This window comes from Poeciliopsis prolifica, unplaced genomic scaffold (assembly GCF_027474105.1).
Source record: "Poeciliopsis prolifica strain line A6 unplaced genomic scaffold, Auburn_PproV2 SCAFFOLD008, whole genome shotgun sequence".
NCBI classification, from domain to species: Eukaryota; Metazoa; Chordata; class Actinopteri; order Cyprinodontiformes; family Poeciliidae; genus Poeciliopsis; species Poeciliopsis prolifica.
Genome location: NW_026562383.1, coordinates 12,989,540 through 13,061,628, shown reverse-complemented (window position 1 = coordinate 13,061,628; position 72,089 = coordinate 12,989,540). Strand labels below are relative to the sequence as shown.

Sequence of the window (72,089 nt, the reverse complement as noted above, 5' to 3'; positions counted from 1 at the left end):
TCTTTACAGGGGACATTGCAGTGATGCAGAGTCTTTACCAAGTTTTCCAGGGATTTAGGATTATATACAGCTCTATATTTTTGGTGAAGTGATATTTAATTTGAAACTATAAGAGGCTTTTGGACACAAACAGTGGATTAGTTTTTACAAGTGTGATTTTAAGGGCATTTAAGTTGGGCACGCAGCATTTGGTGTGGCTGAGGTGCTACAGAACGTTTTGGTAAACTAAGCAATATGAAGTACTGAAATGCAGAATTCCAATGAACTGATAAGTTATTTAGTTTTTACATAGTGGGCTGTTCTAAAAGAAACTAAGCCTTGAGGTTATTTTGCTATTGTATACAAGACTGTTACTGATTTTTCAAGTATCTACTGTAAATACTACTGTTGTGTCTGATAGATTTACTTACATTTCTTTTTATTTATATATATATTTTTAACAGGAGTAATAGATTTATAACTCACATACTAAATTGAATTGGACAATGCATAAAGTCTATGTTAAACTAAGACAAAGCAGTATGATGTAAGCATACCAATTTTATATGTATTTTGAAAAATATCACTATGATGTCATCAAGAAAACTTCTGACCTGAGCACTCATGGATGCAGTCGGAGTCCAAAGGAGGCTGAGCATGCAGGTTGGAAGACAGCCAGTCTCCGGCTGTCTTTTCAACTTCAAAACTGTCCATTGTGCAGAATGTCAGCGCTGTAGAGAGGGAGCCTCTCAGGAGAGCTTTGGATGGGATAAGAGGAAACGACTACACTGCTGCTGTCTGAGTGATAAGTTTTGAAGAAACATTTCAAGAGTGGTTGAGCTGCAGCAGGTCAGTCGACCCATGTGGGATGCAACATCTTACTTTCCCAATATGTTCTGGGACAATCTGTCAAACTTGAACAGACTTTTCTATTTTGTTGTCTTAAGACTACTTCACTGGTGCAATCTCTGGTCAACATGTACTAAGAACGTTCAGAAAATATGCCATAAAAACTTTAAAATATGCCTCCATCCCGCTATGTGTCAACGGTTTAGACAGCTGGTGGTGATATAAATGTGTGGGAAATAGGCTCTGGGCACTATTTGGGCCTTTTTTGCACCAATTGAGGATAATTACTTCTGCAAGATAATGGAAAATTATCACAAAGCTCAAATCATCACAAGCTAGTTTCTGGAGGATGGTGGTGATGTATTGTACCCCATTGGCCTCCACAGGCAGCAGCTAGTTGGCCATATAAATATTCTTGTGTGATCACATGGAAGTTCAATTAAGGACAAAGCATAAATATTAATTTGAAAAGCTTATAGTACAGCACATCAGTTGCACTCTATGTATCGGAACTATGTTGTTTTTATTCTACTGCTAAGTTTAAGTTATTAAACTGTAGTCTAACATTTACCCAACAGAGCATCTTTGGGATATACAGTTGAAAAACTGGCTGCAATTGTGTGATGATATCATGTCAATCTGGATCAGCATATTCATCTCTGAGGAATGTTTTTAGTACTTTGCTGAACTGGAAAGAAGAACAAAGAACTAAAGTAGGTCTGAAGGAAAAGACGGGTCCAACCCAGAACGAGAAAGATGTATGTAAGATGACAGTAACTATGTGGTATATTGAATATATTTCATAGAATACTAAGATTTCTCACCAAATGTGGTTTTCACACGCTTTCTCTGCTCTGCACTAATTGTTCTCTAGTAATCCCTGCTCATTGTCTCAGTCCATTCTGGATCAAATAAAGTTGTTTTCTGTTTCATTAAAGAAAGAAGGTGTAAATGTATGTATTGGACAGAATATTTTAAAAAATGGTGATTCCAAATACATTCACATAATGTTTGGGGTTTCTGGCAATGGGTGTTTGTAAACGTCATCAGTCTGAACTGCAAAGCTATGTGGAAAACTGCAGAGTCTGGGCTAACTGAATGCATCCGTTTCAATGCAAGTTTTAATCTATTTAACTTTTCCTACTTGGCAAGTTTTGTACTTCAGAAAGGTGGTGCTGCAAGCCATTTTTAAGATACGAGCTTAATGTTTTTTTTTTTTTTAGACCTAAAAAAAATAAGAGCTCAAATAGGTAATACAAATTTAGTAGCTCCACTGTCATAAATTCACAATTAATTTGCTGTTCAGGGCAGCTCCTTCCCACCTGTTTTTATTAGTTACAATTAGTAGAGACTAACACCACCTGCAATTATTTTTGCTCTGAGCACAGTTAGCAATAGCATAATCCAGACTGATTTAATCAGTTATTGTGTTGTTGCTGAACATTTACACGCTTTATTGACTGACTAGCCAGCCTGGGGAAAGCTTGTGCCTGTGTGATTAAAATGCCACATAATAGTATAATTCCACCTTGTCATTGCAGGTGTAAATAGATTACTGAATTATAGGCCATAGAGTGCTAAGCACAATTTGTTGCCAATGGCATTTTGTTGTGAATGAGAAAACAAAGAGTACCATCATGCAATTATTGATTTTGCTTTGAAGTGCACACTCTGAGGGAGCATTCAAACAAAAGGTCAAGAGAAATTAGATGGGACTTTCTCATTATAATACTGACGTCCCCCATTGTGTCGGGTCACCGAGTGAATCCTCCATGTGTAGTCTCAACAGAATAATATCAGGCTTACAATTCCCAAATGTTTGTGGCCAAAGTAGATTATATTCTAGTTACTGCTGAGGTGAGGTAGGTATTCCTGCAGTTACAGTACACAGAAACATTTTGGTTGGTTAATGTTCTGATGTTTAACAAGGCACTGTAAATAAATAAAATAAAATAAATAAATAAATAAATAAAAAAAACAAGGCTTTCGGGCTCCAGCTTAGGCAGGCTGCTTGTTGGAATATAAATACAGAAAAACTCTCCCCTTGATGGGGATAATTGCACTGCTTCTTCTTCAATCAGCTTTCCAGCTCTGCATGAAACCCAGGATTCTGACTTGGATATATTTTCATAGCCTTTCAACAGCTTTCAGTTTCAGTCAGTGTGAAACTGGCACTAGAGGAAAAGAACAGTTGCAAACCATAAATTAAGGCTACCGCTGTGTGCAGCTCAACAAGAGGACGCGATGCTGAATGTGTAGTACCTATCTGATAATGCTTTCCTGAAGAGACAGGCTCCTCTAACCACTACTTGCCATGGCAACGCATCTGTTTGTTTCATTTGTGATCTTTTTGTCTCCTCTTATTCTGCAATCTCTCGACAAGTTGCCAAATTACATCAGGAATAAGTATACATATAGGGGATGTTGCTGTGAATACAACCAACAAAAAAATGTTCACTCTCTCAGTGGGGCTTAAAAATGCATCCTTTATAAAAGCTGTTCATAAGCTGCAGCTTGAGTAATGATTTTCTGCCTGCAGCATGAGGAAATATTGCATCAGTGAAAGTCAGGAACTTAAACCGCTCCTTCAGAGAAGCAAGTTTGTTTTCTGCTCAAATTCTGTTTACATGCTCATAGGACTGCATAATAATCAAGGCAAATCTGTAAAGGTTTTAGAACATTGCACACAAGAGAAACAGTTTCTCAGCCCGTTGTCCTTCACTGGCAGGCAGTTGAGATTTTTCCCCTTCACAAACAGAGGAGAGTTTTGCAAGGAATGCCATTCATGGAGTAGAAACACTGGCTTTACAAGCCTCTGCTCCGTCCGCACTCTTCCGCTGGTAGGCAAAAAAAAAATCCTACTTCTTTGTTGAAGTAGAAGATGAAAATTGGAGAAATGTATGCAGTGTTCAAATGCAGGTAAATTGTTGGGCACCTTCTCAGGCGCTTTTTCTCTCTCTCTCTTATTGAACAAAAGATGCAACAACTAAGTTAGTAAAGAAGGAGTAGGCAAAGAGATATTGCTTACAAGCTGCCTTTTTTTTACCTGAAATATTTTCATTTGCTTATTTTAGTTAACATAACATAATTAACATAACTTGATGAGTAAACACCACAATTCACAGCAGCACCAACTACATGATATTATCCAGCCATTGTCTATGCCTGCTTATCCTTCCAGGCTGGCAGGGGGCTAGTACCTATCTTTGGTGGTCATTGTGCAAGAAACGGGATGCACCCTGGGCAGTTTGCCAGTCCATCACAACACAGAGACAGACAGGACAAACAATCATGCACACATACACTCACACCTACGGAGAATTTAAGGAGACCGATTTATCAGTCATCTTAGTGGTCTGTGGAAGGAAGCTTGAACACCCAGGTAGAACCAATTCATGCATTGGGAGAATATTTAAACTACATGCAGAACAACCCTGACGTGGGTTCAAACCCAAAACCTTCAAGTTGCAAGGCAGTAACTTGAAGGTTCTTGACTCTCTCTCTCTCTCTCTCTCTCTCTCTCTCTCTCTCTCTCTCTCTCTCTCTCTATATATATATAATATATATATAATATATATATATATATATATATATATAGATATATATATATTAGATATATATATCTAATATATTAGATATATATATATATATATATTATATATATATTATAGATATATATAATTGTTGTATGGTGTGAACAATTTCATAATTTAATAAATCAAATCAAAAGTAAATCATAAAGTAATGCTCTCTATATGTTTAAACTTGCATCCCGGCTTTAATAGCACAATTGTTTTTGTTTAGTTTCTGCTGACCAGTGCAGTGCAGATGCACAAATATTCACAATTATTAATATGAATATTGTCAACAGGGTTTTAAATGCATTGAAATGTTATCTGCCATTTCACCAAAATGCAGTCAGAAACACTTTAAAAGGTTGGAGAGGTTGCTGGGAAGAATCAGAACTCTAATCCTAACCCTTCAGAAATGGTGCTTCTGATCAAATCTTCACCAGACAAAGTCCCATTGAGATCACAACTGAATAGCTGCAGCACAGACTGCAATTTGATGAGGAATATTGTGGAGTTTTAATATCTCATAATGTAGTTACATCTGAAGCTAATGCTATTAGATACTAAAGCAGACATGTCTGAGGACAACCCTGCTGGAATTTACCTAATCTGATCAAACTGTTTGTGAAAGCTTTATATTAGTTATTATAAGGTGACTCCAAAATACTGAAGCAAGTTTGTCCTCCACTGGCTTTGTTTTGTCATCACAGCTTGTGGGCAATTTTCTAAGTGACAGGAATGTTGATAAGCACACACTACTTAGTGGCTATGGATTGAATTAACTAAGAAAAAATGTGCCACATTATCAAATGCACTTAATTACTAATGCACACTAAGTGGTGTGCATTAAAGGTTTCATTTCAGCTGTTTGTTTCTTTAGTCCGATCTCCTGTCTTTTAGTGTCCACATTTAAGCATTTATTCAAATGTCAATGTAAAGGCCTTTAAATATTTTTTTTTTTCTGATATTTGTCAGTGTGTAAAATGTGGCCCATTTTATTCTTAAACTGTTTGATCAGATCACTATGCACAGTGACTCTCATTTGCTCTGACATTTTCCCTTGTGCTATGCGGAAAGCGTTGCCATAATGTGTTGCCATGTGGGAAGAGTCATGAAGCCAGAGGCTACCAGCCGAGCCACTCAAAGCCAAAGTCAGAGCTGCGCCTGCCCTTCACATGCGCCCACAACACACACCCATGAGCCCACAGTACATTTTCAGCCACTGACTTTCATTGCAAATGAGTGTTCTGTCAATGTTTCCAGGCTAAGAACACTGCTCTCTTAAAAGGGAGTTTGCATCATGTGTTTCACAGACTTATTAAAAGTAATGAAAGCTCTGATCTATATTCACTTCACTCCCCTTTGTGTTTTCGCCTAAGAAGCAGGTTTCAACCCATAAATTCACGTCTATATACAGTAGCTAGCGCCTATGGTGCATGAAGAGAAGGTTTTACTCCTACAGGGGCCAGCATTTGGCAGCCTCACTAATGGGATATGGTCCACAGCTCCACCTGTTCCGATGAATTTCTCTCCATGGATTAGACCGTGTCACGTGGGAGGAGGCTATTGGGAGGTAATGGGGAGGTAGCGGTTTGTTAGACAGAGGCCATCATCCCTGATTTTAGGAATATTAATCTGTTGGCCATTTAAAAATCAAACATCATCCCTTGTTTCTCTGAAAGGATGGGGATGTCGGGTGGTGGTGGCGGCCAGAGGTTGGAAATTAACAAAAGGGTACAAGGAAGGGAGCAAAGCAAAACAGGCCTGACAGCCCAACTTGTCGTGCTTTTCCAGAGGATGTGGCTGCGTCAAATATGATCATTTCTTTTTTATCACAACAGACTGACAGTGGAGAGAATTCCTCTGGCTATTCTATTCCAGATGGATATCCCTGCACATTAAGCAAACTCTATTATGTACAAACACGATTTGACAGGTTATTATTTTGGGCATGAAGATAGAAGTAAAAGTTGCCTGCATATAAACTCAAGGGCAGGCCAGACCCATAATTTACCTTTCATCCTTGACTTGAAGCCTATTTGATACATACATTTTCATTTTCAGGCCTTTTGATGAGCTGTGAATTTGTGACAGCAGGTTTATCGCAAATCTATCATGATAATTGTCGTATGCAAAGTGGATATGGAAAAGAGTGAGACATATTTATGCACCACCACACAATTTCATTTCATCCGTTTTAACACCATCTATATACAGTAAATCTTGCAAAGTGAAAATGTGTTCTGTCGAGCTGAGGCAAGGAGAATATAATGTCGGGGGGAGGATAGTTAAAATGAGCACAAATGCAGAATGGAACTTGGATGCTTCTCTCTAATTCTTAAGTTTTCTCTATTTCTGTAAGGTTTCTTAACATAGAGTTAAGAAACCTTTTGCTATGAAACAACCAACCAACGTGTGGGTTTCAAAAAGTAAAATAGTGGTGTACATTTGTTTTCAACTCTCTTTAATTTAATATATCTAGAATGTCCTTCAGAATCCACCTGATTTCTAAATAGACTGCATTGTGTGTAATCCAGTTCGGTGAAAAAATTATTTGATGCGTCAATAGATTTCCCTTCCTACTTTGGTACAAGGATTCAAATGAACATTAAGAAAACAATTGCAGTTTCACAATACAGCATTCATTCTGTAAAATAGCATAAAGAGTTCAGTTGGCTAATTGTAAAAGGCATGTTCAATGACTTGAAAAATACAAAAAAGGAAATTATTAAATTAGTGTCATCAGCTAACTCTGAATCAGACTCAAAACTGTGAAAAACATAAAATTAACATATTATTGCTTAGAAGTTTAACTATGAGCAAAAAACAGGCAAAATTATATTAAGAGAATCAATTTATATCACCAAGCAGCAGAGGCTTTTCACAAATAAACCACAGTGACGTCAATAATTGATCATCAGCAAAGAACAAATCACAGTAGCTGATGAATAGAAAACATACACAATAAAAAAGAGTAGATCAATATGGTAGAGAAAACAAAGAAAACATCATTTTTAGATTCCCCTCTCTCTCCCTCCTCGTCAGGAGTTGGGGGGCTTTCGAGAATCCCGTCCCCCATTTGGATTAGCCTCCATTGATTCAGTTGCACTATTAATCCAGCTGTTCCATGAAGAAATCAGAGGATTGTCGCAGAGTATTTTTGAACAAACAGTATCTTGGGGACCAAGCACCACAGACAGATCAGAGTCAAAGAGGCTGATAAGTCTTGAGCAGTATTAAATTATGAAACAATATCACTGATAAATCCGTCATCCATTATTGATGGAAAGTAGAACAAAACTTTCATCCTACCACTGTCCACTCAAACTGATGGGCCGAACAGCTATGGAAAAGAAACAATCGAAAGAAATTCATAAGAAGTCGTGTATGCAATTTTCAAAAACACATTCATGCAGAACAGGAAATATGCAAAACGTGGTGCTTTGGTTTTATACAGCCAGTGTGTTGTATGAAATTAATACCATACATCATCCTGAACATACAATCCCAACATTGAAACTAGATGATGCAGCATCATAATGTGGGGATATTTTCTCCAACAGAGAGTTGATGGGAAAATGTACAATGAGTAACAGAGGGCAAATCTGTGAGAAAACCTACAAAAGATTTGAGACTGCTGTGCAGTTCACATTGCTACAACATAAAAACGCTAACACCAAAAAAGAGAAGGGAATTAGATGTACTGGGTTTAATTATAGGGGAGCAGATAAGAGTGGGATGAATACAGTTTTTTATTTATAAAAATAAATGTGTCAACTATTTATCAATTTACCTCTACTTCACTGCTATATAATTATGTCGATCAGTGTATCACATAAAATTCCAATAAAACAATATGAGGTTTGTGGTTGTAAGGCATCAAAGTCTGAATCAGTGGAGTGAAAAGAGCATGAATATTTTTGTAAGGTAGTGTACGCTTTGTTTGGATATGTATTATCTCGGGATGCTTGTTTGCTAATGGAGTCCTTAGGTTGCAGAACTGTGTGACAGGTGGTTCTGCTGGCCTCTTGTGTGTGCTCTCAAGTGCTCTCCTGGGTGAAAACTTGTCACATTCACTTACACCCCCAGCCTCTTCCTACCTCTTTAAACACAGCATCCCTTCACATTTTTTTCTTCATAAACAGGCCACTTTAGCAATTTCATCACTACAATTTCACAGTTCAACCTCCTCTGGTTCTCAACAGTATGCAGGCACATGCTGTATAGTCTACTGTGCAAACAAATATGCATAGGACAACCCAGTTTACATCAAACAACACTGGATATAATAATGTATGAGTTTTAATGAAGGCCTCAAGAAAAGCTATTAACTCAAGTTACTTTTCTTTTTCAGTTTTGACCATGGATGCTGTTTGGCTTTTAGTATGCATCGTACAGGGGACAAAAAGACAGACCCTTTTTTGTTAGCCCCATCTCTAAGAGCTTTTCTTAGCAAAGAAAAGTTTTTTACCCTTTCAACTTCTTAGTTGAAATATGTGGGGAAGAAAATGTCATTCCTGCTCTGCATCAACTTTATGTCGCCATAGGGACATTCTCAATCGTGTGCACACTGGCTCTTCGAAATGCTTGCTGCGGGCTTTGCAATTATACATCCTGAGCTCTTGCATACAGACATTAAAGAGACATCTGAGTTTCTGCAGCCACATATTATGTTTTGTGATAAAATATAAAAATAATTAATTTTACAGTGGAGCATCTCCTCACCGCAGGCTATTTTAATGTGACATGCACAAAATCCTGGATACTGTGTAAAGCTACCAAGCAACAAATTAAAAATATTTTTAAGAGACCAACCTTTTCTTTAATCCAGTTTCTTTCTTATTTTTGTTCCCCAAAGAATAATATGATTTGGTTTGCATCTAACTTAATTTCAGACTTGCAGAAGAAACTGGTAATATATTCATTCAGATGATTTCTCATCTCATGAAATGTAAAAGAAAACTTTTACATCCAAAAAACTATTAACACACAGTTTTTAATGTAATACAGAGCATATATAATATGCCTTGTAATGGTCAAATTACAGAGCATACTACCTGTTGTGAATAACTGCATCTGGTCAGTAGTATTTCTACAGAATAAGAACATATATTTAAAGGATTCCAACATCTTATTGGAAAGAACTGATGGAAAGGTGAAAAGCTTCAGAAGCTGGCACACTCTCTCAGTATATTCACCATTGACATGCTGTAAAATGCAATCACGGAAGTTGCTTTAAATTTGAAGCTCTGAGCCTTTGCATTTCAAAACACACTGGCGCCATCCTGTGGCATATTGTAATAGTTGCACCACGGTGAGAAATTTGATTGTGCTAATTCTCCTGGCACGGCATGGTGAAATGTTCAAATATGAAGACCAGAAAAACTTTTAAAGCCTTCTTGTATTTATTTATATTTTTATTCTTTGTCATATTTGTTAATATTAGGGATCATATTCATTTCCAAAAATGTAATTATCAAAAAATACCTTTATTTCAGTAAATCGGGCAAAAGGCAAAGCTCATACATTGTACAGATTTTTTTTTTTTTTTGCTCATGGCCTGTTAACTACATTTCATGTGGTCATTTCTTGTCATCTTAATGGCTATGGCTCACAACTTATAACTGTGGTGTGACGTGGAGGTGATCCTCAGATGAGCCATCATGTGGCTCTTCTGAGGTGTTAAGGAAGACTGTGTTGCTTCAAGAGCATCTCTGTTCTCGAGTTTGGTGCCTTTCATCTTCCTTTCGACAATACTCCATTCCTGTAGGGTTTAGGTCAGATGAGTTCATGGACCATTCAAGTAACACAAGTTTTAAGCAAGGCCTTGGTACTTTTTTTCTTCTCAGCAGAGGGAAACATGAAGTAGCCTACTCAAACATTTTCTGTTTGAGCACAGAAAATGTTAGATAGCTGCTGTTGTAATAATCCAGCATACAGCAGGAAAAGGTATTCTATTAGGTTTATCTGTTTGAATGTCTTATATCAGGCCTTATAGAGGTTTTCAAAAAGAACAATTTCAAAATTGACAGCATTTTTCTGTAGAATATACAGATCATTTAAGCAAAGGTTCATTTAAGCAGTTTAGAAATGTATCTGGTCATAAAAACACAGATTAAATGAAGACTATTTATCACTCTTATTAACTACCAGCCAGAAAATATAAAGCACTATGTTTTTTGTTTTTAAATATTTGTGCTAGAATGCTTGTGAAACTGCAATAGTTCTTCTCTGAATTGTCATACCACAAAAATCTCATTCCCCTCAATGCCTACTTCTTCTTTCTATTTATGATTTTTATTTCTTAATTACATTTCTGAAGAAGATCTCAAGTCCTCACAATTGTTGATTTACGACTTGGGAAATCACAAGTCTAGGATAGAGCAGGGCATCACATCTCCGATCTTTCAAAAAATTGTTTAACGATGCAAAATACAGATAATATTTGCTGCGTCTCGTAGCTGCTGGTCTTCTTAATTGAAAAGTTGAGTCTAGAGTTGAAACAAGCTGTTTACATTCTCTTGCATTCATTGAATACATTTTCACTGACTGACATAAATATCAGTTAGTGAAATGATTTCTATTCTAAACGAAATATGGAAAAATAAGCTGAGTTCTGGGGGGAGTTTTAAAATTACTGTCCTTAAATTAAGAAGTTTGCAGAAATTAATTTAACAAAAGCTCATTTTATTATGCCATCATTTTGTAAACTTCTGAAAGGTTACTTAGCAATATTAGAGTAAACACCCTTAAAGACTTTGAAAATATACTGATGAAAGCTGGTCAATCAGTATTTTTGACCATACTGTCAAAACTATTCATGTTTGAAATGAATACTTTTAATCTGTGGTAAAACTACTCAGATACGTACTCAGACTAAAATGGCACTCAAAGAGAAAGAAACTACAACTCCAAGACCAACATAAAAACCTTACACTTAGTAAATACACTCAGTAACACATATTTTATTAATACATAGAAACTCCATCATGATAAAAATAAAATGTTACATTTGAAGGGAAAGGACTGTGCCACCTGGAGGCTATGTTCACAACGCACACGGATGCAACCCAACTTTTTATTGTAGTGAACAATCCAATTTTGATCTTTCCACCCCCTACAAATTTCATTTGTGCCACATGGGGTGGTAAATCGGAAATGTATACATCTAAGTTTTTGCATTTTGTCTGACTTTTATGCCATTGACGTGAGACATGCAACAAAACCGGAAGAAGTGGGTTGGGGTTGGAAAAAAAGGGTTGCACATTTTTCTTTGTTTCCTTTATTTTGTTTAGATCTTGTGACAACATTGTTGTCTCCCATCACTCCACAACTTTAAAATAGATCCACACGCTTTACTTTTGTACACAGTGTGCTGCTCTGTGACTTTTAGATTGTTCTTCTGCACATGCAGGTCGCTTTGTGGTTGTAAATCATTCACACAGAAGTCGAATTGCCATCACATTTAATTAGCAGTATGAATGACCACACACACACAAAAAAAATTGCATTTTTTTGCATCAAGACCGACTGTGTGAATGTAGCCTGAGAAGACCAACTGTGAAGAATGGGATTGGCAGCACTGTGTTTTACGACAGTTCTGGTGTGGGAGGCATTAGAGCATTGTACAAAGTAGAGAGCTGCCATTTTATTTAAAAAGTAGCTAAAAAAAAAATACAACCCCCCCCCCAAGAAAGTCAATGCTCTCAAGTGGACTTCACAAAGCCCTGATCTTTTTTGTGTCTCAAGAACCTGACTAAGTTACACCAGGATTGACCAAAATTCTTGCAAGCTATTATGCAAAGTTTCTGAAAAGGGCATGTTTAAGACTATTATGGAAAGGTTGTAAAATTAATAGTGGAATTGCTACTATTTACCAATTCCACTAAATAGTAAAAAAATATATATATATATAAACATCAAAAATGAAGTCAACATTCTCTACCCTTTATAGAATGATGTTTGGTTTGCACTTGCTGCCTTTACTCATATACTGGTGGTAGAGTATCATATTTATCACAGGCTTTGTAGGTGGTTAGTATTATGCAGCATAAAGTGAGTTGATAAATAGTTATTTGGCATCTAAAATGTTACTTGGTTTGGTCCTTTATTGTGATTCATTCGGTAAAATGATCGTTAGCTCAATGAAACATTGCAATTAAAATTTACATTTGCACTTTATTCACGGTTGCTTGCCATGATTCATGGGCTGACCTTCCTTCAACCAGGAGCATGTTGTTACGGATCAATTCATAGTGAGGCAAGCTCTATAGCTCATGATAATAACTTATTGATTACCCTGGTCAGTAAAGGAATTGTTAGTGGAGTTGCTGGTGATTTGCTGAGTGTTGCACCAAAAGCGGAAAAAAAAAATAAAAAAAAACTACATTGAAAATTCAAACCTGGGTCTGTGTTATTGACATTTGCAACTTTTCTGGTCCTCATCTCATCCGTATCTCCCCAGTGGCAACTTTCAAATTCCAACTGAAACCCGATGGAAGATGAACACCTTGTGGAGGAGTTGATTTATGATCAAAAATTCAGTTTGAATGCTTTCCATGTAAATATTTTCTTTTCACTGCGATGCTGATGCTAGCAGACATCCTACTCGCTTCTCTTTGGGGGCTGATGCTGATCTTATGTAGCATCTGCAGGAGACTCCTTTGGGTTTCAGCATGACAACCTGCCTCGATGAAGGCCTGGTAATGAGACAGACTGTGTTGATGCTGCCTACATGTCAGAATGATGCATCACAAGTGTTTTAAGAGCTTCTGTTCACTCTGATTGTCTTTTACTGTTGCTTGACAAGAAGTGAAACCAAGTTCCTTTAAATACACTCAGACATTTATCCCCCACATGCAGTTGTTTTTAGCTTAATGCTGTGACTGAAAGCTTTTACATGGGTTTTGAAAACCTCAGATTTTTGCTTATCAGATGATGTTTCTTATTTATGTAAGAAACATGCTGCAAAGCTAGCTTAGAGTTAAAGAAAAAGTGATATGAAAGGCATAGACAAGGAAAAGCATATTGTACTAGTTGTTAATTTCAACTTTAATACATTTCCTGCTTTATGTTGGTCTGAATGAAATTACCAAAAAACTGAATTTACAGATTTTCCCCAATTATAGTGTTTGTATTGTTCTTTACACATTAAGTAATTATATTTAAAAGTAATTGGGTAGTTATGTGGAAAGGATTTGAACTACTCCACTGAAAGGATTTTTACGCCTCTCTGCCTCCAGAAGTTATATTATGCTTTAATAGAGATCACCCTAGTGTAATTTAATATTAGAATAAATCCAACTTCTATGTGAAGGCCTTGTAGGTTTGTATCTCTTAAAAAATATCATCATGAAGACCAAGAACCATAGGTACAAATTCACACGTTGCTAGATGTGTAAAGAGAACATATTCTCAAAAATTTGAAGTTGTAATTGCAGTTCTACAAAGTATTTACTCAGCAGGAATTAATTAGATTGCATGCCACAACTTTAGGCATTTTTAGAATAAATTTAGAATAATTTTTAAATTATAAGTCATTTTCATTCATATTCCCATTTGTTCAGTGCTTTGTGGAAATCTAGGTTTACATAAAACCTGTAAAATATTTGAAAGTTGTCTATGAGACGTGACAAAGTTTTAAAAAGTAATTTTGCAAGTCAAGACATTTGTTGACATTCTTGTCTTCATGTTTGAAAAATGAACCACATGTTATGTTTCTGTTTTCTTTTTTTCTTTTTCTTACCCAAGCCCTTTTTTTTTTTTTTACCCAACCCCATAGATAATGCAGTTTGTGCCTCTCTAAAATGCTATGATACATAAAAGAGATTAGAGCTAAAGCACTCAGCAGTGCATCTTTGCTGTGGAAAGGAAATATTTATGATGTTTGCTCTGTGAGGTGCAGACCACAAACTGATCTAGGGAGAACAAGGGGTCAAGCTTGATGAGACTGTTACTGCCTGGAAAAGCAGGATTGCAACAGCAGTCTCGGTGTAACAACGGGGCGGGTGGAAAACAAATCTGACTGAGCACATGGACTAAGTATCCTTAGTCCATGTGATAGAAAGAAAACATTAAAACCACAGCAAGCCACTGTGCATATTAGTCACATCTGATAAATGTTGCACAATGAAAGTATGAAAGTATTTGTATTATTCAGTTACCGCTTGCTTAGCATTTTCCAGTTGAGTGATTATGCTCAAAAGAAACTTTAGATCTTTCTTTGTCTTATATTTTTGCTCTTTATTTTTCTTTGACTCCACTGCAGCATCAGCAATGAAAATATTTTCTAGGTCTCTTTGAAGTGAACAAAACTGAATGAGACAGAGACTGGACAGGGGAGGAGAAAAGGTCTTCACAATTAAATCCTTAGCAGATGATGCTGACAAGTTCTGAAGAGGATAAGATTTTCCTTTAAAAGCCTCCAAAACCTGTGGTGCTGTCACTTGACTAGTGTTCTCAAAAGTTGATGCTGTGTCGGATGAATATGTGAGTAAGAAAAATGATTTTCCCACAATCAGAATCATAGTGTTTTATGGTGCTTTTTTTTTTTTTCCTTAATCAAATTTCATTTAAAGAGCATTTTTCATACTGTCAACTATAACATGTGGTTACATTTGCAAACAAATATCAAACCAAAAAAAATCCAAATTATGTAAAAACGATAATGAAAAAAATAACTAACTGATTAAAATGCAAATTTATGTGTCTCTGGTGTTCAATGTGAATAATATAAAGACTGTACAATTTCAGAATAATAAAAACAAAACTTAAAAAATAGAATTTAATCAAGCCAGTTATATGGACATAACCCAAGTAATTGCATTTTATTTATGATGATAGGTATAATAATAAACTGTGGAATAAAAACACCAACATTAAATTAAAAATAAGCCAAACAAAGGTGACTTTTGAAATTTGATAAACAGGAAAACAGAAGAAACAAAAGGAGAAGCATATGAAATAAAATGTAAGGCTTAAACAGACACACAGAGCACTGTTGAGACCAACACCTATGGTGTACTTCTGTGTCTGAGACAAACAATTAGTCATGTGTTCTTAATGTGACTTCAGTTCTGTGATTAGGAGCGGTGGCCCATAATCTATCCATGGCTGCACTGATTTATGTAAATTTGCATGTTGGTGCAGTTAATTAGGCTGTGTTCCTCCAACACTACAATGCACATTAGTATCAAACAGAACAGTAACATCGTTAACAACTTGCTCTGTAGGAATCAAAGGGAGATTCACCTCCAATTAAAAATACCAAGCTTTTATCTCATTTGAGACAAGTGGTGTAAATTATCCATGCTTGAACATATTAGAGTTGGGACTCATTTTAAATACTCAAAATTAATATCTGTGCTTTTTTATTCTGTGTTTACACATTTTATATTCAAGCTTTTCAGCTGTTGCATGAGAATATCTACTTTGAGGGACATGAATTTCTATTCTGTTCAAAATTGTGACCCAAGCTCTTAATAAAATCAAGATGCTCCATTTTGACCCATTTTGTGAACTTCATTGTTTCAACAAACAAAAATCTTCTACCAAACTTGTGACCCTGTGATTAGAAGAAAATATGACATGTTGAGCAGAGAAGTAAGACTAGCGAACTGTTCTGACCTGTGGGGTATTCATTCATCACATAGATGTTTTTCAGCATTACAAAGTCAAATTTGTTGATCTCTCTGAGCAGTGATTCAGCAGCTCAAAGAGATTAAAAAAAAAAAAAAAAGATATATTTTTTTAATAAGCTTTGTTCAAGATGGCAATAGTGATTCAGAATCAGACAAATAGAAATGCCAGTGGGTGCATAAGTGCAGAGTCACTGCAGGTCAGTTGCTTATGGATCTGAAACAGCTGTTTCACTAATAAACTTTGTTTACAAATATAGCAGCTTTTTTCAGTGAAAAAAAACAAAACAAGAAAAAGGACAGAATAATAATAATAATAGTAATAATAATAAACATTAATTTTCTGAAAATATTAATTAGTAATATGAGAAAATGTTGACCAATTTCTTCAAATAAGGATTGGAATGCCAATCCAAGAGACAGTAAAGAGCACTCGAGAATGGCACTCGGGATGGTAGGCCATATATTCAAAACTGCCACTGCTTTTTCTGAAGTTTCTAAAGTTTAGAAATGTTATTGAATAACTGCTTTCAATTTCAGTTGGAATTTCTTAGCAGTTGGACTGAGTTGTCCTTTTGACTTAAACAAAGGCAGCTGTGCTTCCTTCAAAAATAGAAAGACAGTCCAGTTGCCCTCTGTTCAGGCACCTGGGGCAACATAAGAATAATAATCGAGCTATATTTGAGATAATGCAGACACTTACTGTGATAATGATGAGATACTCAGAAGGAGGCCAGAAAAGATGGGAGTGACAATATAGTTGGGGGAATATAAAGATGGCTGACCTCACTTTAGTTGTAATTTAATGCATTATACAGTTAATATTAATAATATAAAATTTTTCGTGATCTAAAAATGTATCATGTTTATGTGATAATGGAACTACAAGTAGTTGTATTCAGGGCTATGTTAACAAAAAAAAAACTGACACTAGTTTCAGCTCTGATTTTCAGCCCCTTCAATGATGCCTTTGGCTCAAGTTAGCCCATGTAGAAAATTGAGTATGCTCTCTGGGTGATTGAATAGGAGTAATGAAGCTTACATGGAATGTTCCCTCTCCCCACAGCAGCAAACAGTGGGATCTTTTCAAGTTGTTTTTGTCTGACAGCACCATAATCTCAAGGTCCCACAAGTGCCTCTGAGATACAGAAAGGGAAAACATAGAGACAAAGAGTCAAGAAAAATAAAAATAACTTAATTTTCTGTTTGCTGACCTACAGATAAAGAAAATCTCAGTCCATAATAATAGATATTTTAAATTTATGTGAACATGATAATAGGCAAGGTGAAATAGTGACTGATGACTAGATGTTGCACTTTTTGTAAAGCTGTAGAGATGCTGTGTTCATCATACTGAAAATATCTTACACTAAAGGCTCGAGTGACTTAGAAAAGAGAAGTGAAGTCTCCATCTGAAGTGATGAAATTCAAATATCATGCCTGAGCTTGGTAAACAGAATTTCTTCCTGTACATGTGAACTCAGACTGATAAAAATCACAATAGCTGAAACTAAAAGTTTAAATAATAATTCGACTTCACAACAGATATCAAGACAAACGGCCTATTATCATTTAGCCCCATGATGGTGTGTACTTGGGGATGAAGGTGGAATGTCTGAAGCAACAGGCAACCTCACAGGTCTTTGAAACTCTGTGAAGATGCCGACCAGTTGGTCAACAGTCTCTCAGGCAAAAGGAGAGGACATGAAGTTAGCTTGTCCAGGTAACCTTCTCTTGTGATGCTGAAAAACCCTATTTACACCTTCCTCAAATATCTGATGTTCAGGCAGAGGAGAGTGATTGGTGCCTGGGAAGCTTTTGTCTCAGAGTTCAGAGTTGGTGGGAGCGGCTCCTTTCATACCTGAAGAGAGAATACAACTCACTCAATCAGACACATGGTTATGAACTTTGGGAAAATTTGAAGGACGGTATCCCTAGAGAATCATAATTATAAACCTTTGCCCTAACCAAATCCATTATGACTTAATTAAACATGCTTTACGTTAATGCTTGCCTGAATGTCTGTTTGCTGAATGTTAGGAGAGATCTCATAGATCACGACACAATTACGACCTTTTGCCATGGGATCGCTGCTGAAAACAAAACAAACAACATATTAATTTTAGCTACACCCTGGTTTAGCCACCATGTCTGACATTTGCAGCTATTTGTTTCTCATGGTGCATAAAGGGTCAAATGAGCTTTCAGGCGCACCATCCCCATTGGCCTCATTTCTCTCCAATAAAGACAAAGCCTTTCAAGCGTCCCATCTTTCAGGAGATGGCTGCTAATTTGGCTTCTTGTCAGAACTGTAGCTTATATAACATTGCACTCCCCTCTGGTAAGCAGTTGACTTTTGCTTTTGTAGAAACAAAGACAAAAAGTTACTTAAAAAATTGATCAAATTATTCTGCATGAAACACGGTTTCTATGACAGACACTTTTTAAGCTGATGTATCCCTGGAGTTACAAACTAATTTGTCAGCTTGTCGGTTTAGCAATTTTATTGATGCAAGTCTGCAAGCGGATGTTGATTTATGGCATTGCCCACTGATTTTATCAATTTGTATGCTAGGATCTAATGTACTTTACTCATATCTGTGTGTGTCTGCAAGTGTCAGCGTGTGAGTGAGACATCTACACATTAAAAAGACAAAGATGTTCACCGAAAGTGTACACCTGCGACTGCTGCAACAAATATGATTAGACATAGATTTTTCAATTAGGGCTACATCCAGGTAGGTTATATTGGCTTATAAAACAACCAAGGAACACCACAGAGTTCCTAATCATGACAGCAATCATAAACATACATTTGTTACCAAGTCATAATAGTATAAAGTGGGAGGCAATAAAATCCCTCACATGAATGCACACAAGATATCATATCTGAGGTTATAAACAAGCTTAAAATGGATAACGGTGTTTTTCTGTGGTTCCCAGTTGTAATTCTTAAATCAAAATAAAAAAAAATGTGATAGCACCATTAAAAACAACACATCTTTGCCAAAGAGGTTTGAACTCAAGCCACTGTGCTTTATTTACAGTGAGTGCATTATGTGTTTGATTTTAAAAAGAACACATGGTCTATTACTTACATTTAGCATAATTGGAACATTGTTTAAAAAAAAGGACTTTCGTTAAGTCTCAAGCCAGCTCCTGACTTGAGATTTGACTCGACTTTTGCCTGTCTTTACTTGAGACATGACTCGGACTTGAGAACAAAGACTTGAGACTTGCAAAACAGTGACTTGGTCCCACCTCTGATGTGTAGTACGAGGCAAGCTATTGAACAGGTTTAGGGCAACCATTTTCAGAAACAGTACAAGTTTATTTTTAAATTGTGGCTTCCCAGAGAAACTGACATGTCAACTAAAGACATGTCATGGTTGTTAACGAGATCAATTATATATGACACAGTTAGACCACTTAATAGTTTTAAGTGGTCTGACTTAAAAACATTAAGTGTTTAGACACAGACAGACCACTTAAAGAGCATTGGTAACATGGATAACATGGATACATTTGTCTGGTTCTAATTGATTAATAATGCTTCATTTTTATCCTGTGAAATTATGTATGTAATCTTTTGTTTGTTTTACTTTAAAATCATCTGCAAACATTCCCCTGCAAGACTTTGCCTGCAAAAAATTTACTTGTAAAGGTGGCAATCCTGGGGTGACCTAAGCCAAATCAATCAGTCGTAGAGCTTTTGAAGTAAAAACCTATCACACACATAATTGCATTAATTGTTATAAATTCAACATTTCTTTCATATTACTCTAAATAAAAAACAAAAAGGAAAAAAGGAAGGAGCTGAACCAAGCAAGCTTTATAAACTTAGCATTGTTTGTCCCTATATGTTGTAGAAATAGTGTCATGATCTACCATGTTGGAGACAATGAAAGGTATAAAGCTGTCAACAGTAAAAATGAGATTTGTAAAACTATTTAAAAATGGATGTTTCATTGCTGCAGAAAGTTTTACAACCTGATTGGAACTTGTGACCATATATCCCTGAAGGTGATTAAAAATGATGTTGACCTGTACTATAGAAGGAGGACATTATGTATTTTCCAGGAACATAGCGCCATTTTATAGTACAATCAAGTAACTGTGACCTTTGATTATGAAGAAGTAGAAAATATCAAATATAACTTAAATGAAATTTTACTTAAAATTTCATGCCTTGAAATTGGGCTACTCTTTCCAACACTCCCCATTCAGCAAATCATAACAAAGCTCCTCCATGTGTCATTTACAACCATTCTTAATGAGAACAATGGATAAAGGGATGTTTATAAGACCTGATTATCAAAGGTAACATACCACAAAGATGACACAATCTAACATTATAACAATGCTATGTCTTGGTTTAATGACCACGTGACATTGCACATCTGAAACTGTGAGCAGTAGTTTTAAATTGACACCAAATTGTTTTATTTGAAACAAAAATGGAAAATCTAGAACCATATCCCTTGTAAAAGAGAGTGGATACTGCATCAACAAGAATAAATTGATTCAGCTGCAATTTAGACACATAAAAATCTTAAGAATTAAGGCGCAATTTTAATTAGTACAACAGGGGCTCCTCTGATGTGTACGATGCCTGGAGGAACTATTCCAGTAGAAACCAGGAATATCTCATGATACTGAAACGCAGTTAAACGATTTATGTAAGTCTTCAATAATTAAATGGATATGCTGTGCAGATTTACATTTTGATGCATAATGAGCAAGCCTACTGGCCATATTTACTTTTGTAAATAAAATTGTATGCATGCATAAATTTGGTGAATTTTCACTTTGATTTATTTAAGCATTTCAAATAATAAATCTCCCAGGGTTAAAATTAGTTTGATGGTTTTGTTTACGAAAGGACAAGTGAAAAACGCTCAGGGAATAAATCCAGACTAAAAAAATGGTTTATTGCTATTAACATTAAAACAGAAATTATTTTGTATAGACCTTTTTCACGGCAACCGGAAGCTGTATCTGAAAGGGCTGCGGAACTTCCTGTTTTGGTGACTGTAATTCAAGTACTCTGAAAATGGCTCTCCTCTTCCGGTCCTTTTCATCGTCCTTACTTAATTTGCCAGCCCTTTCTTTCGCTGATGCGGAGGAAATTTATCCACCAACAAACGTGTGAAAGGATACAAGATCTTCCACGAAAAATATATCCACCACTATCAAGGTAAGAAAAGACGTAGCTTAGCGAACTAACAGCTAGCTACAATATATGAACTACACAAACATCGTAATGAAGCTTAACTTAGTTTGCTAAATTACGTGGAATATTAGAGACAAGCATAATTTAAACTTTTCAATTATATTCTGATTACATTCTGAAATGTATTTGCCAGTACAGTTTGTGAAAAACAGCATGCTAGGACTTAGTTATGAGATACTAGATGACGCTTGATGTTGAAACTGTGCTTTACTCCTGCATGCCTGCAGTGTCCAATATTGTCGAGGGACAGGTAGTTGTCAGAGCTAGATGCTTCAGATCCATGAAGAAAAATGAGAGAACTGACTTTGGAGAGAACTTCAGAAATTTCTGAGGCTTTTACCTTCTCACGACTAATCCACAGGTTGATGGAAGAGAACACAATGAAGAGGTAGTTGGCCCAGGTGATGGTCACTCGGCTGACAGTAGCTATGCTGACTTGAAACATGTCAGCAATGAGCTGCTCCTTCATGCCCACTGCTAGCCTGAATGAGAACATCAGGAACTCATCAATCAGAGGCATGCAGCGGGCAGGGCTGGCTGCAGCACATGCTTCCTCTCCAAGTTTCTGCGCCAGTACACCAGGCGTGATGCAGAGGGTGCAATGGACTCCCAGAAGATCCGGAACACACATTCAGATGGAAATTTGGTGTAGAACCGGATCTGGTCATCAGAGGCACATTAGCGGCTAAAAAGTGTGGCAGAACAATCCACTTTTTGAAGTCTGGCCTCCAATTCCTTAATATAATCCAGAGCTTCATCAAGTGCGCCTGTAAAACCACAAAATAAAATAGCAAAACATACGGTTAGCAATAAGTTTTAATTAAATATTTGAAACATTACTTCTGTGAAGATCAATACATGTTGTGAGTCGCAGCATGTATGTATACAGCCAATGACTTAATCTCTCCTCAATATACATAACCACATAATCTCATAATTTCATTATTATGAGATAATAATAATAATAATAATAATAATAATAATAATAATAATAATAATAATATAGCAACAGTTATATTTTACTGAAATTCTCTTACATGGAAAATATATACAATATACTATCTTTTACCTGCGGGTGGATGTGCCGTGTAGTCATGGTCCACAGTAGCATCTTCAGCCTGGCTAGCTTTCTGAGAGGACAAACTGCCGTTTCTTCGCCCTCTCGACATCAGACTCTCTCATTGCCGGTGCAGTGAAATTATTCCAGGCAAACAGGGAAGGAACAGCTCCACTTTTAAGGCGGCTGGTGGTGGATCCGCTAACAAAACCTCCGGTGTGAAGTGGCGGCTATATACGAAAGTGCTCCCCGTCTTTATGCAAAAGTCCGGACCTTCATCTCTTCGGATCGCCTGGATCCACTGCCTCTGTTGGTCCGGGTCCGTGGGGAACGCATGATATGACAGATAAGGCTGTTTTCTTGTCCCTCATGAACAACCAGGGACTGAAGAAAAACAACTGCGCCGAGACTGAGCCATTTTCCTAGCCTTTTAATGCTAACGCTATAGCCACCGGAAGTTGTCCAACCTCACATCCGCTTTCAAACCCGGAGGCGTGAAAAAGGTCTATTCCTTAGTTTGTGTAAAACTATATGCTCCTCTCCTTAGCTATTAAATAACTTTCCTACCTGAAAGTCAGTGGATTTGGGGATTTTCAGTCACAGATACTACTGTGGTAAATAATCAATAATCAAGCCAATAATCAACCCAAAAACCTGTGTGCTTTTATGGACCTAGATTAAGTGATATAAAGCCAGAAATCATTCCCAATTAAGCTTGTAATAATGCTTCAAGGGAGTAAAAATATTAAAAATTATTAGAGCCAATAAATTACAATAAGCTGCATTAGCTTAGGTTTTATTGCATAAGGCTTTTAATATAAAAGTTAATCTAAAAGTAATTTTCTTTCAGTATTCAGCTAAGAATTGAAATTATTTACCCATTATAAATGGGTTCCAAAGGCACTGTAAAGTTGGAATAATGAACTGTTTTAACAGGTTGTGTTCGCAAAGTTATTATTTAGCACTGAAGAATCCATTCAGTATATTACTATTACTAAAATAACTTCTAGGCGAGTTAATAGCACTGTGTGTGAACTGAGACGAGGTCACTGATAGTTTTTCAAATAGAACATTCCTCAACAAAATTTAGACAACCTTTCAGGATCACACTCCAAGCAGTGATAAATATTTGATTGTAAAATTCTAAAACATTTAATTTCATCTCAAAAGTTTGAAGTCTTTGTCATGAAATTACACAGAAAGTACCAGAGTGACTAGAATTTTTGCTGGCTCGTCAGGTTAATCTTCCACATCTTCTCAATGTCAACTTCAGTCTCCTTTAAATCCTCATGTTGGCTCATGTGGACCATGTTCTACATAGAGCTTGTGTGAGGCAAAACCCAAACTGTGTCCTTCCAGAGTAAGGTCACTAATATGTTAAGGAAATGTTTCACCACAAAAGAAATATCCTGGTGTGTCTGTTTGTTCAGAGCTTGCACTGCTGGTCATTGTTCTACATCACTGACATTTCAATTAATTTACTTATCCTTAAATGCAGTTGGAACCTGGATATCAATGAACATATCTAGATAAGATTTTGTACTTTAAATATTTTTTCTTGTGGTAATTATTTGTATGACTTTATATGTTGCTAATGGTCTTGGTGGATTAAGACATTAATGTTTTACTGATTCTTGATAATCAGTAACAGATATTCTGTCATAGGACATTTCTAAGTCCAACTTTGTAGAACAGACAGATATGAGAAAAAAATAGTTGCTATTGTTCAATTTTATGTTGTGTTGTTGAACTTCTTGGTTTTGTCATCTTTCTCTCTAAAGAGCTACAATATTAATGAGTTAGACAAACCTTGAGGAAAGGTTGGGGACTTCTGTCCTTGACGCATTTGTCTCTTCCTTCCCATTTGACCTGCAATGAGAGTAATGTTTTATTCTACAGGCTTGTCATGCATCAATAAAACCTCCCATTCAAACCTTCTTTACACCACCAGACTGTTAAAAAGGTTTTTGTTGAGGTTAATCCCCGAAGCCTATATGTGTTCCACAATAACTAAAACTTGTCTTGTTTTACTGTTGAGGTGACTTTTGACAAAACTCAAAGAAACTTTTTTTTTATCCTTTTCCCATATTGATTAAGACAAACTAAAGCAATGTGAAGTGCTCTGGTAAAAGAAGAACAGAAGAAAATGTATATCTTTGTTTTGAATAGGGGTCCCTCTTTCAAGAGTTTTGATAGAAAAATTTACAAAATTAAAGGTAAAATTATGACATATTTTATAAATAGCAACTGTACTTTCTAATGTAACTGTATTTTGGGGTGTACAGTTCACTTAGTCTCAACTTTTTTGAGGACCATCTATCTTTTTTCCAAGATAGATGATCCTTGTAACAAAAGTTATTACTACATCCTCTAATTTATTTCTTGCCAAAAAGCAGAACAACATCCATTTAACAAAACAAAATATAAAGTGACAAACATGAAGAAGGTGTTGTTATACATGCTATGTCACATTCCATAGATGGTTGTGTCTTCCTGGTTTTCTAAGATGTTATTGTAAATGCTCTATTTTCAGAAATTTGTTTTAAAAATCCACACTAGTCTAAATTACATATTCATATTAGATAGTTTTTTAGATTTTTGCCTGAGGTTTTTTTTATATATATATTTTCCTCTTACAAAATGACATTTGCAATTGCTTTTGGAGAAACAAAATGTCTTTTAAGTTTTTAGGTCTGCACAATTCTCATTTCTGCCGTCATGCAAATCTCCTGTTATAGCATTCAAGCTGTCAGCCTAACTGTGCTGACATCATTAGATGAAAAGCATCCCCTTTAACTCCACCCCTCTCAGGAGCAGGCTGTTTAATTCCTGTGAGGGGATGATTTGGTATCCGCCCAATAAAACTGCTGGTTGCTGTCCCAAGGCACAATGTGTCGCTCCTAGCTGCACTTCAGCACTCAAACAACCTCCTGGCCTTGTGGAAACCCTGTATGCCACAAGCATTAGGACTTCAAAAGTACAGATGTAATCAAGGAATTGGTGTCCCTCGTAATTTGACAGATCAGCAGGACATATGAATGAAATCACATCACAGACAACAGGGACAGAGAGAGACAGAGCACGTCATTACATCTGGTAAGTTTTAGTATTCATTGACTGCTAAATTAAAATATACTTGTAGGTAGTAATCTGTATTTATCTTTAAATTTAATTTTAAGATTTGTCTTCATGTACACTAACATGGCATTTTTTAAATTTTGTTTAGAAATTAGGATCTATAGTTTGATATATTAATTACACTTTAATGTGTTATTATACTAGTCTACACAATGCTTAAAGAGAGACATCCTGTAATAGAAAGTGGGTGTCTTAAATTTCTGGTGGAGTTATGTTTTGCCTACAGGCTGCTGTTCTGATAGGGCTCAGTAGATTCCCGGCCACATGCAGTCATCAGGAATATACAAGTAGGATAATAATTTTTCTTGTTGTTTTCGCCAGGAGATTTCTGTCCTGCTCTAACCGTCGGAGCGTAATGGTGGCTTTTAAAGGGATCTGGACCAAAAGCTTCTGGAGGGCTGTTTCAGGAGAATACCTGGCAAGCGTTGTCTTTGTGCTCCTTAGCCTGGGTTCCACTATCAACTGGCATGCAGGGGAGGAGAATCCCCCCTCGGCTGACTTGCTGCTAATCTCCCTTTGCTTTGGCCTCAGCATTGCCACCATGGTTCAAAGTTTTGGCCACATCAGTGGCGGCCACATAAACCCAGCTGTAACTGCAGCAATGGTTGTATCTAGAAAACTGAGCCTGGCAAAAGGTGTGTTCTATGTGGTGGCTCAGTGCCTAGGAGCCATCACCGGCGCTGGGATTCTCTATGCAGTCACACCTGCAGATGTTCGAGGATATCTCGGCGTGACGATGGTAACAACTGAAGCACCTCCATTGTTCGATGTGTTTTGTAACAAATCTAAGTGTTACTCATCATTTCAAACAGAATATTGTGTTTTCAAGGTGAGCTCCAAGATCTCAGTAGGACACGCGCTTCTGGTGGAGCTTCTCATCACATTTGAGCTGGTCTTCACTATCTTTGCCACTTGTGATCCCAAACGCACAGACCTAAGTGGTTCAGCAAGCCTCGCCATTGGATTTGCAGTAGCTATAGGACACTTATTTGCAGTAAGTAACTTTCTCTATAGTTTATCTCAACTCAAAAATCACAGTAGTGATACAATAAAACAGCATCACACAAGTGTGATAAGGCGCAGATGAACAGTTTTTGGAACTTTCCATAAGCCAGTTTTAATGCCAACAAACTGTTTTCAAGATACACATGTCAATAATTGGGGCAAGAATGAACTCAGAAGAAAGGCTGTTGGTTCCTTAGTTGAAAGAAAACAGGTATTCTCAGGGTGTAATTTGTCAGTCTGTGATAGTGTACTCGGAAACTCACAACCATGTGTGCAGATCTTCACTAGGGGCTGCCATCGCATGGCAACCAATCTCCAGAGGCTTCCTGAACCCTGGAGAGCAAATGAATGTGCAGTGAGAAGGATGCTACTTGTAACGCAGCTTTGCTTGTTTAGCAAATGTTGAGTTCACAGATCTATAAGCTATAAGTTTTGGTTCTGTATGAGCTTGTATTTAATTTTATAATATATATAATATTTAATTCTTTAGATAAAATCAATGATTATCTGTGTCTTTTAGATTCCTTACACGGGGGCCAGCATGAACCCAGCTCGTTCCTTTGGGCCGGCAATGGTCACACTTAACTTTGAGAACCACTGGGTAAGAGGCAACTGTTGAATAAAATGATGTAAGATTTTTGAAAGGAAATGTATTCATTGTAACATTTGTCAAATTATGCTCAACAAGCTCTCTCCACACTCACCTCCTAAAAGAAGTTTGGAAAAACAGAATAATGGAAAACAGCAGGAGGCAGTAAACATGCATGAAGAGATTTCAAGATGTTTACGTAAACAAATGGTGATTCAATTTTCTATTTACAATATAAGAAAGCTTAAGAGTTTTCTTCATCTGGTTCCAGCATTGAGTGCTAAGTTGAAAGTCAATCCATGAGTCTTTGCTTAGAGAAATCATAAAATATAAACAAGGATTTTTATCTGTGAAAGCATCACATAAATGAATGATGGAAAAAATAATTTTAAAAAAGTTAATTTCTAATAAGTTGGGTGAGTTAAATATGAAAGCTCTATGTAGCAGGTCCAAATGTGAATGGTATTATGCACTTTTTAAACATTCACATTGCTCTATAATTCATTCTCTCACAGATATCAAAAGCACAAAATAATCTAAGGAATGAAAAAAAAATACAAAAGAGAATTGGTACAAAGCAATTTTTGTTCTCTTAGTTTTTCTTTTGTTTTTTAGCCCAGAGTAATTAGTTTCTATCAAGCTTTATAGGTTTTTTTTTTACAGTGTGATTTTGAAGACCAGGAGGTTCTGCAAAAATAACTCTGTTATTTAACCACTGAAATGTTTCAGTTGAAAAAGTAGCAGTAGCACAACCAAAAGGGGTTGTAGGTCAATAGGAAACAGCTTCTGGCTCCCCATTTGTTTGATCAAGTAATATCAATATTTATTTCTATTAGTGTGATGTTTTGTCCATCATTCTCCCTTTTTTCAATCACTGAGACTCATTCACTTCTGATCCTGAGCTCAGTCATATATTTAGGGAGTTACCGTATTTATATGCAGGTACATTAAAATTAGAACCTAAAGATTATTAGGTAGTTCAAAAAAATCACAGGAATATTTTTTTTTTTTTAATAAAACTTAAAAGAGTCAGTTCTGTTAACATCAGCACCCTTAAATAAATTTATTTTGATAGATTTTTTCAGATTGATTCTATTAACATTCATTAAAGGGGAAGGCCCTCTTGATTATTATTTGTTCTCCTTGTGACATTTCCCTCAATTAAGGTTGAGGGAAATGCTATTTCCCTCAACCTTAATTAAGCAATTTGTTCAGAACTGTTTGGTTTATTTTGACCAAGAAAACAAACATTAGATGTAATGATGTTTAATATCTCGCCAATATCATACCTCCAGCCTCCAAATTCATTCTTTTTAAAAACTATAGCATCCTTATTTCATTTTTCCTTTCCAATCACATAATCGCTTAAAACGCTTCTAGGTTAAAGCCTGGAGGTATTTAAGTCCTATAAAGTCTTTTCTGCACCATATGTTACAGTGTAACTCAAATCATATGAAATAGGACTGACTGTGTTCGGCACATGCTAGAAAGTGCAGACAATAAATATTTAAGCAGTCACTCATTAACCAGCTTGCTAACAAGGGTGTTTCCTCTCACTTATTATTGAAGGTGTACTGGCTGGGCCCCATTCTAGGAGGAGTCTTGGCTGCAGCTTTATATGAATACCTTTACTGTCCTGACCCCGAGGTGAAGAAGAGGCTGAAGCAAGTCTTTAAAAAAGATTCAACCGGGAAGTACAAAGTGGTGGAAAGTGAGGAAACCATCATAAAACCAGGCTCTGTCCATAACATCGATCTGACAGAGAAAGTGGAAAAGAACGATTCTTTCCAGGAGCCGTCCGGAGAAGTACTGTCTTCTGTATGACTATCACGTGCACTGGAAATGGAGACAAATTTGTAAAGAAGAATGTCAATCAAACTTTGCGATATCAATCTCGAGCATGTCACCCTGCAGAATTTAATTTTTGTCAGACTCACAATAAAGCTGTATTACCTTCACTGTCATAAAGTTAATGCATTACAGCTAAATCCTCCAAATATCTGCAGTCGATTCAATACTCCTCCCCAGAAACCTTCTGAATTATTGTTTCTGCACACAATGCACCCTGCTAAAATGACAGCCAGCAATGCATTGTGGTAGGAAAATATGTGTCCAGGGGGTCAACCAATTATGTGGGGTCATCTCATGTATTGGAGGAGTGAGGAAGAATATGCAGCCTTGTTATTTTTGGATTAGTGTCACATTTGTTCTGCCTTCTGAATGTGTAATAAAAGGCAGGATTGTCCTTGTGATCATTAAGCACATTACGGATGCGATGCAATGTAAGACAGTTCTGACAAGCTACATGGGCAGAGCTGTATTACAAAGCTCTCCATTTTCAGTGCATTAGTCAGGGAAACAGCTTGTTATGCTTTCTGCAAGTTCATCTCCACTTCGCTGTTTGCTACTGTATGACTGTTTTCTGATTTCTTTTCATTGCAATTCTTATTTTTTTATATAGATTAAATGTATTTTTTTGTAGCATCTTGTAGGACTTGTCATGCAGAGGCAATTCTAGCATGAATGGGCAAGTACATATATGTAAAACACCATACATACTTCAAGAATAGAAAAAACAGCAACTTCATGTGTTTAATGGATATTTTAAGCTTTATAAAAATAAGGAAGTCCCTTGGGAGATTTTTTAAAATAAATCGATTGATACTGTCATAAATTAAATAGTGTTTTTAAAAAGTCTCTGTCAAGTGTCAAACTATCCAATTTAGGTCTTTCTCAGACCAGTTGTTCGGATGGTAAAATGCAGCTCAGGCTCTTTCAAAAAGAAAACTGTGAATAACAGTAAACACTCACAAAATAGTTTGCAATATTTTCTTGCATGTACTTTTGCCAGAAAAGCAATGTATCCACTCCTCTTTTCCAAGACATGCAAATAAGAAATATAAATTGTAAAATGGAAGACACTTGTAAATAACTTCTTATTATTGTCATTGCTTGTACTGGCCCATGATGAATTGCTGCCCTTGGTGGTAACTCATGTCACCCATTATAAAATCTGCCACAGCATGCATAAGCTGTTATATCACCTAAATGTTTAATTTACAAAAGATTGCTTTTTTTCTCAGATGTTTTGCAATTTGAAAGTGTAAGATGTTATTAAGTTTTAATAAAAATTAAATTCTGGAATTGTCAAGGATTCTTTTATAACAGATTTTTTTCCCTTCATTGGACCATTCATACATGAAGGAGAGATATACTTGACACAATATGTAAGGAAATTTGCATTTGGTTAGTTTCTTTGCTTAAACGATGCTTTTGACAAATATAACACATAACATTTGAAATTATGTTAAAATTCCACCGGTGAATAATAGCCATCTGGCTATTATTCAAAAGGCAGGATCATGAAGCTTGAATAATAGCCATTTGGCTATTATTCACCGATGGAATAATAGCCAAATGGCAACTTAATATTTTGAAATATTAATTTATGTGCATTTTTCCTGTCAAATAAATTGATAAATAAAATCAAAATGTATATATATATATATATATATATATATATATATATATATATATATATATATATATATATATATATATATATATATATATATATATATATATATATATATACCTCACAAAAGGTACTAGGCCCTTGGAAAAAAAAAAGCTTTCCAGCCTAGTGATGGATTGAACCCTTCATTCCTTGATTATCTGTCCCTATTGTCAGATAAATGTCCACTTTGTGTGCTCCTCAGAGTTGCCCTGGTGAGAATAGTTCCATTTTATCTCATTCTATCAAAAGAGGGCCAAGGAAATGATACTACTCTGTGATGGGAAATAGAGGTGATCTGTTATATGTCTGCACTTAATTTCTTTTGCTAAAAGTGGAGGTGCTCTTGAATTCTTCTCTCATGGAGGACCCTCCTGCAAGCTGTCTACATGGTGCAGCAATATTACATTCGCCGGCCGAGAATAGCTGTATAATTTTGATGTTAAATCAAAATTGTTTTTTTATTCCCTCATGAATCAATACCTTCCTCACTGCTTCAGTCCAGTCCACGTGTGTGGGACTATAGCCTCACCTACTGGCCGAGTGGATGTATTGCCTGAAGTGTTGTAATTTCATTTTGTCCAGGTGAGGGCAGCCATGAGCCTTGATAGAGCCAGGTTGCTTTTCAGAGCTAGTTCGACAAATGTTGGTTTTATTCATTAGTTTGAGTTGTATTCTGTTTGATATTTGTCCAGAGCATTAATTCACAACTACACAGGAGGATTAAGCGCTGCATTCCAACACAGAACCCAGCAGTCAAATGGGAGAATAAGCAAGTCAATCATGAAGCTCTCTTTTTGGTCAGCCTTCATGTTCCTGGAACTTGTTCAATTTTGGAAAAGTTGCTTAGAAATTTGAAGGCGGCATATATTTCATCAAAATGCCTGAACAAAATTGTGTTCTCAGTATGTTTCTGTTCTTCAAAATTAAAATGTGTACCTAACATTAAAAGTGTTTCTACAGCATCATCCTCTACTTACATTACAAGCTGCCTATCAGGATTTTGGAGATGGAGTGTGGAAATACTAAATATTTACTGAATGTGCTTCCTATTGGCAATGCAGAGGCCAAACTTTTGGGAATTTAAAGTGGGTGAAAAGGAGATAATTGTGCCTTGTGTCAATCAAATTGGGGAGAAAACATAAGAGTGTGCTGACAAACTTTGTGTAAGTTTTTGCAGTCATAAAAAATAGGAAACTCTATTAAATGTCATACAAAATACTCGATAAATAATTGTTTTCTGTGTTTGATTTCTAGCTGACACACCAAAATGGTTCATCAGCAAAATGTTTAACAGAAGCAAATTCTTTTGCAAAACCAGCAAAGACTACAGCATTTTTCAAAATTATTTATAGTTGAAAACTACCTTGTAGTTTTCAACATTCGGTCACAACCACAAACCTCGATGTATTTTTATTTCAACTTTCTGTCAGATTAACACCTAAAAATCAAAAAATGAGGTATAATATAAACACATGATTTGAATATTTTTGATGGGTTATGCAAAAAAAAAGATGTGTGGTATGCTTTTGTATTGAGGCACATGAGACAATATCTTATACTGAAATTACATCTGCAAGTCTATTAGTGCATGTCTCGCCCAGATTTCCACATCTAGAGGCACATCAATTATTTCAATTTCAAATTGATTCCAATCTGAACTTTGACCTTGGAATTCAAACACAGGAATATACTTTGATCTAAACCATTTAATTGTAACTTTGCCTGTATGTTAAGGATCGTGGTTCACCTGGAAGTTTCCAGCTGCCAGTATTTTGGAGTCTCAAACAAGTTTGATCCTCCATATTTCTCCGTTAAAGGAGAAATATAGAAATTTTATTCATGCAGCACTTTTTCAGCAACAAGACAATACAAAGAATTAAGATGGTGTGTTCACACAAAAGGTTTTATACTGGCCGTGTTTCCACCAGAGCACCTTCTTCTAAATGTTCCCTACATGCATTTGGTCAACTGCAAATAGAAAATTTCATTTATCTTTTTCTTCCTGGTAGTTTTCCATAGACTCCAGATTTGTAGAGCACGGTTTCCCTCTTAAACTGAGAATCTCTGCAGCTTCTATATACTATATTTTCCAAAGGTCATTTGGCTCCTTCTCTGAATAATGATTTCATCAGCTGCTCGCCCATCAATTTATGTATTAGGATATGTATTTGTCACTCTTTGGATTATTTATTGAAGAGGGGATGTTCAAAGTGTGGGATATTGTTTTGTAATGTAACCCTCCTTTACACTTCGCCGCATTTTCTTCCCTGAGTTTTGAAATGTGTGATTTGTCTTCATTAATGTTCACTAACAACTTCCTGAGGTCTTCTGAGGTCTCTATTTAGGTATACACTCATGGATTATTTTAACTAATTATGTGACTTCTCAGGACAATTGTCAGTACTGGATTTTAGTAGTGATCAGAATGAAGAGAATAGAGGAGTTGGAGTTGTTTTTTTTTTTGTTTGTTTTCAGAAAAAAAAATATGCATGCTTTTTATACTACACAACATTATGGCCTCGCTTGTGTTGGTCTATTGCATAAAATATTAATAAAACACTTTGAACTTTATGATTGTGCTCACTTAATCTATTTTAGAGCATGCAGATTTGTGGGAGTTGAAAACTCCTAATTTTCAGCCCACAACAGAAAAGGCAAAAAAAACAAAACAGATAAAACACATACCTTAAAGATCATTAGCAATTAATATTTGGGGATTCGTGGAGAAAAACAGCGTTAAACACTTGTTTAATAATTCATACTATAAACAAGAAAGTCTCCTACTTCCTTAATAATTTAGACGTAAGCTAATGTTGATTTATTCAGGAAGGTCTCTGCCACCAGCGCAGCCTGGAGTGCCCAAATTTGAATTAAAGTAGGACAGTAGCAGGCGAGTCTGTAATAACATTTGTATAATTTTATTATTGCTCTGGGCTCAGTTCATTTCCTCCTCCAGTAGCTGCGTGAAATTGTTTGATTCTTGAAACTGCCTTGAGTCTGCGGCTCAGGGGTTGGAGGGTGGTACAGGAACAGGAAGGCATGCGACACTCTCCCCGTCTGATGCTGTCAGACACAAACACACACACTCACACACACACGCAACTCCACGTGCATACACTCATGCAGAGAGAGCAGGAGATAAATAACTTTGTTATTCTGGGTTTTGTAATATTATTACACTGGCTCACTTAATAACTTGAGCTGTCTTGAGAAAATGATTGATATTCTCACTTTGTCAGCTATGATAAATATTAGACTGCCTCCATTTGAAGAAGCTAGGAAAAGGAGTAACTCATTCATCGTGTAATCATGTTGTTAAAATATGAGTTTGTATTTTTATCCATTTTCAGCAGAAAGGTTGAAGAAATTCAGAGAATTGAGTCAGCTTGTAAATAGGTTGTTTTGGTGAGCCTACGGCAATTGTAATGCTTTTTGGGGGGGATTTTTACAAAAACAAAAGTTTGATGTCTCTTCCTTCAGACAAATTATTAAACTGCATAACCATTTTTAGTGCATGTGTGAGGGAGTTAAAAAGTTTTCAAGTCCTATTCTATGACTTCCAGTTTGTGGTGTACCATATTGTGATTATGCTCGGCAGTGATTGGACTATCATTTCCAAAACTCTCATTTACAAAACTCTGATTACTCCGGCACAAACAATCAAGTTTGCAAGGTATTAGCTCGTGCAACACACACCTGAGACCCCGGCGGTTTTGAGTCGCAGAGGGAGGGTGGAGAAGTTCTGATTGGTTTCCTCGAGGCTCTGCTTCCAACTTCCCACCCGCATGCATTCCCTCACTCCCCTTCTTCCTCCCCCTTCAATTCCTTTATGCAGAGCAGCCCAAACTGCAGTTTGATGAAACACATTTGTTTGACTTAACTCTTGCCTCGCCATCGCAGCTAAATCTCAAAGGCCTGTCGGTGTAATGTGGCCCAAAAGCAATTGGGTTAATGAGAGGATATATGTACAAGTGTGGGACTTGACCTGAGGAGCTGTTTTCCATTTGGGTTTGGTCTGCTCATGTTATTAGGGAAACCTTTATTATTGTTGCCCTCTAGTGGGAACCATATAATAGGATTACATTTTATTAGAGCCTCCCAGCATTACCCAAACACCCCCCTACCCACCCACCTCCTCTTGTCTCTGCTCCCCTCGTAGAAGTGTCACTGACTCTTCTGTCCATTGTGGGTGGGGTGGTTCCATTTGGAGCTGAAACAGAACCAACAAGTGGGGAAAGCAAATTATCCAGCAGAGACTGACGTTTAAGAAACACCTGTGCATGTTGAAGTGAAATCATTTGGTCAAATAGCACAGTGAGGTACCTCCAGCAGCAGAAAGACTATATGTGCAATGCAGTGACAGCATGAGGCATGCAGTACCTTGCAAAACTATTCATGCCCCTTGAATCTTTATCACATTTTGTCACCTGAAAGTGACAAACTCCACTGTGTTTTACTGGGATCTTATGTAATAGACTAACACAAAGCGGTACATTATGGTGAAGCAGCAAAGAAAATGATACAAGGTTTTCAGAATTATTTATAAGCACAATAAAGTTCTTGGTGTTTGTATTTATTCCCTTTCACTCTGTTCCCTTAAAATCTGGTGTGACCAGCTCTCAGAAATCCCTGAATTAGCAAATAAAAAGCATCAGAACAACAAAGAAACTCACCAAACAGGTCAAGGATGCATTTTAAAGCAGAGTCAGGCTATATAACATAATCCCAAGTTTGAACAACTCACAGGGTTCTATTAAATCCATCATCCTAAAACACAATGAGAATGACAGAATTCTGAATGTACCAGTGCATTTTTCTATTTATTCATTCATAAATAGAATGACAGGAGGCAAGGAGAGCATTAATCAACAGCTCAGATGGGAGAATCTGTAAAACGGAAAACTATTACTACTATTCTTAAGGGGAAAAGGATAAAAAAGGCAGTGTTAAAAGAAAGTCATGAGAGCTTTTTAAAGTTTATCATAAACCACATGGAGGACACAGCCAACATGTGGAAGAGGCTCTGCTCACATTGGACCAAAACTCTCCTGTTTGGCCTTCATGCCAAATGCTTTGTGGGAAAGAAAACTTACTCTCCACATCACATTGGGCACACAGTAGTAATCACTATGAAACATGGTGAAAACATAGTGCTTCTCTTCAGCTCTGGGGAAACCAAAGCTGTAAAGTGTTGATGGGAATAAGATTTGAAGGCAATTGGAAGAAAATCCATCAGTGACTACAGAAGACTTCAAACTGGGCAGAAGCAGCAGGACAACAACTCTATGCATTCGAGCTACAATAGCATGCCATAGATAAAAAAAAAAAAAAAACATTGACGTGTTGGAATGTCCCAGTTAAAACCCGGGCCGCAATGCAACTGAAAATCTAAAGCATGGCCTTTTTTTTTAAAGAGGCTAATCTCTCATAGCTTTAACTCCATTACTGTTAAACCCTCTATGATCACGATCCCTTCACTACAATACAGCAAGAGCTGAGCTACAGTCTCAAACACAAAATTTCTTTGTGCCAAAGATAATATTTGACAAACAATTCTGGCCTAAAACTGTGCAAGCCTGGAGGGCAGAGTGAGTCAGGATCTGGAACAGCTTCAGCACTTTCCCTTTATCCATCCCACTCCCTTATATAACCACAGGCCATTAGAGGGGTGTGGTGAGCGTAGAGCTGCAGTTACTAACCGGGTCGGAGGCAAAACCAACATCTCTACCTTACACAGACTTTTAGCAGAAATAAACCCAAGCAGTTTAAAAGCAACTACATAGATACTATGCTTACACATAGCTGTTTAAGGACAAAATGAAGAGAAATTAACATAATTAATGTTGGTTTATACAGAATAAGTCCTGCTTAAACATTTCTTTACAACTAGAGGTCAAATGCAACGTGCAGCAGTGTGCAAAAGTCATGACTTGATTTATTTATATGTTGCATGAAAGGAATCAGACCAGCAATATCTCTTCAGACATAAAAATTTTTAACATTTTAAATTCTTTTGGAAAGGAGGGTTTGTGAAGTGGGGGAGAACACTGACATATTATTTTTTTTTGTTTATTTTTAGTCCAGTTTTCTAATTTGTTGAGCCACTTCCAGAGTCCACAGAGTCCCTAAACAAATTAGTAACTAAGCAGTTTTTTTTTATATTTAGTCTCTGTGGTAGCTTGACATAAATATGTGATTTATACCAATATATTTAACTGAATCAAAAAGAAAATTCAGATAACGCGATGCATGAAAAAGGCACTTCGGCATAGACAGATTATTCCCAAAAAGATGTTAGTGGACACGATGATGCACAAAAGATGGGGGAACTGAATGACGCTGTGTCTGAAATATTTTAGATGTTTTCCGAAAATATTTCTCAAACATAATTTTTCAAGCAACCAAAATTAAAGTTTCATAGTTCGAAACAAGTGGGAAAAAGCTGAAATCTTGTAAAAAAAAAAAAGTGCCCAAAGTTTAAAGAAAAGCACAAACACTTGGATAACTTTTGATAAATAGCACTATGTCAGACTAAAAGACTGTTTCAACAAGAGTCAGAAGAAATGGAAAAGCTGAGTTTTGCTCCTGTGATTTCTTTTCCTATATTTCTGTCTTTTTACAAACTTCAAAAAAGTTTTACCGCCTCCTCGAATCTTAGCGTCACCATAAATTGTAACATAAGGAGTTATCTGTTCAGATTTGATTCGCCGCTTCTTCTCTGAGACATTGCTGGAGGCATTTTCTCAAAATTTCAGCAGGCAGAGTGAGTTTTCCAGGCTTGGTCTTTTTTTTTCTCTCCAAGCGTAAGTATTTATAACCAGATGATGTCATTCAGGTCAGGCGATGTGTGTCTAAGCAAAACTTACATCTGCAACTAATCTGGATAATTTGACCACCAAAGAAAAAAGAAAAACCTTCAGCTATCCGCTGCTTGCATGTTGTAGTTGTTTTAAGTTAGCTCCAACTGAAGTGAAACACTTTGCTTTTACAGTAACTTTGTAACAATAGCAGCAAACTGCTATTGTTTCAAAGTCAGAGAAACTTTCTCATTTGCTTGCATGTGATGCATATAAGAATTTCATAAGGTTTGTCGTTTCCTTTGTTTCTAAAATGGATAACGCCTGGATTTAAAACAGTCATGCGGTTTCAATCAAGCACATTTAGTCACGTTAGTGGTATCCTTTGTTTATTTTGCTATATAATCCACTTGTGAAAAGTAGAACTATTTGGATAATTGTGGTCATTAATTATACTTTCCCTAAAGCATTTATTTAGTTTTGTCATCTGCTTTGACCTACCTGTTTGATGTATTTTCCAAGTACCAGTATTAATTCCCACTTTTTTAATTTCCTACTTGAAAGAACACAAGAATTTAAAATGCATTTGTAAATATTTGTCTTACTAAGATGTTTGTAGATCTTTTTTCATGTGTTGCAGCCTCTGTTTTTGGAGCAGTGTTTTAGCAAAGCCTGTGATGAACTGGTGACCTGTCCAGGATGTACCCCACCTCTCGCCTGTTGACCAGCACCAGCGGCTGCACCCCAGGGATCCCCGCAAGGGGTAAAACATGTTAGATAGGGGATGGGTGGTTTCAGTGATGGAATAGTGTCTTCCAAAAGTATAATTTTTTTCACATGAACTTCAAAGCATTTCATTTGACACATCAGCAGAAGATAGTGTGTAGTTATAGTGTGGAATATTTAATTTTTCAAAAATTTAAAAAAGTTGTGTTAGCATTTTTAAATAGCTCCACTGACTCTAAACTTTGTAGAACCACATACATATGGTATTTCAGTACCAGCTTTGCATAATAAGAAACTCAGATTATATTTTATGTTTTTTTTTTTTTTTGCCTATTTCTACAAACAATATGACTCAAGATCTGTCAAATTTGAAGGAGAGTTTATGTTAACAAAGGATATTTAAGTCTTGCAATAAATCCATAGTTTGATTTAAGTCTGGATTCAATCTAAATCATTTAATTTCAGCTTTGATTGCAAGATAATGGGAACTGCCCAGAGCAAGCTCAATCCATCAACTCTGACTGGTTTTCCTGTCCCAGTTGAAGAATATCACCACAGCATGATACTGCTACCACTATGTTTTATAGTGGGCATGCTGTCTGAGACATTCAGTCTTAGCTTTCTGCCACACAAAGTGTTTTGAATGTAGAACAAAGAATTCAAATTGCACTCATCTCCCAAAAGAAGCTTCTTCCACATGTTTCTCATACATTGTTGGTATTAAATCTTAAATGGGACTGCTTTTGGCCTTCATTCAACAATTGCTTTTTTTATTTAGGGGTGTCGGCCCAAAAGAGGCGCAGCACACTTTTCAATTCTTTTCTTGCAATTAGTTTTGAAATCAATGAACCAGATTCATTCGACTTCAACAGTCATTAGCAACTTTGTGTGACATAAATCTTATCAAAATGCAATGAAGTTTGTGCTTGTAGTTTTAGAGACACTAAAGAAACAAGAAACAAGTTCAAGGGGTATAAAAACCTTTGCAAGACAGTTAGTCCGCATGCTACCACGTTTTAAAACACAGAGACCAATAGTTGATGCTCTCAACAGTAGGGGGCGTAAGAGGGTTTTCCTTTTAGCTTTGATGGCACTGAAACAATTAGAATGTAAAATCTGTCCATTCTATGGCCAGATGTGCGCCGAACACAGCAGCACTCTCAGGTCAGACAGAATAATTATCATGTTGACTTAAGAACGCTTTTAAACATGCGAGTCCTTTAATGTGTCCATCCCCGGAGTAATTCTAAAAAATCCTCAGAAGTGCCTCAATCTTCCTGAAATCATGCATGGTTGAACATTTGAAATGAGCTCGCACATCACCCCCAGGCACTGATTCAGACTTGATTGAGGAAAGGCAAGCTGCAAGTACTTATTTATACAACTACGTCATCTGGAGGCTGTCCAGAAGGAGGAAAGCGGCTAAAAAGATTGCACAGGAGAGGCTTATAGGGGAGTAAGAATTCCATTAACCACATTCCATTAATTTAATATGCTGATGCTGGACTAATCAACAAGTTGTCTGGTGCTGCATTGTGTCTTTATAGCACAGAAGGGGAAGGTGGGGGGTGGGGGGTATAGATGGGTTTGATGTTTGAGAGGGGAAGGGGGTGGAAATCAAAGTACTCCACCAACAATCTATATAATTATCGTCATCTCCTGCTTTTCCTCTCTGGCAAAGAAACACTCCATCCATTTGTAGAAATCGCCCAGGGGAGCGTTACATCAAAACTAATCATAACGATTAAAATCAGCTTCTCTGCAGGGAGGAGGCAATAGGGAAGTTAGAGGCAGGGGGTGAGGGTGTTGTAAATATAGGACAAAATATATATGTTATATGATTTTTTTAAAAGAACGTAAACTCAAGGGGAGAAAAAAAACTAAGGCACCACTCGCAGTTTTATTCTGCATATTGGTTTAGACTTGGACAGAGACATGAGCTAATTGTATCCTGATCTTTGCCTGGAGGGGTTTCGGGAGCCCTGGAGCAAGTATTCTCTGTATTTTGTTCTGTCTACCTTAGCCAAGCTATTGCATTTCTCGCTGGTGTAGGAAGAGAGGCAGATCTCAGGCCAAATCGGAGGAGGGGGAAAAAAAAGGTTCACAAAAACCACTTCATGTTTCAGGTAAGCGAAGATTTATTTCTGTTTGCTGTTATTTCCGAGGCTGGGTGGACTGGGACATCGAGGCGCAGCAGCTTTTACGCATGTGCCAAGCGATTCGAGCCGCACCAGTTCTTAAGAAACATTTAACCACTTCCTGGCTATTGTTCCATGGTTAGAGGGCGACGGATTTATTCGCATGGCAACAACAACTAACGCAACAAACGGGTTGTGGGTGCGATCTCGTCGTGCGAAAACGTTCCGTTTAACATCCAGCGCGTGAGTTTGTGCTCCTGGCGCGTCTCAGCACCCGATACTATCCCCGTCCGTCCTCCTCGTCACCGCTCCGTGTACACAAGTTGCTCACAACTTAGTTAAACGCAGTTTAGTGTCTTTTAGGAACGGCGTTTCAACTTTGTTGTATCTGGGTTTTTTTTTCCCCCGTCGTGAAACATTTCCATTTCCTGACTGCCCCAGATCGTGGAATGAAAGACGCCATTGTGGAGTAATTTCGCCCAAGGCGTATTTGTTATTCTGTATGACAGGATACAAACGTCAGTGCAGAATATGGGAATCATCCGTTAATAAAAAACAACAAAGCTGTGTTAAGAATTCTAGCTATGTGGAAAAAGGCAAATATGAGAGTCATTTCTGTTTGTTTTATTCCTCCTGGTTAGCATTATGACCCGCGCTGTGCGTTAGTTCTCATCAGCAAACGCTGTGACTAAAGTGGTACAACATTTGCGACTGGCACTGAAATACTGCTGGAAGTACATGTCCACTTGTGAGCACTTACTGTAGATACGGTTTGTTTTCAAAATACAGATTATATAAAGGATGTTTTAAAAGAACAGCCGTATATATGATGATCTAAATATCAGTGGGAGAAAAAGAGAAAAAAACAGTTTCAGAGTAAAGAAACACATGACACTGAGATGGTGGCTTATGAGGACCAATCACCTGATGGCGCTGTTTCAAACCTCCACAGGAACTACAGTGAGATGACTGCAGGTTATGTTGCTCACTGAAATTATACTGTAGAATATCAAGTCTGATACTATATGCTATCTGACATACAGATTTACAATTAAAGCATTTCATAAACACATCGTAGGGATCAGTTTCATTTGAATAAAGTTTTTTTAATTATGCATTAGAATTTTTATTTTTGTTGCATTGGACTGAAGAAACAACTGTACAAAGTTGAAAAAAAAGAACAATTCTGCACAAATATTTTTAATTTATTGTGGACTTTTTCTAAATCCACATTAAATTGGATTTATATATGTCTGTATAAAGTTATACAGACATCCCTAAACATAAACAACACATTAGCTTCCAGTAATCTGTGGATAAAGGCAAGTTAGAAAGTTGCATTTCAACCCCATGTTTTCTATAGAGATCAACAAAGTTTCTGACATAACTGTGGCTGTGCATTCAACCGTTATGAGAATTTAAAGATGTAATTTATGACGTTTGGTTTCCTGGCAGGAAGTTGACTCTTATGCCTTGTTCAAATATTTTCAGCAGGGTGAAGGTCAGAGCTTTGATGGGCCCTTTTTAGAAGTTTAAAGGAATAGTTAGAATTTTATCTGCAGCTAGTCAAATGGAACTCTTGACTGGTTGAAGCCAGTTTGAAACAACTAATAAAGAAAAAAAACATAAAATGGATAGATATTTTTCATTTATGATTCCACTGATAGGTCTGTCACAATATTCACAGTAAAAGAACTTCTATGTTACCTTCTTAAAGTTATGTTAGCGCTGATGTATCTTTCCGCCTGATCAGCTGATCCTCCTGCCACCAGAATAATTTCCAATCAATTATCACCACAGGAACTAGTTTTGATTAGAGCAGACAATTATCAAGGTAGAATTATACCAGGCAGGACCTTTTTGACGGCTATAAAAGTTTTATGATCAAGAATCAACATTCAAAGCGACATCGCAATATTATTGGGCTTGTTTATTTATGTTTGAGCTTGATATATAAAATAAGGTCACAGTTTAGAAAATTCCTAATAAAATTCAAACAGGTGCATTAAGTGTTTGTCTTTAGAAACCACTGAGGTTGTATGTTGTCATCACCGGTAAACCTTTGAAAAAGTCTCAAAATAAATAATTTAATGCCAAAACTGATGTGAATATTCATGCTGTATGTAAACTTCTGACCTGTACTTTAATCCCTGCCACTCCTGCGCCCTGGGACAGTTTGATTTGTGCTAGTGAACATGCACCACAGTCTGCCATAGCCTGCAGCATTGGTTGGACTTTCTTATCTAAGATGTCATGCTGTTGCACAGCTCTGGTAGATCCTCCAAAAATACTGTGAAAAAGGGAAGCAGTTGAAAAAAAACTGAGGTTTTGTTGATCCTTTCTAATTATTATCAAAGCAGTCACATGTGAGTCATTTACATGTCCACCTTTTAAACTTTGTGCCAGTTAAGCTCAATGAATTTTCTTTTGCAGTTCTAGGTATTTCATGAAGGAATTTGATTTCAAAATGTAAGGTATGTTCTGCAATATGTCCTTGCAGAAATGTATTGATGCTTTCAATACATGTCTGTTTTTCATACTGGGGACTTTATGCCACTTATAATTTAAGAGTGAAGCATTGCAACAAAAATATTTTATGACCTCCCTCCCCTAAAAACTTCTTTAAATGCCATCACAGAAGAAAACTCTGCCATTGTTGCTCTACTGTAACTTGTCCAAAGTTACCACTAAACCAAGCTTCAAAATCTCCCACAGGCCATGTTGTTATGATGCTTTGCTACCTGTTATTTTTGCTCCCTTTACAACAGGCTCTGACTTAAAAGTAAGCCAAAACTGTGTAAGCCGTGAATGTGTGTGGACATTTGAAGCAGATAGCTACAGGCAACAGAGCAGAGACAGCCCATCCAGATTATGTAAATACTGGTCTGCCGTGCCTCAAACTGAATGTTAATGCTCTGTTCTGAAATGCTAATTATGTGTTGTGTGATATGTCAAAAATAGAGATGAACCGCATTGTGGAGAAATGACTGAAAAGTTCATTTGTTACTCATGCAGCTCCTGAAAGGCTGCATGATGACTCTGGTTGCCTTGTATCATTCTACAGTCACTGAACAGCTCTAATATTTGTTCCAAGGACTTTGAAATTATCTCCATGTAGAAGTGCATGTGGACGCATCAGAATGTTGTCAAAACATTATTTATTCCACTAATTCATCTGAAAAAGTGAAACTTGTATTTTGCTGATTCATTACACAAATAGTAATATATTTCAAGCATTTCATTTATCTAAATATAGATTGTGAATTTAGATGACTATGCCTTACAGATGGTGAAAAAATAGCTTCTTAGAAAATTAGAATATCACATCAACTATAAAAACAGATTTTAAAATTGGAAGTGATATATTATGACCCACACAGTAGTTGTCCATAACTCATTTGAACACTTTGCTAAGAAACATATAGAGAGGGCTACTATTCAAACATAATCATGGAAAGTTTAGTGGAAGGAAAAATGATGAGTTTAGCAAAGCCTTTTCAAAATTCAAAGAGATATTCACAGGTTGTGGACCGTGCCTGGAATCAGTGTTTCTGAGCTTCATACAGATGTGTCAAGAATATGGGCAACAATTGTCAATGTCAGAAAATAATGTTAAATGTCTTTAGCATCTAATAGATTGCATTCAGTCATCCAATTTGCATCAATCGTTATTCTTTAGCATACACGTGTTGATACATAATGCTTTTTTGAGGTTTGTGCATTTTATGGAGCAATAAATAAGAATGAGTTGCATAAATGAGACAGACCGCCATAGCTTTATTCCTGACAGTGAGTCATTACAGGTAAAGCGCTGCTATGGCTGTTATCCTCTGTTCATACCTTCTAATGGTTGAGATCTCATCCAGTTATGTATCCTAGTCACCTTTTGACCTTTGATCTGTTCTTAGGTTAAAAGTGTGCATGAGGCAAATGTCATGCAGGCATTTGCTCATGAAAAGGTCCACTGCATGTTTATGTTTACAGTATTTCCAACTGATTTTGTGATATAGGAACTTATTTCCTCAACCCCCACCTACCACCCACCCAAACGCCTGTTCTTTTTCACTCCTTCTTCTTTCTCCCCTGCAATTTTCCATAATGCCTCACAGATTTTACACTCAATCCACCTTTGCGATGACAAGGCTTTGAGGAAATCCAATTCCACCGAGCTGTTTTCAGAACTTACTCTCCACAGGCACACACTCACTTCCGCGCACACACACTCCACCATCTCCACAAATTAGTCAGGGAACAAATTACCTGCATTCTGAGTGTGATCCCACGCACTTTGCCGGCTGCCTTACACAGGTCCCCTTTTGAAGAGCAGCCATGTGATTTCTCTCTCTTTCTGCCCTGCAGGCCCCCTTGCCTTCTGCGAGGGATTCTGGAGTTGAATTTTAAAACTATGTAAGGCTGCTGCCTGCGCTTATCAGCGCGTGCACAAGTGGCATGCAAATCAAACGAGGATCACACACCGCATTGGAGGCCTACACTCAAAGGCAAGCTTAATTGCTAATTGGGTAGCTAGGTGTGAAACCCACACTGCCAATGAGAGGAGGAATGTGGATGTTTTAAGGCCAGTGGTTGAACTAATTAATTTTAATCTGAATAATATTAAAAATTGTGGATTCCCTACATTTTCTGTAAAGAGGAGAAAAAAAAAACAGCCAGGAGAAGGCTTCAAAAGTTGTTTTAACTGCAATTGGATGTGTTGTGGTTTGGTTTTGTGCAGTGGGATATCATAACAGGGATAGTTTTTGCAATGCTAGTATTTGGATTGGAGGAATTCCTTTCACACCGCAGGCTTCATTTCAGAAGAAGAAAAGTTTAGGAGGTTTTAGATCTGTCTAGACTTCATTTAATGGCAGGTGGTTGTTTCTTTGTAGTTTGATGCAGTATCTCCGGTATCACAAAATGTGTATTTGTACACAAAAGTAATTCTCAATAAGAAAATAAAAAGAAAGACAGGCATATAATGGGCAATATGGCTATATGAGCATGGTACATATGGGTTTCTCACATTCAAAGGGAAGCACTGGTGTCAAAAAGAAAATTATGTTACCCTGACCAAGTTTTCTATTGCTTTTTTTGTAGGTCCAATCACTTGCGATGTAGCAACTCCCGCTTTTTGCAAAGTTGAAAGCATCATAAGAGCATGTGCCTCTTATGATGTCTATCTAAGACATCTATCCTATCTTGCACTTAGGATAGAGTTTGTGAACTCCATGCTAAGTGCAATACTAAGCTAATGGGTTTTTTAACTGGTTTTCAAGGACACTTGAATAATTAATCTTCTCTTATTCAAAATCTAAAATATATATGTTGGTCAAATTTGATTTGGAAAGCAGTTCAAATTCTGTACTGAAGAGAAACTCTTTATAACAGCCTGAGATTTAAGAAACTTCTGTGTGAAAACATTGACTATATTTAAAGTGAGCAAAGTTGTATTAATTTTAACTGACTGACTCAAGGCTTCTTCTGATTTTGAAGACATGAATCCAAACATGGATCTTTTTCTCAAAAGTGATAGTTCTCTTTTAATTTAATTCTGAACTGTCAAAACAGCAATAATCTGTGGTCAATGCAGAATCATCTGGTTTAATCAGTCTAATTTTAGATCGTGACAATTAAATATTGTCTAGATTTATTAATAAGTAGTGGCATAGCTTTAGTTTAGTAATAAAATATATTACTTTTGTAGCTGAGCAGTATTAGCAGTCTATTAGTTTGCTCTGTCACAAAATCAAAAACTTAATTCTTTGTTTCTAGAAAACAAATAGTAATGCCTTTATAACCTTTAATTACAGTTGAGTAGCAATGGTGCACAAACTTTTGTCAGTTGCAAAAAACATACAGGGGATGCATTGACAGATTAGAATGTTTGCTAAAAAGTGATGGATGACAAGACCAAGTTTAGAACCAAAATAATAATTAATTTTCACCCACACCAACAGATGTTTATAGATATAAATTCCCCTTCAAGCTTGAGCAATATCACAAAATTATGGGTAATGATTTAAATCCTTAGGTGTGGAAAGCTTGTATATTCATACCTCCAAAAACTGCAACTGCAGCAAAAAAGTATAGTCTACTAGACTCTAGGAGGACAAGTGCATGTAATGCTTTTCATATATTTTTACTTCATTTTCACAGTCACAAATTACAGTATGTGTTGGTCTGTCAAGCAACATCCTACTGTACACTAAAATTTGTACTTGTGACAAAATTTGGCAAGGTTCAGGAGTTATTTAAACTAAAGCAAGGAACTACATAAGGATCATTCCACTAGATATTATATTAACCACAATCAAGAGGAAGTTTAAGATTAGATTGATGGGAAGGATACATACATATGCCCTTCTCCCCATATTATTGCCAATTTGGCCTAGGGCCGGTTTCATGTCAATACTGCCACTGCGCAGAAAATGAATTCATTTAAGTTTTTTTATTTTTATTTTTTTAAATTAGGAAATTAGAGGATAGAGTCCAGGATGTTGATTGAACTCTGTGTATTTTTTCTACAATACATAGAGTCCACTCAACCAGATTAATTAAGCTAATTAATCTGTGAGACTGAAAAGAATCAGGGCATGTCGAATAGGAGACCTGCTGGTCAGTGCGGAGCATTTTTGTGCACACACATCCATGGATGAGTGTTGGCTCTGTCACTCTTTAAGCTTTTGCACACGGAGAGACTGTTATCTTGACTGAGGCTTTGACCTGCTGCACAAAAAAACAGCTGCTGAACAATGGGGCAGCAGCTTGAGGGCAGGAGGGCACAAACAACGCTCCAGATAGGGCAAAGGTCAGCTGTGGCAGGTCCAGATGTGACTGTTGGCCGGACTCCCCAGAACTGCATGATCCCGCTCCGACAGGCTGCGTTTGTTCTATTCTGAAAATGCGACGCGCATACCTGCCACCGAAACAGCGACAGCCCAAAAAGAGCCGCGGGCGCTACAATGCTAATGTTGTCGGGGGCTTTGACTTCTCCCAGCCACTGCAAAGAAGCCGCGCTGTGTGACAGGCACGGCGCTGCCGCTCTCCGTCCCGATCCGCCGCTTTTCACGCCTTTTTCGCACATTTTAGCAGGTGCGCTTCAAGAGAAAAGAAGAAGAAGGAGTGGGAAAAAAGAAAGAAAAGAAGGGAAAAGCCGATCTCCTTGAACGCTTTACGTAAGTAGTGCAAGTAATGGACGAAACGGATATCATGGACCTAACGCATCAGAAGACGAAGAAGCGACCGCGTCCAATCAGTTCCGTGGATGAGACGGTGCACGCTTCGCTCAAGCGGCTGCCGATGCGAGCGGCGGAGTGCAGGGAGCCCTCCCTGATGTTCGCTGTCAGAGGAGAGCCTGTCCCTGCAGCGTCTCTCAAGCAGAATGACCACTCGGTGACTTCCTCTCCAACCACAGTGATGCCAGCACAGGTAAAACAAGAAGGAAGGAAGGAAAAAAAACAACAAAAAAAACTGAAGTTTCTCAGAAAGATCAAAGTAACCGTCGCCTCACTGCTCCTGAAAGCTTTGTAACGTAGGCTATTCAATTTTCTTTATTTTTTTTCTTTTGTTTTAAATCTCCTCCACCGCTTGTAGCCTTCACCTCCACTCCACTGTTATAGCTTCATTTATATTTGTCTTTTTTCACTTATACCCTATCTTGAAACTTTTCTTTTTTTTTTTCTTTTTTTTTTTTACAAGACACCAAAAGTTGAAATTAAGAGAGATCTTCTGTTTAATGGTGTTTGTAGGTTAACATGAAACAGTTTTGCCCCCAAAAATCCTATTATGGCTCTCAGATCGAGAGTCATTATTACTCACTTTCATGAGAGAGAGAGGGAGAGACAGAGAGAGAGAGAGAGAGAGATTGATGCTTCAAATTAATTTGGTTTTGGAGATTATGGCCCACAGGAGAAGATGCTTGTAAGATAGTGGCAACATTCAGGTCAAGGTCAGGCTTCTGTATCCTGCAGTTACAAAAATTTCTATTTTTTCACTCCTGGGCTCTGGAGTGTGGAGAACAAGTGTGTTTCCTCAGCTTGCTTTTAAATTGCATCTGAATTTTAGAGGGTTTTATTTTTAAAGAAGTGAATTCACCCTCTTGTCTTTTTTTTTTTTCAGGATAATCGCTCCAGCATGTCCAGACCCATGATCACCCGATCACCAGTGTCTCCCTTGAGTAACCAGGGCATCCCCACACCTGCACAACTCACCAAATCCAACGCCCCTGTGCACATTGACGTAGGCGGCCATATGTACACCAGCAGTTTGGCCACCCTAACCAAATTTCCTGAATCCCGGTGAGTCTCCTTCTCCAAACCTAAAATGAAGACAACTCTTGCAGCTTAGGGTACGCAACAAAGGTTTTGCATCTACAGTGTTGTTGCTTTTTTAAGACAGAAAAGAATAATATAGAGTGGCCTGTTCAAGTTAAAGCGTGTTTGGCAGTGCCGTAATTGTCTCTGAGTTTAATGTCAGCTTCGGTAATGTTTAATGTCATTATGTGACAGTCAAATGTCACAACTCCTCAAATCACGCATGCATCTTGGGGAGGCACTCGGAAGAGTTTGTGATGTATGAAATATGTGGTGTCGTTCGGCTTTTAATCACTCAGGTGCACACCGCACTGCATCTTCTCATTTTTCACACCTACTGTCTAGAGTTGTGTTTGAGAGGTAAACAATTTGCAGGAGCTGGAAGTGCAGACTGCAGACAAAAGCAACTTGGTTATTCTGACAGATGTCAACGCAGCAGCAAAGAGCCAAAGGCCATGGAGCCATCTGGAGGCCGGGAGGCCACGCTGTCGCTCCGAGACCAGGCCCAAGGGTGACTGGCGCCCTGCCTCAGGCAACCAAGCACCAGCTGGCCCTAACCTCTCCAGACCACCGCTGCTATTAATGTCTTTTTCTTTCTTTGTCGGCCTACCTTAAAAAAAAAAGAAGTCTTTGAATCTTTATTTTTAAAGGTAGAATAAACATTATTTTGCTAATCTGTACATATTGTCCTTCTACCACCTTCCCACCTTCCCTTTTCCCCCACACTCCCCTCCTCTCTCTGTGCAGAATCGGTCGTCTCTTTGATGGCACAGAGCCCATAGTCCTGGACAGCCTGAAGCAGCACTACTTCATTGATAGGGATGGACACATGTTCCGCTACATTCTCAACTTCCTCAGGACGTCCAAGCTTCTCATTCCCGACGACTTCAAAGTGAGTGCATGTCTGTTCTCAGAAAACTGTAAAGTCCCATCAGCCAGTCAGCAGTCCTGTAACTTAGCGTGCACAATGCCTAGGCCACCAAATGCCTTCGGTCTCTGATACTACATGAGCTCCTGGAAATGACTGAGAGTGTAAAATGTAAATATCTATCCAAGGATCTCTCCAAACAAACAGCTCAACGGTATCCATCTCAACATCAAGAGATGCCTTTCAGTCGAGTGTTGTTTTAAATCACGTGCCTTTTTTTTCCTTACAAAACCAATGATCTTCTATGCAGGTAAATTGGCTCACAGGCTCCCATGACAGATTATTTCTGCAGCTCAATATATGTCCAGCTGCCGAGTGTCCATCGACACTGACTCCCTCACTCTATGTGACACATTAGCATTCCTTTTTTTACTCATATGTGTCATTTACTCAGTAATTACTAAACTTGCCCTGAGAGAAAACAAATAAGCACATGATCTGTTGGACTGTCTAAAGCACCACTCAATCAGTGGAAAGTATGCCAGTTAAAATAAGCAAAGGCTCAAGTTCAGATGGAGGTCATTTTCACATTGGGAAAGCTTTAAGAGTAGCATGTGGAAAGGGCCAAAGCAGGAGGAAAAAGCATCACTTTCACACTGCATCTTCATGTTAGATATTTTATCGTTTTTGGTAATGTTCTATACATTTTCTGACCATCTGAACACTCTAACTTATCCTCCGCAGGACTACAGTTTGCTGTATGAAGAGGCCCGATATTTTCAGCTGCAGCCCATGCTTGCAGAGTTGGAGCGCTGGCGTCAGGACCAGGAGCTGGGCCGGGTCTCCCGGCCCTGTGAGTGCCTAGTTGTGCGCGTTGCGCCTGACCTGGGTGAGAGAATCACCCTCAGCGGCGACAAGGCCCTGATCGAGGATGTTTTCCCAGAAATCGGTGATGTCATGTGTAACTCTGTGAACGCTGGATGGAATCATGACTCCACACATGTCATACGCTTCCCGTTGAATGGCTACTGTCACCTCAACTCTGTCCAGGTACACTATTCCTCCTTACTTGTAGGATTTTAATATCTTTGACCAGAAGTGATTCTACCAAACACCTACAGTAAAAAAGTCTTCTGTATGGAGATATTTTTTTTCATTTTCGATCAATGTCTCAAGACCTGAGATGATGATCTGTTCATTCCGCATTTCTTCATCTACTGTTGAGAAATCTTTACTTTCGTCTCATTGCAGACTCTTATCTTTTTTTTTAATCTTTCCAAAGCATAAGAAAAGCCTTGAAGAAATTTGACTCTTTGATGAGTTCATCAAAGGATCAATTTATTGAGTCATCGCTGTACATCTTCCACAATCCTCACTTCTCTGTTGTCTGACTAGAATATTAATTTTGACTTAGCCTCCAAAGCTGGTGGATGGACAGTTTTTCTTCAGCCACACTGAGTTTTCTTTGAACTCAGTGTTGGTAGTGCCTACCTGAGTTTTTACAAAAAAAAAATGGTTACTGTTAGTAATATGTATGCATGTTAATAATAACTTCCCAAAGAGTAACTGAGAATTTATCAGGCATCCATAATAATCCTGCCTTTATGAAGAAATAAAAAATATGAGAAATTACTGTCTGATAACAGTTAATAAAGATTAAACCTTTTCCTCACTGCTGCTCGTCAGTACCAGGCAAAACACAAATGTATCTGAACTTTTATCCACGGCTACTGTTTTGCTTTCCTGGCCTCAGCACAGTTGGTATGCTGGCAGAAATAATATCCTGGATGTACGCTTGTAGAATAGGGGAGACAATTACATTTTTATCACTCAGGCCAACAAAGACCTTTACAGATATGCAAGGGCCTTAAATGCATAGACATTTAAGGTCCATTTACAAGAAAGATTGTTCAGAAATATATGTGAATGGAAATAAATGCTAGAAATAAGGAAGGAATTTTTTTATGTATATAGTAAATATGTTTAAGGCTTTTGGGTAAACCAATATTTTTTTTATATACCTAAAACTAGTTATCATTATTCCTTTGACACTGGCTTCTACCTGATATATACTGTATTGTTATTAAGGGTCTCAATAGGGTATCAATATCCCATTTGCAAGACTATATCAAAATATTTTTGTATTGAAAACCAACCCCACTGCTAAAACCAGCAGGAATTGGCAGTAATTCACTATTGTGATTTTTTATTGATATTCCACTGATTCATTGATGGTAATGTCCTCGAATATGCATCAATAACTGATGAAAGTGAGGCATTTTAGCAAAGATTTCACAATGATTTGGACTGTGTCTCCTTCTGAGGAAGTAAAATCTCCACCTCCTTTCCAAAAACACACAGACAAAAACCCGTCTCTGAAGTGTGTGAGTAGTGGAGAGCAAGCAAAAGAGTGAGCACGCTCCCTGGCAGGTTGTCTCCAGGCAGGGCCCATAATCCTGTTTGGTTATTAAAGCACGCCGGCGGTGAATGCTGTATCTGCGGCTAATGGAGGCAGGGAGGCGGAGGGGAGTTGGGGGAAGCTGGGAGAAGGAAGGGGAGCAGAGAGAGCTGCCAGCAGTAGGGGGACCTTTGTAGTTTTGGCGGAGGCTTGAGCCTGGGGCAGGACTGAGGAAAGGGGAGGTTTTGCTCGGCAGCCCACACTGAGCCAAGTGGCAGAGAGAAAGCCTCACTGCTCCCTGGGGCCTCTTCGATGGAATGTGATCCTACAGCCCCCCCGGACACGTCTGTAGATGTCTGCAAGGCTGCAAGATCAGAAACAGCTACACACACACCCAAAGACAAACACACATATACACAAAAAAACAATAAAAGGGAGGCAGGAGGCAATATGAGAAGCTCTTTGTTTGGTGAAAGTCTTGTGAAAGTCTCATCCCAATTCCCATCACAAGCCGAATGTTGCCACAACTTAGACCCACAGCTAATTCCAGTGGTAGAGTTGGCGCAAAGGCAAGGACACATAATTTTTTGGGGTAGTTTTGTGTTTCTTAGTCTCACAGAGGCAATAAAAGGTTAGAGATGACAGCCATGTTTTGGCATAATAATTTTAATTGACTCTTGCCAGTTTTGTTTTTAACATATACTCAGCGTTCGACCCTTCTACATCATCCACAGGTTCTGGAGCGTCTCCAGCAGCGTGGATTCGAGATTGCTGGCTCTTGTGGCGGAGGCGTGGACTCATCCCAATTCAGCGAGTATGTCCTGAGGAGGGAACTGAGGAGGACAAGTCAGCGAGGACCCAATTCAAACAGGATAAAGCAGGAGCAGCTGGACTAGAAACCTCCAGGGCAGCAGGAGGTGCTAGACTTTTCTGTAGCAGCCAAACAATCAGGGCTGCAGAGCTCTCTGGACTCTGTTTTTCTGCATTTCCTTGTTGATGTTTCTGTTTTCTTACACTTGAGAACCACATAGAGAATAAAAATGAAGTGCAACAGGAGATTTTTGCCATACGAAGATATGAGGCATTTGATAACTTTGAGATTGCAAAGACATTTGTGATTGTCTAGCTCCCCATAAACCAGTTCTAAAAGTATTTATATATATATGCTGGATCCCCAAACAAAGTTTGTTTTAAAACTTGCAGCCTACATTAGGTCAAAAATTTGATTTCTAACATACTCATATGAATTAAAAGTCTTTTATTGATGAAGTAGTGTGTTGCATAGCTTGTCGTCAGTGACTGTTTTTGTTGTTTCACTAGCATATTGAATGCAGAATTTTTTTTGCCCCCCTCAAAAAATAAATTTTGTGTTGCTTAGAGAGCAGAATGTCTCAGACCTTATCAACATCTATGTTAAGAAAACACATTTTTCACAAGTGACATGTACAGAAAATCCAATGAAGTTGTGTTTCTGAAATTAGCCATCAAGGATGTTACAAACACAGTGGAAATGAATATTTTTGTAAATTATTGTTGCACCATTTGCCTCACAGGATAGTATGAACCACCAATCCGTGTGATAACTTAGGACTTGTTTCATTGGAATCAAATTTTTCTCAGTCACAACCTGTACATTTTCATTGTATGTTTTTTGTGTTTTTTACATTGAATCTTTTTAAAGCAAGTTTCTTGCCTCAGACATGACTGAACAGATTAAAAGCTTATTGTACTATCCAAACCGAGATGACTTGTATTTGTAGCACATATTGATATGAAGTTCGATATAAAGTATTTCTAAGATTACTGAAACTCCTACGCTCCTTAGATTTAAGGGGAATGTAGAGTAAAACAATGTGAAATAAATCTCAGCTAAAGTTGTAATATTGTCTGTTTTTCACTTTGTGGATAGCTTAGATAAATTTCCTTACATCTGTCAGACCGTCCCAAATGACATTAGTAGTAAAATCAAATATATGAGGTTAGAGCAAACTATAAAGACAATATAGTGTTTATCTTAGTGCATGAATGACAGTGCAGGGTATTTTTTACTTTGCTATACTGAATAAGGTTGACTTTTCCACACAAGCACTGTCAGTTGTGATTCCACATATTCCTGCAGGGCCAAAATCCAAAGTGAAATCCCACACAGAGCACTGTCGCCTTGTCTCCGTCCCTTTTGGCAGAATCTCCACTTTCTATGACTATCTGCAGTTTATGCTATATGTCTTCCTTTTAGGCCTCTTTGTCCCAGATTTCTGTTAGAGCTGTCTGCTACAATCATGAGGTGCAACTGTGGCTAGAAGAGAGTGTTATTCATAAAAAATGAAAGTGTATTTTCTTTTCAAACATTTGTAAATCTGTAATAATCAAAGAGATGAGCTCAATGAAACTATTTAGAGCAAAGATTTTATAACTTGAACATGATTTTTAGTAATACTGTTCAATGATTCAACTCAAATGATCATCTGTTTCCATCTGTAAAGCAATTGGTTTTGTAGTCATACTGGAAAAATACTTACCCATTCTCATCTTTTCAAATTTTTCAAATTTAAGAAGACAAAATACATTTTACATAAGCTTCTGTAGGCTGCGCAATAGTTAACGGTATCAGTTTTGGGTTTGAGTCTTGGGTTCTTTCTGCATGGAGTTTGTATATTATGTACACCGATCTGAAATGGAACAGGTGTCACAGAGAATCACGGATAACTCCCTACCACACAACTCTTTACACCTACTGTACTATGATCAAAGAAGGCTTGACTCTATAGTAGTGGCTATGATATAGTATGAACAGTAGTTCTTGATAATCAGGTTGAGTTTTATTCCTGTTTCCCCATGGAACACATGAAGCCTCCTTGAAAGGGGCTGCTTTATTTAATCCAGCCACCTCCATGGGTTTTCAACCACATTAGTGGGAACATAAGGATGCAGGGGTTAAGCAAACCCTGCATAAGGAGGTCTTCATATTTGACGTGGCCATTGCAGGTTCGATTCCTGGCTTGATGACCTTTTGCCGCATGTCTTCCCTCTCTCTCATTACCCTAATTTCCTTTCAGATCACTTTCAAATGAAGGCCACTGGAGCCAAACAACCTTAAAAAAGTCTCCTTGAGAGAAACATCAAATCTAATATTACATACTGTTAGAACATTCTGAAGGCAATTTGGTAAAAATAACTGGTGGTCATTATGCCAAAGAAAACTTCTACATAAAGTCAGCTCGTTTATTTTCATATGATACAGAATCAACTCTGGCTCATATTGTATACATATGCTGTAACCTCGAGCAGAGTTAAGAGTAGATATTTCCAGAAAGCAATCATTTGATTATTTTCCTTGTCCATTATTTTAGACCTTCAGATCTTCAGACATTTCATTGTGGTCTGTTGTGAACTTAATAATCTTGGCCAGCCTGATAACTTCTTATTTTCTAAATTTAGACCAGGTTGAACAGGACTTTTAGACATTTTCCTCACAGAGTATAGCCTGTTGGAAAGTAAGATAAATGGTCTCAGTCCTTTTTTAGAAAAAGGGTCTGAAGGAGATTATAAAAAAAGGAAGTTTTATATCTTTGAATGTTGCTTTCTGCCTCGTCCTTTTTTGCAGTTTTAAAAAGGCAGGATAGGGCCTAGAGAAAGTGGACACAGCAATCTTTCCTTCAATCTACAGGCTTTGCTTACTCACCACTGGTGAAGGTCAGAGGAGGGATTCATTCACCTCCTCTTCAGATCATCACAGTCCTTCAGTCTATACAGACTAATATAAGCAGTACCTGTCGTTCCTGACTGTATACATGTATGCGATTCTAAACTGTTCTCTGGATTTAGTAAAACTATTTCCAGCTTTTTCTCATATTCTGTGTTGATCTGTAGGTAATATTTTGCACGGTAGGTGCCTCCCACCTTTATTGAAAAAGCCTCATGGCCATCTTATGCGAGCAAGATAATTATAAATGTAACCTATGGCAAAACAGCTAAAAAACACAACTCCCACATCTCTCCCTTGCCATTTCTCACTCTCTTTCTACTTCTCTTTCTTTCCTTCCCTCCCTCCCTCTCTCACTCAGCCTCAGGAGCTGATTTCAAATTTTCAAAGGTATCTCATGGTGAGCCTGGGAGATTGAAAGCTCATAAATACCTTTATTATAATATAATGGTCACATATTACTGCCCATTATTTCGAGGAGAAAAATTGGTTCATTTGTGTGATGAATGCCATCACAAAGGTCTTAAATGTTCTTAGATGGACAGTGGCAGGGAGAATAATACCTCAAATGGGCACTTACAGGTAGATTGATATGTTATCGTGACTTTGCTTGACTCAAATAGATTCAGGTCGTCATGTTACAGAGATTTTACTCAGCCATACATACTTTTTTGAAGCAGTATTTTTATCAGTCATGCAAAAGTGGAGGTGGATAGGCAATTATTCCAAAAAGACATCCACAACTCACCTGTTAGAACAGAGAACAAGATCTAACACATTCAAGCAATCTTTGACTCAGTTAGAATCAGTATCCATGATTCAACTATTAAAATCTACAAATTATGCTTTCATAGTAGAAAGGAAAAAGTCACTGTTGGCCATTAGGAATACAAACGCCTGTCTCACGTTTGCTAAGAAGCATTTTGATGACTAGGAAGACTTTTGGTAAAATGGTCTGTGGAATAACAAGACAGCAGGGGAACATTCTGGAAATAGAACAGTATACTAAGAGTCAAACATGGCGGTGGTAGTGTGATAATCTGAAGCTGCTTTCCTGCTTTGGGATTTAGATAACTTTCTGTAGCCAATAGAAGCATGAATTATGCTTTCTACCAGAATGTCTGTCCATCAACTAATCACCTTAAGCTTGAAATCAACATTTATATGGATAAGGATGGTTTGAAATACAGCAGCATCCCTAGATCATCAAACTGAATGTACTGCATTTGCCTAATCAAAGTCCAGACCTAAATCCAATTAAGATGCTGGGGCATGATCTCAAACAGACTGCTTATGTTCCCACTAATGTAGTTGAAGACTCGTGGAGGTGGTTGAATTAAATAAATATGAAAGGAAGAGAAAAGTACTAGTGTCTATGAAGGTTTTCACATATTAAAAACATGCATGTTATCTGATGATTCTTAACTGGCCTGATGTTGTGATAAGACTTGTCATGTCTTCAGGATCTGATCTACACTCCTAACCAGGATAAAGCAAGTGCTGAAAAAAAACTGTGCATGTTACACGATCCTGTGTCATGTGATATAGTAATACTAAAACACTGCGATATGTTCTGTCTAACAGAAGTCTGTGAAGCACTGTGAATGACACTAGCATTGACAATTTGACTCAGTTTGGCAAAGTTAGCATTAAAGAAGTCCCACCCACTCTGAAGAGTTTTGTGCACCAGCATGTTGGCTTGCTGGTGCAACATGCAAGCCAATAATAATAAAAGACAGACAAGACTAGGACTTCTGATTTGTTTAATTATATTTGTGAAAACACAAAAATTACAAATTAAATGCATTTTTGTGTTATAACGGAGAAACAAATTAACAAATAGAGGATGTTTTATTTTGCTACAAATTTGAATCAAAATCCACAAAATCAAAATACAAACCCAAGGTTGGTAACTCTGTTCCATCCTTTGCTTATATTTCATTATTAAAAGTTGTTTTAAAAAATAAACAAAGAAGGATCAATACAAAACAATTATTGGACTTAGGGGTAAAACTATGGAGCAAAGGTCCTGTTGAAAACTGTGGAACTTGGAAAGTCAAACTTGAATTATTTCAAAATTAACATTTTACAGATTATTTTGTAACGCAAACACATACCAGTAAGTATATTAAACCAACAAATAAAACTACCAGTGAGAGTTTTAGTATTTTTAAATGCAACTGCTCCATCTCCTTGCATAGCTTTCTGTCTGGATAAAATGGGATATACACATTAACTGAAAAGTAAAATAAAGAAAATATTTCTGCATGATTTCTCTTTTAGTTAAAAAAAAGTTTCTTGCATTTTCACTATGTTTTCTTTTTTTTTTTTTTTTACTACTTGTATATGTGTAAGCATGGTAAATGTAGACAGAAGCTCAATGCTTGTTTTCTTTGATTTTTAACATCAACAGAACACTTTCTTCATTCATTGGGTTGCAATATGCAACAGTATTTCAGGTAAGGAGTTTAAAGTACTGTGCAACATCCCATTGCTTCCTATTGTTTATTTATCAGTCAGGCCTTGAATTATGTCTCGCTTGCAGTGAGGAATTTTAGACCGGACTATAGTCGCTGCAGGCCCATTGGCATACACTGTACACTGAGAGGGAATCATTTATATTCTACTCCAGAGGTAACAGAAGAACATGAGATTGGGAAACAGCTCAAACACCACTCTGTTTGTGAGGCTTTAGGCAGAAAGAACTCAAGCTGTTTTTTCTACCTCCGTAGTACATTCAAGCAACTTCTGATTTTCTTTTTCCAGTCTGTCTAAAAAAATCTCTCAATACATAGAGCGTGCCATTTACTGTTATACTTTCATGCTCTGAATGTTTACTCAATTCTGTACGGCTCATCGAAGGTGTAAAGGAATGCTGGCTTTGGTGAATTCTTAAGCAGCAGTTAAAATCAGACTAGGAGAAGCTTCACGTAAAATGCTGAAGGTACCACATTCTAACCAACGTTGAACAAAGCCTGCGGGGCCTTTTCAGCACTGAGATAATTGCAAATGTATTCTTTAGCGAAAACATCAGCAAACCTGCTTCCTCCCTCACTCTTTTATTTTTCTTCCTTCTCCTTTCCTTCAACTGAGAATTAATAGGGGATACCTTACCTTGATTAACAGGTCTGAACTATACAATGTTGTGCAACAGTAGCGAGCCTCCCCTGCACCAGCTTCTCACATGGGTAGACCTGCATGCAAGGCGTGCTCTAATGATTCTGGAGCTCGCCATTCGAGGGCCACCCATCCATCATAGTGGTAAGGCCAGCGGCTTTATTATAATACAGAGGACAGACATGCTCTGAGGCTATGTGGGACACAATAGAGGTCTTTCAACAGACCTATAAATACATGATCTGTCAGACTTGCTGTCCTAAGGGCGCTCTCAGCCAGGCTCTAGCCCTCTGGTTAGCCATCACTTATGCTAAGATATGCGCTGGCCCTGGGGCTAAGGCTAAGGCTCAGTTCATTTCAGCCCCTCATCAACCAGCACATTCTACCTCGAGCCATGAGAATAAATAAGAACAAGATGAAAAAAAGGTGATTCATTATGATGGAGTGCAAACCTTCACCAAAACAAACAAATCGAAGATGTGAAAATAAACAGTGATAGCCAGCTATTGACTTTTTTTGGCAGTGTCTGATGAGTTGTTGCTGAAACAACAGAAGGGTATTTTGATTTCAACTGAGCATTGCACTATGTTGGAAATGCTAGACACATTTGTTACATGCTAACATGTTGTTTTCTGACAACATAGATGCTGAGAAACCTTTGCAAGCATGTGAAGTGTAAAAAAATATATATAAATAAAAGTCTAATTGGTATGTGCCACTTTGAAGTGGCACACGTGCCTCCTGTCGGTTCTTCCTCCAATATCATGTGGTGTGAGTGTATTTTAAGTAATGTGCAGCTCCTCCTCCTCCTGCTGCTCCTCTCCTTGACTTATCTCAGGTGAGAATCACTTTTTCTCTGTTGCCTTCAAGCTAAGATCAGCAATCTGGGAGTTGGGTGTGTTCTTTTAGAGATTAATGCGGATGGAAGCTGTTGCATGTTAGAATAATAAACAGGTGAACACTTTAACTCTGCATAATTCTCTATCTTGGTGCCACCTTAATATATTAAAATCATATTCTTCCTTCGGGGCAGGAAAGCAGCAACAGATTATGTCCAGGGCATGGTGAGTGGAAACCCAATGACAAATCCCACCACTCTCACAACAATGATCACCTGGGCATCAGGTTGCTATTTATCATAACTTTCACTCAATCCTGATGTTTTAAAAATGTGTTGGCAATGTAAACAGTAGGTATCACTAAAGTGCCAGGTAATTTGGTAATCTCGCATTCATGTTGGGGCACACTTAGCTAAATGTGCAAAAAATGTGCCTTTACACACTCAGCATAACATGCAACACCTACAAGCTAGTTTTCTATTGTTATTTAAAGTGCGCCAAGCTCACAAGAGGTTAATAAAATTAGTTTGCAACTGTTTCCTCAGTTTCGAAGAATCTATGTACAGTACACAGAATGAGGACAGTCTTGATGTCAGCGTCAACAGAAACCACAGCATATGTTAATATGTTTCTGACAGTTATTGATCTCTAATTAATGCCCTTTCAGATTGTTTAAAATATCTCGCCATGGACATTGGCACAGGAAAACTAGAGTGCTGATATTTAATTACAACTGCCGTTTATTTTACTATGGCAGTGAGTAAAATATGACTTAGGTGGTGCATACTGTCATTATTATCCAAGCACATTGAGTTTTTCCACCTACAGCTTTTAAATGAAGACCAATATGCAAGAGTCTTGAGTCACAAAATTAAAACTATGTGCAGAACCCTTTATGTCTGGCTAAACAAAAAATAAATAAATAAAAACCTTCACAAAACACTTTTTTAATAACTTTGCGAGGCTTATGAATCTGACAAGGTTTCCTGGACCTTTAGAAAAGAACTACTGTATGTCCACAGAATCACAGATCCTCCATCATGCTCAAAATATGTTTCCACATAATCACTCTCCAAATCTGCTTGAAGTGTTAGTTGATAAAAAGCTCAGTCTTACTCTCATTTTGTGAACAATAATGGTTCCAGATGTGTTAGCAGTGTCTAGCAAACTCCACATGTTCATGATAGTAGCAGGGGAAAGGTTTTTGCTGACATGGCTCATCAATAGCTAGTCTGTGTGTACAGATAGCAACTAAAGATTGTAAGTGCAGCTCAAAAACAGTTTTCTTATTTTAATTTTTATTGATGTGAAGAAAAGTCTTGACTTCATTGACACTGAAGGGAGGTTGGTTGGATTTGACTATATTTTTAACTTCATTGTACCCAATGATTTGTTGCCTGTTTTCAAGTCAGTTAAAGTCTTTTAGAACATTTGTGTTTGCATTTTAGAAAAAAAAAATTTTCTTCAACAGATGTAGTTGATTGTGAAGCCATGTTATAACTTACAACTCAAAGAACAGACTTTGCTGACTTTTTTTTACCTTTTAGCACTTGCGGGGCTCTGAATAGATGCCTACTAACCAGGTAGAGGTTTGTGCTCGTCATGGCCTCGCCTCATGATACATCTTCTTCTCAGCTTCCTCCCCTACATCTTCTTCTTCTTTCTCATTTCTCTTTCTTCTCCTCCCCCACCTCCACCCAGATTTCTCTTTGCCACAGCTGCTGCCTCTTGGCCTCACCCAGAGGCTTCAGGAGGCTTCCCAGCAGCCTCTCCTTTCCCCTGCAGCCAAAAAGGAAAAGCAGGCAAAGAAGGAAAATAAAACTTGAGGCACACCACACAAGGCCATCTGGGTAATCTTGTTCAAAAGGCTTGAGGTGATAACTGCAATTTACACAGGCAAAAAGAAAGAAAGGAAGAAAAAAAAAGAACAGACCTCATTTCCATACCTACCAGCCTCAAGGAGATGAAATTGAATAAACTAAAAATTAGAAAAGAATTACAGTAAAACCAATACAGAATATTCAACATTAGTTCATTTTGTCCTTGTAACACCCCCTCTTTATGCACACATCTTTTTTTTTTTTTTTTTTGCTTTCTAAAGAAAGAGAACAGTTGAGTTGACATGAAGGTACCATGGACAACAAGCTAAGGCACACAACGGCACACACTTGCTAAAACATTTCCACTTAAACACACATCCAGGCACACACAGCCGAGGGGGGAAGCAATATTTGTGATGAAAGCAAATCAAACTGAAATCCAACATGTTAAAGTCAAGTTGATTAGTGTGAAAATGTAAAAGCATCCTCAACTGGCATATCCCACAGTCATGAAGATATGTTAATTTGCAACTTAATGGCTGAGAGCATAATTCTTGCTTATATAAACCTTGAAAATGTGCTTGCATTTCTGAAATGTGCCTTAATTTAATGAAGTAAACACCACCACAAAACAATAAATGCCCCAATTAAAGAACAGGCATGAAGAGAAGTGTCTATTTCCCTTTTTGCCCCTGCGGACATATGTGCCCGAGCGTGTCTGCGCACTTACCCACACGCACAAGCATATGCATCGTGTGCAGCTCATAAACATCTTGCCTTTGCGTATCATATTAGCATATGTAGCTTGTTCTTTTAGATGTAGGTTATCTGGTGCGAGATCGAGGCTGCATGTTTGTAGAAATCTTAGTGAGGCAACTGAGCAATGTGTATCTTTGTATGTGTATGTCTGTGTTGGTGTACAGCTCTGATGGCATGAGGTAACTGTATAATTAGTCTATAATGTAGTCGATGTTACTATTCATAATTGCATGCATGTTGCTGAAACATATTGTGCATCAGAGGCAGGATATGCCATCTTCTATTCTTTCTTCTTTCTTTTCCTGCCTCTGTGCCTGTTTGTCATCTGGCCTGCTTCGCGCCCCTGGGGGGCATATCCCATCAGGCTTGCTGTGCTCCAATGTGTCCCGACAGACCTGATGTGATCTGAGTGGCTGACGGGTTTTGTCCCTGCTGCCCGCTGTCTTTTCACTTCCCTGCTTCACTCACACATGTGCTTTAAATGTAGCACACAACCTGAAGAAAGGCTGACTTGAGTTTGTACCTGTGTGCGAAGGTTTCTAGTCGTTTCCCGTGTGATTATGTGATCCGTGTGAACGCACAAAATGTAAGCAATAATTTTCAGTTGGATCTTGATTTCTGGAGTGATTTACAAGCAGAACACTATTTATTCTTTACTTTTAAGGTCTACTTGAACGTGTGCAAAACTATGAACGTTCAATTATGTAGCCCCGCTGGAGAGAAACAATGCCCACTTGCTTCACTAGCCATCTAACACACACACGCGCACACTCGTTTATACACACACACACTCAGAAGCCTAGGGGGGATGCGGTAAGAGTGGGGGTTGGATACCATGAGACGAGGGCATCAAACTGGGGCTTAGGAACAGAGATATACCAACTGGAACCTTATAGCTACAGGGTGTATGTCTGTATCTATGTGTGTGTCTGCTCCTGTCCTTGTGTTAACACAAACTCACACATATGGCGGAAGCAAGTGTCACACTGAGAAGGGGAGAATAGGATGAGGGTGTGGGGGGTTGGTACAGTTTATGGAAGCTTTTTGTGCATATGTGTGTTTAAATATAATCTAATTGCTCACAAGTTGAGGACAAAATTGTTTTGCCTCTAGGTTGGAGAATGGATGGTGCATGAGGAGAACTGAACCCACCAATCGACTCTGCTGAGCAAGGCCAGGATTTTATTCCATGAAATCCAAACCTTGCTTTTAATAACAGTTTTTATGATAAAATTATATCATTTCTTTTTCTTTCTTATTTTTTGCTTTACATTGGTACAGGTGAATGGCCAAAGGGGACAATTACCACCTGAGCATATATGTATATATGCTCTTCTCCACTCTTGCAGATTCTGAAACCTAAAATTAAAAGAGTTCTGTCTTTTTTCTCCTTGGAAAACTTAACACACTTTTGACATATCTACCTGAGGGGTGGCTTGACACAAAGAAAGCAACAGTTATAACCCACTTCCTGGACACATCACCTTTTGCAGTCAGTTCTTCAAAAGATGACTACTTTTGAAGAATTGACACGAGTGGCTCCATGGTTCTCCAACCTTTTGACAACGCTGCTCTCTCTGTTGTTTTTCTCACCTTTCATCTCACTTTTTCCTTCCACCCAACTTTTCATGAATAAATTCAGGCACAAAGCACTGTAATCAATTAGTTTTTAGCAATGATATATCAATTGCTAAAAACTCAAGGAGTTTTAGCAATAAACTTCTTGAGGAATTTATTGACTATTGAACCATTAGCAGTCTCACCCATGATTTTGATTTTGCTTTCTTTATCATGGTTATTACACAGTCACATTTGAAAAAAATATGTGCTACACTGTGGCACATTTGCCAAATAAATTGTATCTTTGGAAAATAACAACCTTTGAACAGTTATTTAACATACCTTTCAACAACCAATATTTCTATTTCTTTTTTATCAGTCTGAAGTGATACTCCGTTTTCCAGACTGGTGGAGTAGAAAATGTTATAGTTGATCTCATTTCATATACTCATTTTCTAAAAAACAGAAATTTTGTCTTTTGTTAGCTGCAAACCATAATTCTCAAAAGTAAATCAAGTAGTTACCTGATATATCACTTTGTGTGTGATACCTGAGATCTCCTGAAACCGTTGGCTTCTTGTGTATTTATTGCAGCTCTCGTTCAAATAATATTATTAATGAACTGGTTGTCCAGTGATTGAAGTGTTAGGGAGAAGACAGTCTGACACTGCTCTTACAGAACAAAATTAATTTCAACATCTGTATCTTTAGATGTAATTCTTTTATTTGTTATATTTAGATTCTATATTTTTTATAAAATAATTTGGATTGTGATGTTTATGAACATTACCTTGTCTTGCCTAATGAATTTTTTTTTTTTAAATGTGGTCATTATTTAAGTTTTATTGAGATTCACCTGCATCCATCATATTTTAGCATATATTTGATAGAGTAGGATAAGTGCTGCTTAGTGGCACATTTGGTCATAGTGCTGCCATGCAGCAAAAAAAAAAAATCCTGGGGTTGAATCCCAGCCTCGGATCTTTCTGCATTGAATTTCCATGTTCTCCAGGCATGCCTGGGTTCTTTCTATTCAGGTACTTCAAAATCAGCTAAAGTGCAATCATGGTTGTCTGTGGCTTTGTGTTACTCTGTAATGAATTGGCAAGATGTGCCTTGCCTTTTGCTCAATGACAGCTGGAAATATGCACCAGCACCCATATTTATGCATTTGTTGTTTGTTTGATTGTCTTTGCATATGCCACATATATGCTTTGAAGGAAAAAACCTAATCCTAGTATCCTACCAAAGCGAATAAAGTTAGCTCTTGAAAGTGGATTGTTCCAAAGAGGCTTTGGTTTAAAGGTTCCATTCAGAAGCAAAAGGCTCATCACGCTTTAGCAATTCAATTTTAAAAAAAATAAAATATCAAGGGGGCTTTTATTGATATTTCTCTTCACACTTCAGGCACAGCAAATATTATGCCCTGAGTTTGCAATAAGGTTTTTTTTTTTTTTTCTTTTCACTTCTTTATTTATTTTTTGATCTGTGATTAACTACTTTAGTCTGGATCATTTTTAGGTATTCGACAAAACTCCATCATGTCTCATGGCCAAAATAAACCCCAGCATAAAGGAAATATCTGTAGAAATGGCTCAAGGAGGACAGTGACAAAGCAATGCGATCATTCTGCTTGTCTCCAATCAAGCGGCACAACTCATTTGCTTGAACTCCGCAAAGACAGGTGCTTTCAATCACTAATTTCCTCAGTGACCACCATCACTTCAAATGATGGATAACTTGCTTAGTTCTCACCATGAAGCTCAAACTTTTTTCCACTTGAATAGTATTGCAGCTGTACTGCTTTAAGATGACACATAAAGTTGGCCATTTCTGACATGATGTTTTGACACTGTCAACTTGGAAAATTCTTCCCTGGAAAGCCCAAGGCCATAGCCGCCATTTTAGGGGGCACATGTGACCCTTAACGTTGCTTTGCGATCATTCTAACTGACTCGTTGACAGAGAGGGAGGGGTTGCAAGAGGCCAAGCAGGTCAGGAGTCACTCGAGTCATGTGACGAAACCCCAAGGCATTGTTGGGAGTGACGGAGAGAGACCAAAAAGCAGAGCTGTGGTATAGCTGCAAGCCTATGGGTGAAAAGGAGGTCAGTGGCCACAGGAAGCGGAGAAAAATTGCCCCAAGCTACTGCCCTTAATGAGAGCACATCCCCTGAGGTCTGTATCCCAGCAGCCTAACTGCCACATGAAAAACTCCAATTTATATAGAGAGCTGCAGGCACGAGGGAACAGCCATTTTCATGGTCCATTCCCTAAGCCAGGAGCCATCTTGTGAGGTAAACAAACCAAAGTGCTGAGATGTTCACCTTGGTATGAAGTCAGAATTGTTTTTTTCATTGCTACAGAGCTTTATAGATCCCTGTCTTACAATGTATATACTTCAAACAGAACACTTGTGCCTGTGCCATCAAAGCCTTGTAAACACCTTCAGTAATTCAGAAATTCAACAGTGGAACTCCTATAGAATGAGTGGTAGAGTCAAATCAGAAAAACTTAGTAAGTTATTAGATTAAGTACAATTGAAATAATAACAGAGTTCTGCCTGAGGATGGAAATCTCATTAACATGATATTTGATTCTTCTTTTCAGTACATTTGTGTAAAATTGCGGCAGTGTTCAATTATCACCCGCACTCTCACCTCCAAGGCTTAGGGTGGCATGAACCCCCCCAGAGAAATGTGCAGGGGCAGGGGCGGTGCCACGTGCACATGACTAAACACATGCACCCAAAACACACACACACTTCCATTCATTCAGCCCCACGCCCCCTGAGTAACAGGCTCTCTGACCATTTGTTTCTTACAGTCAACAAACAAGACAAGACCTGGAGGGCTGCTACGGCAGTGCCGTCCCATTCTCAAATGAGCCTGAGCACATGAATCACACATTTATTCTCTCAGGTCTACACATGCCTAAGAAATCATACCTACAAAAGAGAGTCTGTGAAGTCTTACATACATTTAAAAGAAAACGTCTTTCTGCTGGCCCTACCTAACTTTCTTTCTTTCATCTGTTTCCAATCTTCCTATTTGCCCTTAGGCTATGTCCTTGAGGCATGAAACTTGGAAGCTTCTGTTTGCTCTGGAACCATTTACTGTGCCCTCCTCCCTCACAAGAAAAGGCATAGTGCCTGAGGGGAAGAGGTGCAACTTAGCCTACCTGCAGTGCTGCGCCTCCACCCAACAAACCTCTTAATGGAAGTCAGAGACCCTTTTCTAAAAGGTCTGTGCTTATATGAGCTTCAAGGAGAATGAATAGACACAGATTTAAGATTCTAACATTTACTTAATCAAAGATGAAAACACTATTTTTAAAACATAGGACATACAGTGCTTCATAAAAATATTCACAACCCTTAATCTTTTCTGTGTTTTTTCCTGTCATAACCACAATTTTAATGTATTGTGTTGGGTTGTTATGTGATGGAAAAACACAAAGTGCTACCAAGTGCTAAGAAAATTATATATTGTTTTCTAAATACATGACAAATAAAAATCTGAAGAAAAGGTAGTTTAAATATAACTCATACGTATAAACCAACAACCTAGATTAGCAGATAAAGGCTACCTGTGTGTAATATGATCTCAGTATATACACTCTATATATATATATATATATATATATATATATATATATATATATATATATATATATATATATTATATATATATATATAATATATATATATATATATATATATATATATATTTATTTATTTATTTATTTATTTATTTATTTATTTATTTATTTATATATCTCCTAATAGGTCCACACTTGTATATAAATTTGAAAACACAGTACAGGCAGGCAGGCAGGCTGTACATTAGAAAAGTCGGGCAGACAGACAGACACACAATATCCTAAATCTGGAATGGGTAAGGTCTGAATAAAAAAATTGTACAATAAAGACATAAAAGTACAACTATGCAAATAAATGTGTATCTTTTCTAATGTACAGAAAATAATATGCAAATATACGAATATATATACATATGTAAGTATCTTGTCTTAGTTAGAGGCAAAAGAGAAGCCTTTCTTTTTCAGCCCTCCAGTAGCAAACCTGGCATTTCCATTTCCTCGTTGCCTACGCAACTGCTGAAAGTGCTGTACATGCTTGGCGTCATTTTTGGATTCATTTTATTTTGAAACGGGTTGACACTTGGCGTGACAGAGGATGAGGGAATAAGTTAGGAAAATTGGTTCTTTGAAAACGAGTTTTCATTTGAGCAGAGTGTGATGTTGAGGTGTGAAAGAGCTGCACTGAAGAAAGAGGGTGACAAAAAGGTTTCGGTTTATCAGTGGCAGCATCCTACCTACTCGCTTTTAAACAAAAACGTAGCCTGTGATGGAATAAAAAAAAAAAGTAAGTAGCTGTGTTATAATCTGCTTTCTATATTACTTTCTGGTTTGCTATCTTCAGAACTGGTCAGGACTGTCACCAATGGTTTTCAAACCGATGAACATGTGTCAACACCAGCTAATAAATGTGCCAACAGCTGGATAATGATAAAAAAAAAAAAGGATTAGATTAATGTCTTCTGTCAATGACTTCTCAATGACCTGCATTTCATGTTAAACAATGCAAACTTCATTTCCCGTCAATTACCTCAAACACTATAATAAACATTAATACAGAAAGTGGCAATGAAAACTGAGTTGTAACATATCAAAAAATACATTTTAATGTTGAGAAGTAGAAAATACATTTTATGTTTTAGAACACTTAGCTAAGTTTTATTGTCTACAAACTGTTGTCTTCACACTGTTTGTCACATTTCTTTTTCTATATATATTAGTCTAAGATTAACTTACAGCAGATATTTAATATTGCTGTATAACTAAAAAACTGCCATTAAACGACACCTTGTGTGCCTGGAAGAGATGCCAAAGGCTTTGAGAAAACAGTGGTATTTCACACCCTGGGAATAGGAACAGGTTTGCTGCCCACACATGAAAGCTCAGCAAGCAAAACGGATACATCTGACTTTCACATAAAACGCAGTGATCTGACACCCTCCAGCAAAGGAGTGGGCTTGTCTCTGCATTTAAAATGTATCTATAGAGCAATTGGTTTTATTTCTCTGATTTATCGCTTTGTTCTGTAAATGGTACACTCTTTTATGTTGACTTTCTTTCAACTGCTCGTGGCGCTATTGCTGCCATACCCTTAACTTGGGTTCAATTAGCACTTTACACACAGCTAACATCTATTGGTACCCCTTGTAAAGATGCCTTTAAAGCTTTAAAATCAATGAATCTTTTACCCCAGCAGCTGTATGTCACAGTATGAGTTTTTAAAGGATTTGAGCATATTTATTCACTTGAAGAAAAACAAAAATCCACATTAAGAAAAATAATAACCACATTTCCTTGTCACACTCCTGTGGACTTTAGTTATTTGTTTCTTATTTTGTGCTTTTGTTTTGTACTCAAAGCATTTTATAAATTTTAATTTGGATTTGTAGCTTGTTGCAATTTACCCTGTAAACCTCAGTCCTTAAATGACTGATTTTTGTTTTATTCTGAAGCTCTATCTTCATTTTTCATTCATTTTATTTACTTCATGTTTTGTTCAGACTCCTTTTTTTGAGTTTCTTTTTCACCATGTTGTGTTCAGTTATATTCTGCTTGATTGTTGCTTAATTTTCTGCTTTCTAATAATTAGCTTGATTGTCTGGGATTGTGGTGTGGGGGCTGTTCTATAGAAGTCTGCAGTCAATTTCTTAGTTCTAGTAAAGGGAATTCTTAATGCTGGGTAATACAACACACCTTTTGGGCAACTTCATTCTCCTGACTCTGAAGGAACAGTTTGAAGATGGCCCCCTAAGCTTCAATGTGGCTGTGCAAGAGTTAGATATGTGTGTATTTTTGTACGATAACAGCACGTTTTCTGATTATAACTATAGGCAGTCACGATCTGTGGTTCTGAAGAGTTTTGTGGTTACTCATCATAACAAATGGCCAAAAGTTTTAAAAAAAAAGAAAAGAAAAATCAACAAAAATCCTTCCAGCAGCACAATAATCAAAACTCTTTCTGGCAAAATCAAAGAAATTAAAAGTTTTAACAAAAAATAAATAAATAAATAACAAAGGAAGGCCTGCAAAAGACAGGTTTGATCCCTGCTCCACCTGCCATTGTCGTTTTTCTTGGGCAAGAAACTTCACCTCTCCTGTCTGTTGGTGGGGGTCAGAGGCCCCCGTTGAACCCATCGAGCCAAAGACAATGGATGGGTAGAAATTAAGATGACAACTGCACTTTAACAGTTACGCTTACACTGTTTTAAATTCATTTGCGCTGCAGTTTTAGAATCCAGGGCTAAATTTTCTAACATTTGTTTTCATTCATCAAAGTTTACAAAAGAAGCATAGGCAAACCCACCTTGTAGAACTGGACGCTCATCCTTAAATGACAATGCACAGTTGGATTAATGATTGCAATAGCATAGGCCTCTTGCACAGGGTTTACGTTAAGCTTCTATTAAACCAAACCAAAAAAAAAATGTGCAGAAAAGTATGCTGCAATATTATACCATATGTGTTTATGAACACAAGGTCAGCCAATTCCTTTGTTGGAGTTCATTTGAAACATGCAAATACCTGAGACGACTGTTGCTACATCTGTCATAACGCTGACAAGATTTGTTCCTACTGTGAAATGACAGAACTTAAAAAGGCATTGATTAAAAAGAATTTCTTAAACCGAAATGAGTAATAATGTATTCCCGATGGACTGTGAATAAAAATGCCTACATGCAGTATACACATACACACACAGTCAAAGTTTTAGTGCTTAGTTTTGATTCAGCTCTTCATTAGCCACAGGGCCCAACTCCGGTTAGCTCCAGTATTAGGCTCAATTAGAACAAGATCCAATTAGAGGGCTCCTTTCCCCTGGGGCAAGGAGAGGCAGGAAATGGAGACTGAGAAATGTATAAGTCGACAACATGCGGACACAGCCAACATAAACAAACTTACTTTGTTGATCTCTGGTGTTGCTACGCAGAAGTCCTATGGGAGTTAAAGCCCTGCTAGTCTAAGCTATGAGATAAAACAAAATAAAAAAAAAGCCCCGGAGCGAAACATGAACTCTGTGAACACAAGGGCTCCGACACCATGAAGGGAACGTCTGGGCCCAGAAAATGAAAAGCCCACAGGCGTTTTCCATTTACAGTTAAAAATCCTGCACTAGCTTCTAGCCAAGGTTTGTATCAGGCTCTCAAAATGAACACTAACACTATAGGAGGAACAAATGAGTACTTTTTCTATTGTCACTCTATTAAATCAGTCGGTTAATCGACATATACCTTACTACTGATGGAAATCAATAATCTTGAGTAAGATAAAAGGGGAGAGAGAAATAAAGAGCAAAAGCAATAACTGGTGAAAGAAAGGAAAGAAGGACAAAAGAGAAGATAAAGATCCAACTTTGTGATTCTCAGCTGAGTATTTCTGTCCTCCTATCCATATGGTTTGAGGTAGTGATGGCGGCAATGTTTAGCAAGCTGTTTGGGCTTGCCCTTGCCTCCGGCTTCTTGTGTCCCTCCCCCGGGCGCCATGTGAGGGAAATGGTGTGTGGTGCGAGGGTAAACCTTGACCTGCCTGTCAGGAGGCTGTGCATGGAATGAAATGAGCACAAATAAAGCAAGGGAGAGTAGAGAGAGAGGAGGGGTGTCAGACAACAGTGGGAGAGGTATATTGCTTCACTTGCATCACAGCTGCACTCTTTTTAAGCATGTGCATGTGTGTGTTTGAGATCCGACACAGGGCACAAAACCCACACCCATGTCAGTACGCACACATCTTCCTGATTGGGAGCACTCAGGTGTTGTGGGCGGCATCCTCGCGTAAGGCGAAGATGGAATGTGAAATGTTGCATTTGCCTTCATGTTCTGCCAAGTTATGTTTTAGGGGCAGATGGAAATCCCATTATGTCACATGCCTAACTTGGCCCCGGAAACTCTGAAACTCATTTGTGAAATTGGGTTCAGATCTTAATGAGTTGCAAAGTGGTTTTGGTCTTATATATCTGCAGTGCATATATTTGTAGTGGCACAGAAAGTATAGCTGTGCATCGGCTCTGAACTCAGGTTCAATGACAAGAAACTTGTAACTTGGAAAACTGAAATAGCAGAGTTTCCCTTCTACATTCAGTAGGGGTTGCAGTTTGAAATGTTTTTACTCAATATTAATGGCTGTCAAACTTCTTTATAATAAGTAGTTTTAAAAAAAACTGTGTCACAAGACATGGATTTTTCTGTTTGTTATGTGGGAAAAAAATAATTGTTTTAAGAAAGTAAATTAAATTGATAAATATGCATCCCATATTTACTCAAAAGTTAAAATTAACATGTTTCAAGTTGAAGGAATAAACTGATATTCTGATATTCTCAATAATTCAGATAGGTTACAAACTGGCTGGGAGTTCACTGACCTTTCAGAAACTCACTCAGAGGTAGTTGGG

The 72,089-nt window shown here is 37.6% G+C and overlaps 2 protein-coding genes across 4 annotated transcripts; both read left to right on the top strand.

Moving 5' to 3' along the window:
- Nucleotides 1-25,223: 25,223 nt before the first annotated feature.
- On the top strand, nt 25,224-30,182 carry aqp4 (aquaporin 4). Its single transcript, XM_055033855.1, has 5 exons — nt 25,224-25,422; nt 25,786-26,203; nt 26,294-26,458; nt 26,990-27,070; nt 28,628-30,182. Exons 1-5 carry the CDS (start codon nt 25,361-25,363, stop codon nt 28,880-28,882), a joined length of 981 nt encoding a protein of 326 aa, XP_054889830.1. The 5' UTR covers nt 25,224-25,360; the 3' UTR covers nt 28,883-30,182.
- Nucleotides 30,183-39,847: 9,665 nt separating this feature from the next.
- kctd1 (potassium channel tetramerization domain containing 1) lies at nt 39,848-53,543 on the top strand. 3 transcript variants are annotated; one of them, XM_055033503.1, is made up of 6 exons: nt 39,848-40,224; nt 47,323-47,661; nt 48,352-48,530; nt 49,293-49,437; nt 50,158-50,463; nt 52,546-53,543. In XM_055033503.1, exons 2-6 carry the CDS (start codon nt 47,425-47,427, stop codon nt 52,705-52,707), a joined length of 1,029 nt encoding a protein of 342 aa, XP_054889478.1. In that variant the 5' UTR covers nt 39,848-40,224; nt 47,323-47,424; the 3' UTR covers nt 52,708-53,543. The 3 variants fall into 3 exon arrangements, with proteins under 3 accessions (XP_054889478.1, XP_054889477.1, XP_054889479.1); XM_055033502.1 differs by having other exon boundaries at nt 44,596-47,661; XM_055033504.1 differs by lacking the exon at nt 47,323-47,661 and having other exon boundaries at nt 39,851-40,224.
- Nucleotides 53,544-72,089: the final 18,546 nt, after the last annotated feature.

What these genes read in the sequence shown, in the direction of transcription:
- kctd1 (XM_055033503.1), top strand. Translation starts at nt 47,425, where the DNA reads ATGGACGAAACGGATATCATGGACCTAACGCATCAGAAGACGAAGAAG. An exon ending in TCATTCCCGACGACTTCAAA is followed by an intron (nt 49,438 to 50,157) that starts GTGAGTGCATGT and finishes TATCCTCCGCAG; the next exon opens with GACTACAGTTTGCTGTATGA. An exon ending in GTCACCTCAACTCTGTCCAG is followed by an intron (nt 50,464 to 52,545) that starts GTACACTATTCC and finishes CATCATCCACAG; the next exon opens with GTTCTGGAGCGTCTCCAGCA.
- aqp4 (XM_055033855.1), top strand. Translation starts at nt 25,361, where the DNA reads ATGAATGAAATCACATCACAGACAACAGGGACAGAGAGAGACAGAGCA. An exon ending in GATATCTCGGCGTGACGATG is followed by an intron (nt 26,204 to 26,293) that starts GTAACAACTGAA and finishes TGTGTTTTCAAG; the next exon opens with GTGAGCTCCAAGATCTCAGT. An exon ending in CTATAGGACACTTATTTGCA is followed by an intron (nt 26,459 to 26,989) that starts GTAAGTAACTTT and finishes TGTGTCTTTTAG; the next exon opens with ATTCCTTACACGGGGGCCAG.